This window comes from Trichomycterus rosablanca, chromosome 8, assembly GCF_030014385.1.
Source record: "Trichomycterus rosablanca isolate fTriRos1 chromosome 8, fTriRos1.hap1, whole genome shotgun sequence".
NCBI lineage: Eukaryota > Metazoa > Chordata > Actinopteri > Siluriformes > Trichomycteridae > Trichomycterus > Trichomycterus rosablanca.
The window spans coordinates 19,080,545-19,152,633 of NC_085995.1; the positions used below are offsets into that span (position 1 = coordinate 19,080,545).

At 41.2% G+C, this 72,089-nt stretch overlaps 1 protein-coding gene across 1 annotated transcript; it reads right to left on the bottom strand.

Moving 5' to 3' along the window:
• Positions 1–369: 369 nt before the first annotated feature.
• On the bottom strand, positions 370–35,895 carry elf1 (E74-like ETS transcription factor 1). The gene is made up of 8 exons (XM_062999889.1): positions 35,824–35,895; positions 20,470–20,641; positions 16,919–17,026; positions 15,212–15,367; positions 14,844–14,927; positions 14,138–14,330; positions 12,772–13,131; positions 370–973 (listed from the first exon to the last, which is right to left on the bottom strand). The coding sequence occupies exons 1-8, from the start codon at positions 35,893–35,895 to the stop codon at positions 400–402; spliced, it is 1,719 nt and encodes a 572-aa protein (XP_062855959.1). The 3' UTR covers positions 370–399.
• Between the last annotated feature and the right edge of the window lie 36,194 nt (positions 35,896–72,089).

Sequence of the window (72,089 nt, forward strand, 5' to 3'; positions counted from 1 at the left end):
AGTTATATAAGCTCCATCTCTTAATACTGTTCAAATGAAGCGCAAATTTCATATGTTTACAAGGTTCTCATGGTGTGTCCTAACTTTTTAACATGACTGTATATTTATAAATGCAGGTGAGTCCGAGGGGATAAAATAATAATAATAAACAACATAAATGTATGAATCCGAACTGGCACATATGGTGAATTAGTCCCTGGCCCAATAAATCCTCTGCTTTTTAATGGCGAAAGGGTTTGAAGGTAATGCCAGAAACCAGTTGTATTATACGTATAGCTACTCCCCAAAATTCAAATTTAGGCACAATATCATGATAACCATGAGTAAACAAAGGTCCACTGGTATTCTTTTACTTAATTATTTGCTTTAAGTCTTTGGTATTCTGACCTCTGTGAAACTTTAGGTCTCAGAGAGCTCTGTCTTCACCTGGATGAACTGGGAAGTTGGTATGTGCACCGTGACGGGCCCCTGCGTACACTCCATCAACTCTTTGGCTCCAGTTATTTCACTTTTTACCTCCAGCTCCTCCACCGGAGTCAGGCCCTCACTCGGGCTGCTCGCCGCCTCAGTGACGGCCTCTAAGTGTCCTTTGGTAGCGTGGCACATCCCTTGACTTGCAACACCGACGATCACGGTCCTGTGTCCGAGCTCAGGTACCCTGTCTTCCACCTCCTCCTTACAGAACAGATTACCATTAACAAACGACTGTAGAAACTGTGGTTCCAGGATCTCCTCCTTCAGCTGCAGGTTCTGGAGCTCTCCGGGCTTCAGCACGGTGGCGATGACGGTGCCGGGCTGCTGTGCTACCACCGGCTGGCCATTGGCACTGAGCGTGACCAGACGGGTCAGGCCATTCAGCGAGTCACTGTTGGCCAGCACAGAGGAGAAGGGAACTGTTTGCAGTGTGACTGGTGCTCCTCCTTGTGCTCTAGATGTAATGACCATGGGGATGGTGGCAGGAATGTTAATGGCTCTGTAGAAGTGAAAAAGAGAGAAGAACAGAGAGAGTCAAGGTCAGCAGCAGCCTATATATATATATATATATATACAGTGTATCACAAAAGTGAGTACACCCCTCACATTTCTGCAGATATTTAAGTATATCTTTTCATGGGACAACACTGACAAAATGACACTTTGACACAATGAAAAGTAGTCTGTGTGCAGCTTATATAACAGTGTAAATTTATTCTTCCCTCAAAATAACTCAATATACAGCCATTAATGTCTAAACCACCGGCAACAAAAGTGAGTACACCCCTAAGAGACTACACCCCTAAATGTTCAAATTGAGCACTGCTTGTCATTTTCCCTCAAAAATGTCATGTGACTCGTTAGTGTTACTAGGTCTCAGGTGTGCATAGGGAGCAGGTGTGTTCAATTTAGTAGTACAGCTCTCACACTCTCTCATACTGGTCACTGAAAGTTCCAACATGGCACCTCATGGCAAAGAACTCTCTGAGGATCTTAAAAGACGAATTGTTGCGCTACATGAAGATGGCCAAGGCTACAAGAAGATTGCCAACACCCTGAAACTGAGCTGCAGCACAGTGGCCAAGATCATCCAGCGTTTTAAAAGAGCAGGGTCCACTCAGAACAGACCTCGCATTGGTCGTCCAAAGAAGCTGAGTGCACGTGCTCAGCGTCACATCCAACTGCTGTCTTTGAAAGATAGGCGCAGGAGTGCTGTCAGCATTGCTGCAGAGATTGAAAAGGTGGGGGGTCAGCCTGTCAGTGCTCAGACCATACGCCGCACACTACATCAAATTGGTCTGCATGGCTGTCACCCCAGAAGGAAGCCTCTTCTGAAGTCTCTACACAAGAAAGCCCACAAACAGTTTGCTGAAGACATGTCAACAAAGGACATGGATTACTGGAACCATGTCCTATGGTCTGATGAGACCAAGATTAATTTGTTTGGTTCAGATGGTCTCAAGCATGTGTGGCGGCAATCAGGTGAGGAGTACAAAGATAAGTGTGTCATGCCTACAGTCAAGCATGGTGGTGGGAATGCCATGGTCTGGGGCTGCATGAGTGCAGCAGGTGTTGGGGAGTTACATTTCATTGAGGGACACATGAACTCCAATATGTACTGTGAAATACTGAAGCAGAGCATGATCCCCTGCCTCCGGAAACTGGGTCGCAGGGCAGTGTTCCAGCATGATAATGACCCCAAACACACCTCTAAGACGACCACTGCTTTATTGAAGAGGCTGAGGGTAAAGGTGATGGACTGGCCAAGCATGTCTCCAGACCTAAACCCAATAGAACATCTTTGGGGCATCCTCAAGCGGAAGGTGGAGGAGTGCAAAGTCTCGAATATCCGCCAGCTCCGTGATGTCGTCATGGAGGAGTGGAAAAGCATTCCAGTGGCAACCTGTGAAGCTCTGGTAAACTCCATGCTCAGGAGAGTTAAGGCAGTTCTGGGAAATAATGGTGGCCACACAAAATATTGACACTTCAGGAACTTTCACTAAGGGGTGTACTCACTTTTGTTGCCGGTGGTTTAGACATTAATGGCTGTATATTGAGTTATTTTGAGGGAAGAATAAATTTACACTGTTATATAAGCTGCACACAGACTACTTTTCATTGTGTCAAAGTGTCATTTTGTCAGTGTTGTCCCATGAAAAGATATACTTAAATATCTGCAGAAATGTGAGGGGTGTACTCACTTTTGTGATACACTGTATATATATATATATATAGTGTATCACAAAAGTGAGTACACCCCTTACATTTCTGCAGATATTTAAGTATATCTTTTCATGGGACAACACTGACAAAATGACACTTTGACACATTGAAAAGTAGTCTGTGTGCAGCTTATATAACAGTGTAAATTTATTCTTCCCTCAAAATAACTCAATATACAGCCATTAATGTCTAAACCACCGGCAACAAAAGTGAGTACACCCCTTAGTGAAAGTTCCTGAAGTGTCAATATTTTGTGTGGCCACCATTATTTCCCAGAACTGCCTTAACTCTCCTGGGCATGGAGTTTACCAGAGCTTCACAGGTTGCCACTGGAGGGCTTTTCCACTCCTCCATGACGACATCACGGAGCTGGCGGATATTCGAGACTTTGCGCTCCTCCACCTTCCGCTTGAGGATGCCCCAACGATGTTCTATTGGGTTTAGGTCTGGAGACATGCTTGGCCAGTCCATCACCTTTACCCTCAGCCTCTTCAATAAAGCAGTGGTCGTCTTAGAGGTGTGTTTGGGGTCATTATCATGCTGGAACACTGCCCTGCGACCCAGTTTCCGGAGGGAGGGGATCATGCTCTGCTTCAGTATTTCACAGTACATATTGGAGTTCATGTGTCCCTCAATGAAATGTAACTCCCCAACACCTGCTGCACTCATGCAGCCCCAGACCATGGCATTCCCACCACCATGCTTGACTGTAGGCATGACACACTTATCTTTGTACTCCTCACCTGATTGCCGCCACACATGCTTGAGACCATCTGAACCAAACAAATTAATCTTGGTCTCATCAGACCATAGGACATGGTTCCAGTAATCCATGTCCTTTGTTGACATGTCTTCAGCAAACTGTTTGCGGGCTTTCTTGTGTAGAGACTTCAGAAGAGGCTTCCTTCTGGGGTGACAGCCATGCAGACATGTAGTGTGCGGCGTATGGTCTGAGCACTGACAGGCTGACCCCCCACCTTTTCAATCTCTGCAGCAATGCTGACAGCACTCCTGCGCCTATCTTTCAAAGACAGCAGTTGGATGTGACGCTGAGCACGTGCACTTAGCTTCTATGGACGACCAACGCGAGGTCTGTTCTGAGTGGACCCTGCTCTTTTAAAACGCTGGATAATCTTGGCCACTGTGCTGCAGCTCAGTTTCAGGGTGTTGGCAATCTTCTTGTAGCCTTGGCCATCTTCATGTAGCGCAACAATTCGTCTTTTAAGATCCTCAGAGAGTTCTTTGCCATGAGGTTCCATGTTGGAACTTTCAGTGACCAGTATGAGAGAGTGTGAGAGCTGTACTACTAAATTGAACACACCTGCTCCCTATGCACACCTGAGACCTAGTAACACTAACGAGTCACATGACATTTTGGAGGGAAAATGACAAGCAGTGCTCAATTTGGACATTTAGGGGTGTAGTCTCTTAGGGGTGTACTCACTTTTGTTGCCGGTGGTTTAGACATTAATGGCTGTATATTGAGTTATTTTGAGGGAAGAATAAATTTACACTGTTATATAAGCTGCACAGAGACTACTTTTCATTGTGTCAAAGTGTCATTTTGTCAGTGTTGTCCCATGAAAAGATATACTTAAATATCTGCAGAAATGTGAGGGGTGCGCTATAGGTGAATGTATGTGTGTGTGTGTGTCTGCCCTGCGATGAACTGGCGCCCCATCCAGGATGTTACTGTGTGCCTTGTGCCCATTGAAAAGCTGGGATAGGCTCCAGTGCTCCTGGGTGGTAAACTGGATGGTATGGTGGCTCCTTACAGCAAGAAGGTCCTGTGTTCGATTCCCAGGTGGACCAATCTGGGTCCTTTCTCTGTAGAATTTGAATGGGTTTCCTCTGGGAGCTCCAGTCTCCTCCCACAGTCCACAGACATGCAGGTTAATTTGAGATACTAAAATCACTTTTAACGTGAGTGTGTGTGTGTGAGTGTGTTTGCCCTGTGATGGACTGGTGACCTGTCCAGGGTGTTTCCTGCCTTTCGCCCAGTAAATTGTACCCACCACGACCCAGGATGCCCTTCTATTAATCCTGTTTCAAGACTAGTTAAAAGAAAAATGGAAATGGACTATTGTCACTGTTCTTTGCACATTCTACCTAGCACTTAAGGTCATGCCAAGTGTCATTACAGCTCTGCTCCATGCAGTGATTTTGTTAGCTGCTTCACTGCTGTGTGTGAATAAATGTTGAAAACACTCTTCTCTGAACGACAGAATAACATGTGCAGAGAAGGAACATTTTGTTTCTTTTAGGCAACACTCCACGGTCTGCCTTGGCCATCCTCCATTGTGTTGGTGTAATTAATAGAATTTGCATTTGTTTGCATGTCTACATTTGTTATTGGTTGTCCTTTTAGCTGGACTGGGCTTTGTAGTTTTTTCCAGTTGAGCTGCTGAGAAGGTTGTAGATGATGACTTAGAAATCATAGCAGTTCACTTACATGTTTCTACACTCACTGTCCATTTTATCAGCTCCAATTACCATATAAAAGCACTTTGTAGCTCTACAATTACTGACTGTAGTCCATCTGTTTCTATGCATGCTTTGTTAGCCCACTTTCATGCTGTTCTTCAATGGTCAGGACCCCCACAGGACCACCACAGAGCAGGTATTATTTGGATGGTGGATCATTCTCAGCACTGCAGTGACACTGACAGGGTGGTGGTGTGTTAGTGTGTGTTGTGCTGGTATGAGTGGATAAGACACATCAATGCTGATGGAGTTTTTCAACACCTCACTGTCACTGCTGGACTGAGAATAGTCCACCAACCCAAAATATACAGCCAACAGCACCCTGTGGGCAGCGTTCTGTGACCACTGATGAAGGTTAGCAATAGATGAGCGATCATCTCTGACTTTACATCTACAAAGTGGACCAACTAGGTAGGAGTGGGCAGTGAGTGGACACGGTATTTAAAAACTCCAGCAGTGCTGCTGTGTCTGATCCACTCATACCAGCACAACACACACTAACACACCACCACCATGTCAGTGTCACTGCAGTACTGAGAATGATCCACCACCCAAATAATACCTGCTCTGTGGTGGTCCTGTGGGGGTCCTGACCATTGAAGAACAGCATGAAAGAGGGCTAACAAAGCCCATGCAGAGAAACAGATGGACTACAGTCAGTAGCTTCTGTATGATAAGTGGAGCTGATAAAATGGACAGTGAGTGTAGAAACAAGGAGGTGGTTTTAATGTTATGGCTGATCGGTGTATATACAATTATTATCGTAACTGTAACAAGCATTTCTTAATGCAGAGGTGGACTGTGTTAAGTGACAATGGTTTTCTGAAGTACTCCTGAGCCCATTATGACAGTTTCTCATGCAATGCAAAGCTCAAAGGTCATGCACATTTAACAGTGGACTGTTATTTCTCCAGAATGCCTAAATCTTATTCACAATATTATGAAAAGCAGATGGTGAAAGACAGCAGATGTTGAACTGAATGAACATTCTCTCCTAAAGTTTGGCACAAAGTGGTGAGCCACGACCCACCCTCAGCACCCTTCTCCCAATATAACTCTCATCCCTCCTCTGCTCATGCTTAAACCATTTCGATCTCTTCTGTCTATTTTTGTCTCCAAAACATCCCCTCACTCCCACACCTCTCTACCACTCTCCATTATTGTGTACACTCGACCCCATGTATTTAAACCCGTCCACTTTCATCACCTCACTCTTTGCAACTTAACCTTACTGCCGCCCTACATTTTATTCATGCAAATGAATACTCCTGCTAATTTATTCCCCTTCTCTCCAATGCATACCTCAACCTCTCGAGGCTCTCCTCAACCTGCTCCCTACTCTCACAGAGTCACAAATTACAGTCATCCGCCAACATCATGTTCCATGTAGACTCCCGCCTAATCTCGTCCATCAGCCTGTCCATGACCATTGCAAACAAGAAAGGACTCGGAGCTGACCCTTAATGAAGTCCCACTTCTACTTTAAACCCACCCGTCACTCCTAGTGCACATCTCACCGCTCTTACACTGTCCTCATACATGTCTTGCACCACCCTCACATTTCCTCACCACCAATTTCCTCATACAATGCCACAGCTTCATTCTCGTCAACCTACAGTATAATAGGCTTTTTCTGGATCTACAAAAACACAAGATCTTCTCTATTGGTGCCTGGGGTTGTGTTTGCCTGGTACGTGAATTTGTAGGAGTAAATATAAATTTTGAACAATATAAATATGAAAATTTAAAACACAGGCTGGGCTTTATTAGTTGGTCTTTACTTAGAGGAAGGAGTAAAGTTTGGGTGGCGTAATTAACACTTTTAAAGTAAGTTAATCAAGGTGTCGTGCAAACTTATGCCTAGTTCACACTACACGATTTTTCTCGTTATAGAAGTGAATTTGTGGGATGATTGCTCGGGGTTTCGCTACATCAGGAGGCTTGGGCTGAAGGGTGTGGTGCGCACGATCAACAATCAGCGGCTCCTTGAAATGAGCAGCGCCCAACTAGTTGGGCAGTAGGGCAGCTACAAATTCAGTAGGCTTTCCCTTCTCCTCTCCCTCCGGAATGGCAACTATTTTAATATTGTTACGACACGACCGGCCCTCAAAATCGTCCACTTTCAACTTAAGAGCTTTATTCGCTTTCTGCATATCGGCTAAAGGCCTCAGCATACTTCATCGCGGAGAAAACGAACAACCGCGGACGTCGCGCAGAGGCTTCGCTCGCCTTCGCTGGCCTTGTCGCGCACATGGAAGCTGGGCGAACTCCGCGGACGACGTCACGCCGCGACAACACCTGTGATTGGTCGGTTAAAAAAAGAGGCGTGTCATGAAAACAAACACGGATTTTGAGGAGCGTCTCAACTGTGATCATCGGCTGCGTCCGAAATCACTACTTTTATACTGAACAGTATGCAGTTATTAATCATTATTAAGCATTAAGCATTTACTAAACAGTACACGAAAAGTACCTGGACCTGAAAAGTACCTGGACACGAAAAGTACCTACTGCTTGGGCAGCATTTTTGTGTATGCAAACACAGCGCACTTGCGTACTGAAAGAGCTTCTGTACCGGCCAAGCAGTGCACACTACCTCTATTTACTTACAATGCGATTTTGGACACAGCCATCGTTTTTCGGTAGTCCCTAAATTTAAATTACATTAATTTGTCTTTACATTATAAATGTCACCGCGTCACATGCAGCTGTGGAGCAGACGCGACAGGCAAAACTAAACCGCTAGAAGTATGTCAGCTTTGGACACCTGACAATGCGTGTGTTTGAAAACCTAGTGTGCTCTTTACATAGACAGTATTTTAAGTCATCCTATGCGCGCTCCAGAGAAGTAGGCTGTTCGAAATCCTAGATCCCTTAAAATGCTGCCTAGTAAGATATCTTAAATCTGAATAGTATTTTGACAGAATCACAAGGGAGCATCAGATGCTGCCTTAGCAGTGAAGGTAATTCCAGCATTCAGTGTGGCACAAGTTTTCTCACAAAAAAATAAATATGGCAGATGGTGCGGAGCAACGAACGGAGTTATTTTCAAACGTAAATAAATGATCATTGATTTTTAACTTGTATAAACTCGCACAAGTGTATTTATTTGCAAATTCGGGCTTGTCAGCGAATGTAACCGTTTTCGGTACACAGAGGGAGACAATAGTTAGGTTGTGCCACCTCATTCCATTGGTTTAAATGGCATGAGGCTAATTGTGTTAGCTTAGTAAGCGAAAACAGATGGAATCTCTGTCTAAGTAGCGCGTTCGAATAACCTGCCTAATAAGTCGATGATGTATTAGAATCTTCTCTACTTAGGCAGCTGCCTATATAGGCAGTAAGACAGCAAGGCAGCTCACTAGGTTTTCGAACACACACCCCATAAGCTCGTTGGACATCCCATTTCAAAAACAAATAAAACATATAAAATTGACATCAAGTGCAATTGTAGCCTAGAGGTTAAGGTACTGGACTAGTAGGTTGATTAGAAAGTTGCTGGGTCATGCCCCACCACTGCCAGGTTGCCACTGTTGGAACTTTTGCTTAGACAGTATACTGTTACAGTACTGTAAGCCGCTTTGGATAAAAGTGTCTGCTTAATATGTAAATGTAAACACGACAATGTAAATCAATGTGACCTTTCCAGCTATAACAACAGCTACTATTTTGAGATGACTTTGTGGAAACTTTGTGGTGCCCAGCCCTACAAATGCTCTTTAGGCTGAATGGGCTGGTCAAGCTGGTCAAGAAAGTCAATTGATGAACCAATTCAATCCAAATTCTTCTATATGTTTATATATACAAAATATATTTAAATTGGTTTTTTTCTTAGTACGGTTGCCAGTTCATAAAGGTTCGAAAGAATCAGCAAACCATAGATTCTTGTTTTTGTAAGGATTTTAGGGAAAGGTTTAGGTTATAAGGAAAGTGCTTATTAAGGCAGTCTTAGTTTTAAATTATTTCAGCAACTTTTTTTTCTGATAGCTTTTTTCTGTTAGTAAAAGTTATTAGAATTACATAAATCAACCTAATAACTGGTTATACTGTATGTCCCATATTTCTTTCAGCGTTAGTTAGTTAGTTTTAATAGCCATCAACAAACCTCTGGCATATGTCAAGTTGGATCTTTGATCACGCTACCCCACACAATTGGAGTTAAAGGTGTTGTTTTTCTGGTAAGTTCTGACATTTCACAACACTCCAATATTTTTAATAGGCTTGAAGTCAAGCTTGTGAAAAGGCCATTCCAAAAGCTCCATTTTAGCCAATTCAAAGCTTCTTTTGATGTTTGTTTTTGCTCATGATTCTTTTAGAATGCCCAGTTGTGTCTGGGATTTAAACTTAACCCATAGCATAATTCTACCACCACTATGACTGACAGTAAGCTCAGTAAATGCCTGACCTTTTGTCCTACACACCAACCCCAGTATATCATTATTGGATAATATGAAACTCTTTATATTGCCTCATTTTAATTGCTGCCCTTTTGACCCTGTGGATTTTGCAACATTTTTTGAATGATACATTTTGTCTATTAATGCAAAGAATAAAGGCTGCAAAATTAATTAAAACCAACAATGTCCCCGGATCCCCCCCGGACAGGTTGCCAGTCCATCATGGGGCAAGATTTTAGTAGCTCTATTTAACCTGACTGCATGTTTTTGAGAGCAGCACGGTGGCTCGGTGGGTAGCACTGTCGCCTCACAGCAAGAAGGTCCTGAGTTCGATTCCCAGGCGGGGCGGTCTGGGTCCTTTCTGTGCGGAGTTTGCATGTTCTCCCCGTGTCTGCGTGGGTTTCCTCCGGGTGCTATGGTTTCCTCCCACAGTCCAAAAACATGCAGTCAAGTTAATTGGAGGTACTGAATTGCCCTATAGGTGAATGGATGTGTGTGTGTGTGTGTGTGTGTGTGTGTGTGTGTGTGTGTCTGCCCTGCAATGGACTGGTGCCCCATCCAGGGTGTTGCTGTGTGCCTTGCACTCATTGAGAGGCTGGAATGGGCTCCAGCTCCACCACCCCCAACCCTAATTGGATACGTGGTTAAGACAGTAAGTGAGTAAGTGAGAGTGCATGTTTTTTGACTCGTGGAGGGAAACCCATGCACACACACTGGGAGAACATGCAAACTTCATACAAAAAAGACCCGAACTGCCGCTCTGGTGGCGCAGCTGTAAAACACTCTAGCACACCAGAGCTGGGATTTCGAATACATCATATCGAATCTCAGCTCTGCTGTCCGGCTGGGCTGGGCGGTCACATGGGTCCAGGGTTCCTTATGTGCAATCAGCCAGCAGAGGTCGTAATTGTACCAGAGTTGGGAAATAATGCTGATCAGGGTGTGGCTCTCTGTGTTCAAGGCTGATCTGCATATGAACTTGCCTCTTGTAGGCGAAAAGAGGCAGTCGGTACTGCTCATGTGTCAGAGGAGGCGTGTGTCAGTTGCGAAGCTCCTCAGTCAGCAATGTAGGGTTGTATCGTAGAGGTGAAGCATAACACAATCAGGGTAATTGGATACAACTAGAGTATGGGAGTATGGGAGAAAATTAGGGGAAAAATTCGAAGGGAAAAAAAAGAACAGAACCCGAACCACTTCACCTGGGATTCGAACCCAGGACATTCTTGCTGTGAGGCACACAGTTTGGGAAAGACCCTTTATTTTTTTTTAGCATGACTGTTCCTATGTGCACATATTAAGGTTAATTTGTTAATTAGGCAACTCCATATTAATGCCCATGGATTTGGAATGTCAGCCAAGCTTACACTGATCAGCCATAACATTAAAACCACCTCCTTGTTTCTACACTGTTAGTGTGTGTTGTGCTGGTATGAGTGGATAAGGCACAGCAATGTTGGAGTTTTAAACACCTGACTGTCACTGCTGGACTGAGAATTGTCCACCAACCAATAAAATATCCAGCCAACAGTGCCCCATGGGCAGCGTCCTGTGACCACTGATGAAGGTCTGATGAAGATGACCAACTCGAACAGCAGCAATAGATGAGCGATCGTCTATGACTTTACATCTACAAAGTGGACCAACTAGGTAGGAAAGTCAAACAGAGTGGACAGTGAGTGGACACAGTATTTTAAAAACTCCAGCAGCGCTGCTGTGTCTGATCCACTCATACCAGTGAAACACACACTAACACACCACCACCATGTCATTGTCACACCATGACTGTGTTCGATATAACCTTGTGAACTGATGAACCCTGTGTGAAGATAAACTACCGTTTCCTGTCATGAATGTAACCAAAAGTGTAAAACATGACGTTAAAATCCTAATAAACAAACAAACATGTGAAGTAAGTTTTGAGTGAATGTGTAGGTTAGAATCTGGGCTCATTCGGTTGTTACTGTACGTTGGACTTAATGAGACGTGCCCACCTCTAACTATTTTATTTCTGCTATAAGTTTTAGCACTTTGCTTTGTGAACGGAATTCCATAAACACATGTTGCACTTTGTTTAATATGGAGCACTTGAGAATTTGATAATATGGACATAAACCCTGTTTACATTTAGTTTAGTTAGTTCCGTGATGTCCAATCTCACAGTAGTTACTTGTAGCACTTTTTGGCCAAAGTAAACATTTTGCCTTACATCAGTATCACAGCTGTAACATGTCTCAGCTGCTGTTGTTTGGCAGTGAGCCACGTTAGAAGTCGAGTCCTTCTGCGTTGCGTTTTGACTAGCAAAGGAGGCACGGGGGCACAGATGATGATCTCTAAATTGACAATCACTTGTCTCATGAGCATTAATTTGCTCCAGGTGGGAGTTTTTTTATGTCATTTACAAATGTCTAAAGCGACTTACAGTACAGTACAGTGGCAACCTGGCAGTGGTGGGGCTTGAACCAACAACCTTTCAATTACTTGTCCAGTACCTTAACCACTAGACTACAACTGCTTGCTGAAGAGACTATCATGGTCTCTTCAGCAAGCTATTCGGTTGGCAAATCTGTTATTTGTTTGAAGCCATGATACTGGACATGCTCTGGTCTGGTTTTCAGATGGCATGCAATACCAGCACACATCTCTTTCTGGGACCACACCAAGTGTTGTGGCATTTTGGGAACTGCACTGGTACTGACTGCCTTAAAGGTGGCAAGTCATTCCGTACCATAAGAACCATAAGTTCAAAGTTATGCACAGGCAGCAGCAGTTTGTGATTGGGGTACCTTTAGTGCATTATTGGTTCCTGCTGGTTCTGAGGGTTCCCTCTTTTCTTTTTTTCTGGTTCTTAGTTCTGCGCTACCCCTGTTCTGGATGTTTTTTTGGTTCCCATTTACTGGATGGAAGGAAACACCCTGGACAGGTTGCCAGTCCATCAAAGGGCAAACACACACAGGGTAGCTTTAATTGATCTAACTGCATATCTTTAGAATGTGGGAGAAAACCAAAGCACCTGAAGGAAACCCAATACACAGGTTTCCACAAAGAAAGGTCTCCAACAGGACGCTCCACCTGGGAATCAAACCCAGGACCTTCTTGCTATGAGGTGACAGTGCTACCCACCTAGCCATCATTCCACCCAACTTTCAGAACAAATAGATGTAAATGATTGTATAAGCGATTGTATTCAACTCACCTCAGTGTGTGTGCAGATGCAGGAACAGCTGCTCCCTGGTTTGGCTGCAGCACATGTACAGTCTGCAGCAGCTGCTCGCTCTGTTTGCATTTGGCATTCTGGTACAGTACGCTGGCACTGAGCTCCTTCTTCACTGCTTTGGCCTGCATTTGTCCTGAGCTTTTTCCTTGGGCACGAGGTCCTCCACGGCTCATGCCACGATTATGAGAGGCGGAACGCTGGCCTCCAAAGCCAGGGCTGGAGTCTCCACATTGTCCATCATCTTCATCAATGACCACCAGGTCTGTTGGCATCTCCTTAAACTGGTACACAAGCCTCTGCCCTTCCACTTTGGCAAGAATACCCCGCTGGTAATAATACCTGAGAAAAAGAGGGGAGAATAACAGATCAGGAAAAAAAGAATAAACCATATTTAATATTATTTCTATTTAAATATTTAAATAGCTTTTAAATATCTCAGTCAATAACACATTTATAAATACATTTTGGCTGAATAATAGAATATAATGTAATAGTAGGATAGATGGAAGAATAGATGGATGGATGGATGGATGGATGGATAGATAACTGGATGGATCGATGGATGGATGGATGGATGGATGGATGGATAGATAAATGGATGGATAGATGGATGGATGGATGGATGGATGGATGGATAGATAGATAAATGGATGGATAGATGGATGGATGGATGGATGGATGGATGGATGGGTGGGTGGGTGGGTTAGATAGATAGATAGATAGATAGATAGATAGATAGATAGATGGATGGATGGATGGATGGATGGATGGATGGATGGATGGATGGATGGATGGATGGATGGATGGACAGATGGATGGATAGATGGATGGTATACTGCTATAGGATAAAGTAATGCAACCCAAATCAGGCACAAATCCAATATAAGCATTAAGTGCCACTACAAAAATAGCTGTTATTGCAGATCCTTACAGGTAGACATTAATATAATTTATAATATAATTATAATCTTATTTATATTGACAAAACTTTGAGCATGCATCATTAACATAAGGGTACTGGACTAGTAATCAGAAGGTCGCTGGTTCAAGCCCCACCACTGACAGGTTGTTGCTGTTGGGCCCTCGAGCAAGGCCCTTAACCCTTAATTGCTTGGGCTATATACTGTCACAGTACTGTAAGTCGCTTGGGATAAAGCGTCTCTTAAATGCTGAAAAATGTAAATGAAAAATGTAAACAGAAAGTTGCTGGTTCAAACCCCGCCACTGTTGGGCCCTTGAGCATGGCCCTTAACCCTCAATTGCTTAGACTGTATAATGAAAGTCACTTTGGATAAAAGCATCTGATAAATGCTGAAAATGTAAATGTAAATAATACTGTAGTTACCTGAGTGCTCTGCCCATGGTTTCATAGTTCATGTCAGGCTTGTTCTTGTGCTTGCCCCAGAGCTTGGAAACGGCTTTTGAGTCCACCAGCTTGAAGATGCCCTTCTCTCTCTGCGTCCACTTGATGTATTTAGGACAGGTGTTTTTGTCTTGCAACAAAGCCAAGAGAAATTCCCACAGATATATTGTGTTACCTGCGTGTATATATAAAAAAGGAGGGGGTATGTTATTCAAACGCCTGTGTCAACTTATTACAGGTGCAATTACAGTACAGTATTCCTGCTCATATCCCTAATCAACATCCCCATGGCCCTTTGCTGCTCTGGAAATTAATGCGAGGAGTCCGACAGTAGATTATTCTTGTTCGTCATGGGCTATGGCGAGACGTGGCTTAAAAATGTAACCCAGAGGAGTAGCATGGACTGAAGAATGAGCGCTCAATGTGTCAGTGTGATGTATATGCACATGGCCGGCCCTCTCTCTGCACATATGGGCCACTTTTGGGATGTCATCAACGCACCCTCTGGCACACTATCACTTTCATTTCCTTCACAGAACTAGTTGAACACCTCATCAATTAACCAGCAATGGTCCGACCCTCCGGAATGATTAAGCAACGGCATGGGAAACGATTTGTACGGCACAATGTGAAGCAGAAGGGTGGAAACTACTACATATGTATTTCTGCTCTCTGAAGCAAGACCTACCTTTGCCCTCTTTGCTCTTTTTTCGCAGAGGAAGGGAAGGATTGGTAATGGGGGAACAGGGTCGCGTCACTCTGGGTTTGCGCACTGCAGAAAACGAGAAAAAATGATTAACATAGTTTTATTGTTAAAAATCCACCTTGTTTTATAAAAGCTGCTCAAGCATTAGTAATACTGTGCTACATATGCACATGTATCTGATTTAGCGACTGTTAACCCAGCCGATTAAGCCGATTGCTTCTAAGCTGATTACTTTTAAATGGTTTATTTATTTAATTAAATGTCACCTCTTGTTTATTTATGAGTTTGCAAATAAAAGGTGGATGTACAGTACCCTCTAGTGGAAAATATACGCAAATCTGGTACTGTACCTTTGGTTTTCCTGACTGGTTTGGAGGGACTCCTTTGAGGAATCTCATCCATGGAGGATGATTCTTCATCCAAGGAGACGACCATGCAACCAGCTGAAAGTTGCTCCGGCCGCAAAGGTATATAGTTCAGGTCTGATTCCAGCAAATATGCGTGAACTGAACAGAAAGTTTAACATTACATATATTACATAAAATATTACATAAAACACAGTGTTTTTTACATTTACTTTGACTTTTATTTCATTGCAGACAGGATGAACCTGAGATATTTCATTTTCATTTTATCTGGTCAACTTCATTTCATTTATTAATAAACATCCACTCCTGCATTTCAGGCCTGCAACACATTCCAAAAAAAGTTGGGACAGTAAAGCATTTACCACTTTGTAATGTTGCCATTCATTTTCACCACACTTAAAAGACATTTTGGCACCGAGGAGACCAAGTGATTTAATGTTTCAGCTTTTATTTTGTCCTGTTCTTCCTGCAAACACGTCATTCTCTATTGAGGACAGGTCAGGAATGCAGGCAGACCAGTCCAGTACCCATACCCTCTTCTTCCGCAGCCATGTCTTTGTAATGTGTGCAGCATGTGGTTTTGCATTGTCTTGTTGAAAAATGCATGGACGTCCCTGGAATAGATGACGTCTCGAAGGCAGCATATGTTGCTCTAAGATCTCAATGTACTTTTCTGCAATAATGCTGCCATCACAGAAGTGTACATGACCTTTGCCAAGGGCACTGACACAACCCCATACCATGACAGACCCTGGCTTATGGACTTGTGGCTGATAACATGGTCCTGGATGGTCCTTTTTGTCTTTGGTCCAGAGCACACAGCGTCCATTTTTTCCAAAAAAGACCTGGAATGCTGATTCATCTGACCACAATACACATTTCCACTGTGTGATGGTCCATCCTAGATGCCTCCGAGCCCAAAGAAGTCGATGCCGCTTCTGGACATGGTTAACATAAGGCTTCTTTTTTGCACAGTAAAGTTTTAAGTGGCATTTGTGCATGTATCTCTGTATTGTAGTGCTTGACAAAGGTTTGCCAAATAATCCCTCACCCATGTGGTTATATCAGCTATTGTTGAGTGGAGGTTCTTGATGCAGTGCTGTCTGAGGGATTGAAGATCACTTGTGCCCTTGGGCTTTACGCACAAAAATTCCTCCTGATTTCTTGAATGGTTTAATGATATTATGCACTGTAGAGGGAGAAACATGCAAATCCCTTCCAATCTTTCTTTGAGGTACAATTCAATAATTTTTTCACATATTTGTTGACAAACTGGAGATCCTCTGATCATCTTTGCTCATCTAAGATTCAGCCTTTCCTGGATGTGGCTTTTGTACCAAACCATGATTACAATCACCTGTTTGGAATCACATCATTATTTAGTTTTTTCACCTCATTACTAGCCCTAAATTGTTGCCCCCGTCTCAACTTTTTTTTGGAATGTGTTGCAGGCCTGAAATGCAGGAATGGATGTTTATTAATAAATGAAATGAAGTTGAGCAGATAAAACATGAAATATCTTGGGTTCAAACTGTCTGCAATCAAATAAAAGTTGAAGTAAATGTAAGGAATACTGCATTCTTATTTTATTTGAATTTTCCATGCTGTCCCAACTTCTGATTTGGGGTTATATATATAGTACCCACATATGCTTACAGATACAAACAGTGAATACAAAAACAGACATACTCAGGCGCTTTTCATCCAAGATGTTGTTAGGAGACTCCATGTTTAGCAAGGCCTCGGCTGCCTCAATGGTCTCTACGTTATCTTCTCCTCCAGACACTGGGGTCTCGACTGTAACCAGATTAACACAGTTTTACATGATTAATTAAATGCATTTTATTATACACACTATTGACTCAAATCAAGGGTGTGAGTAAACGCATTTGCAAATAGTTTGTGAATCCTTTGAAATTACTTGGGCCACTTTTGGGCCATTAATTACTTAATAATGTGCATTTAATTAAAATAATACAAACACAGATTGTCTATATAGTTAATTTCCCTAAGGGGATCAATAAAGTCTTATCTTATCTTATCTTAGCTTATCTTATCTTATCTTATCTTATTTTATCTTATCATCTTATCTATACCAACAATACACATGCTTTGACCTTTAATTGCAGTTGAATAATGAACAATAGTACTTATAATCTTTAGACCATTCTGGGTTTTCTCGCATTCACATGAGTAAATGAATAATCTCATTTCAGTTAATCACATTATAGACATGGCCCAAATCCAAAATTCAAAAAAACCTGGCAGACCAACTGCTGATTTAATACTGATTCTATTCCAAATACCAATACTGCAAAATATACAGTGGGGCCAAAAAGTATTTAGTCAGCCACTGATTGTGCAAGTTCTCCTACTTAGAAAGATGAGAGAGGTCTGTAATTTTCATCATAGGTACACTTCAACTATGAGAGACAAAATGAGAAAAAAAATCCAGGAAATCACATTGTAGGATTTTTAAAGAATTTATTTGTAAATTATGGTGGAAAATAAGTATTTGGTCAATAGCAAAAGTTCAACTCAATACTTTTGTTGGCAATGACAGAGGTCAAACGTTTCCTGTAAGTCTTCACCAGGTTTGCACAAACTGTAGCTGGTATTTTGGCCCATTCCTCCATGCAGATCTCCTCTAGAGCAGTGATGTTTTGGGGCTGTCGCTGGGCAACACGGACTTTCAACTCCCTCCACAAATTTTCTATGGGGTTGAGGTCTGGAGACTGGCTAGGCCACTCCAGGACCTTGAAATGCTTTTTACGGAGCCACTCCTTCGTTGCCCGAGCGGTGTGTTTGGGATCATTGTCATGCCCAGACCCAGCCACGTTCCATCTTCAATGCTCTCACTGATGGAAGGAGGTTTTGGCTTAAAATCTCACGATACATGGCCCCGTTCATTCTTCCCTTAACACGGATCAGTCGTCCTGTCCCCTTTGCAGAAAAACAGCCCCAAAGCATGATGTTTCCACCCCCATGCTTCACAGTAGGTATGGTGTTCTTGGGATGCAACTCAGCATTCTTCTTCCTCCAAACACGACGAGTTGAGTTTTTACCAAAAAGTTCCATTTTGGTTTCATCTCACCACATGATATTCTCCCAATCCTCTTCTGGATCATCCATATGCTCTCTGGCAAACTTCAGACGGGCCTGGACATGTACTGGCTTAAGCAGGGGGACACGCCTGGCACTGCAGGATTTGAGTCCCTCTCTGCGTAGTGTGTTACTGATGTGTTACTTTGGTCCCAGCTCTCTGCAGGTCATTCATCAGGTCCCTCCGTGTAGTTCTGGGATTTTTGCTCACCGTTCTCATGATCATTTTGACCCCACGGGATGAGATCTTGCATGGGGCCCCAGATCGAGGGAGATTATCAATGGTCTTGTATGTCTTCCATTTTCTTACAATTGCTCCCACAGTTGATTTATTCACACCAACCTGCTTGCCTATTGTAGATTCACTCTTCCCAGCCTGGTGCAGGTCTACAATTTTCTTCCTGGTGTCCTTCGACAGCTCTTTGGTCTTGGCCATGGTTGAGTTTGGAGTCTGACTGTTTGAGGCTGTGGACAGGTGTCTTTTATACAGATAACGAGGTCAAACAGGTGCCATTAATACAGGTAACGAGTGGAGGACAGAAGAGCTTCTTAAAGAAGAAGTTACAGGTCTGTGAGAGCCAGAAATCTTGCTTGTTTGTGGGTGACCAAATAATTATTTTCCACCATAATTTACAAATAAATTCTTTAAAAATCCTACAATGTGATTTCCTGGATTTTTTTTTCTCATTTTGTCTCTCATAGTTGAAGTGTACCTATGATGAAAATTACAGACCTCTCTCATCTTTCTAAGTAGGAGAACTTGCACAATCAGTGGCTGACTAAATACTTTTTAGCCCCACTGTATTTTAATTCATAAATGTACAAATTAGTAAACTGTTTGGATTAGAAATCAGTTAGTATTAGTAATGTACACTGATCAGCCGTAACATTAAAACCACCTCCTTGTTTCTACACTCACTGTCCATTTTATCAGCGCCACTTACCATATAGGAGCACTTTGTAGTTCTACAATTACTGACTGTAGTCCATCTGTTTCTCTGCATGCTTTGTTAGCCCCCTTTCATGCTGTTCTTCCATGGTCAAGACTCTCCCAGAACCATTAGAGAGTAGATATTATTTGGGTGTTGGATAATTCTTAGCACTGCAGTGACACTGACATGGTGGTGGTGTGTTAGTGTGTGTTGTGCTGGTATGAATGGATCAGACACAGCAGCGCTGCTGGAGTTTTTAAACACCTCACTGTCACTGCTGAGAATAGTCCACCAACCAAAACCGCTGACCCCGCTCTGTCATTTTACGTGGCCTACCACTTCGTGGCTGAGTTGCTGTTCCCAATCGCTTCCACTTTGTTATAATAGCACTGATGGTTGACTGTGGAATATTTAGTAGCGAGGAAATGTAACGACTGGACTTGTTGTAAAGGTGGCATCCTATTACGGTACCACGCTGGAATTCAATGAGCTCCTGAGAGCGACCCATTCTTTCACTAATGTTTCTAAAAGCAGTCTGCGTGCCTAGGTGCTTGGTTTTATACACCTGTGGCCATGGAAGTGAATGGGACATAATGTTGGGTGAGAAGCATGTTTAGTATTGTGTTCTATTACCTTTCACCATCACCTATTAGTAAGATTTTTAATGGTTTAGCAACTAAGGACACAAACTGTTCCGTTTTGCAAGTACTAGTAGTCAGCCTTAACCCATCATTGTTTATACAGACTGAGTCTTTGGTCTCCATTTATACTCTTATATAACCATGATTCACTCACATGTTACCAATTCATCTGTGTATTGTGGAATGTTTTTAAATACTGTATCTGTCATGCATATTCTGTCCTGTCCCAACTTTTTTGGAGTGTGTTGCAGGCATCAAATTCTGAATGTGTTTATATACTTACAAACTGCATTGAAGTAAAACACTGTAGTAAAACATTGGAGGTATTTTTCTTTTACTTTAGTCAATGAAGATAACTGACTTTTATGTCCCAACTTTTGTGGAAATAGGCTTTGTAATTACAGTTGGCATGTACTATGGCAATGGCATACCATGAAATTATATTTTCAATATATATTGTCCCATCCATCCATCCATCCATCCATCCATCCAGCCACCTACTGTATCTACATGGGCATTTAATGTCATAGGTAGATGATAGCTTGTGTGGTCATGGTGGACTTACCGGACAGGCCAACATTCCCCAGCCTGATGTTTTCCTCTGCTACATCCTGCATGGTGTCCACCATAATGCCATTGGTCACCTCATCAGCCTCCAGTCCCGAGTACACCTGCATGAGGTCGGCAGAAGGCACCTGCTCCACGATCACTGCTGGAAACACTGACGGGTCATCCAGCTGCCAAACACAAACAAATGCAAAGAGAAATTCCATCAGCATATTAATCTCTGTGTCTACAAAGCCACGCTGTAGTAGTGCATGCAGAATCAGGCCTTGCTAAAATAATAATGGACTCCTTGGTAAAAGACGTGACCTTGACAGCAGCATGGTGTTATGTTTTGTAGAGAACGATAAGTTCAGAAGTACTTGTGTGTGTGCTGATGTATTCTGATATAAACTATATTATACCCCTGTCCCACCGCCCCTGTACACCTCCTCCGCGTTTTCCCTCACACCACATCTTGCGTTCTCATTAGCTGTTCGACATAGCACTCATCGCCAGTTGGGCAACTCAGATCCAGATATTCGACAAGCTGAATATCTCTCTTCTCGGTGAGCCGCTCGGATCGAGTTGTTGAGTAGTTCACACATAGCGATTGAGCCGGCAAATCTAGTGCCGACCAGTCGGGGAGCGAAAATCAGGGCAAAAATCGCGTAGTCTGAACTAGGCATTAGTTTAATCTGCTTAATGTTTGTTATTTAGTGCCCAAGTTAAAAACTGTTGTGAAACAATATCAACTTTGCAGTGGTTCATAGTGATGTAAAACAAGGCTTTACACTGTTTCAACCAATGCTTGGCATTGCATGTGATGATTTGAACCTTTGCTTCATTAAACAGGTAATTCTGTTATTTTTTAATGGAGGCACCAGGACAATTCGTCTGGACCAGTGTGGATTGGGTTTCCCTGTCTTTCAGCATAGAAATTTAATCTTTCAGGCTCCAGACTAACAGTTCATATGTTTCCATTTCAATATAACAGAATTACCAGTTGACCGGAGCAGATAATTACAGAGCTGAAATGTATTGAACTGGCTTATTAGAAAGGTGGCTTCCTTTGACAGTGTGTTGAAAATCAGTGATCTGTTCAGTATGATGCATTTTATGATAAATGCTTGTCTCAGTATGTCTGATTCTGTGTACTTGGTAGAATTTGCCAAACAATAGCCATATAACTTAACACTAGGGTGACCATATTTTGGTTTTCAAAAAAGAGGACACTTGTTTTGGAATTTTCCCCAAGTTTTCTCCCAATCTAGTCGTATCCAATTACCCAATTTCATTACGCTTCCTCTCTACTGATGCTGATCTTCACTCCTGATTGAGCCGACCTGCACGAGGCGAGTTCACATGCGGATCAACTTTGTGTACGGAGAGCCACACCCTAATCAATGCATTATTCCTCGACTCTGTGCAGGCGCCTTCAACCAGCCAGCAGAGGTCATAATTGCAATATATGAGGAACCCTGGTTCGGCTTTTCCCACCCAGTGAACAACAGCCAATCGTTGTTTATGTAGCCGCCCAGTCCGGCCGGATGGCAGAGTTGAGTTTCAAACCGACGAGCTCTGGTACGCTAGCAATAATGCAACTATGTTAATGAACTTTTTATTAATAAACAGCTACTCTTTAACAAGACAACTAACAAATGTCTTTATGTTTAGATCTTATCTTAAATCATATTCCCTTCCATTCAGCGTTTAGTCCTAAACAATAAAAATAACACATAAACTACAGTAGCTCATCAGTAGAGCTATTTCACCAGAATGTGGCATTGACAATATATCTATTTTAGCACGTGCATTTGGAAATGCATACGCTGTTTCATGATCAGGGAAAGACTTTTTAACAATGCAGTTATGCTCCAGTCCATTGATCTGGACTTTGCAGGACATGCATTCTGCTTTTGTCTGTGAATTTTAATTAGCATTTAAGCATTTTTCATTAAGGTCAAAGTATAAGCCAATTTGTGCTCTAAGGTAATCTTTAGCCTGGTCATTAGAGAAAAATTGAGAGTTAAATCTCCAAGGCTTATAGGGTAGGGAGGTACAGAGGGCAAAATTAACATCTACTGAAATGAGGGCATGTTCAGAAACAACAATAGTATGATATTGTGCGGTGCCAACCTGTTGAGAGGTCCAGGAAAAGGAGGATGTATGGTCACCCTACTTAAAGCCACATGTACTGTATTAGGCAGCAAGTTAACATTTTATCCTCAAAGTTGATCTGTTAGAAGCAGGACAAATGGGCAAGCGTTAAGGATTTGAGCGAGTTTGACAAGGGCCAAATTGTGATGGCTAGACGACTGGGTCAGAGCATCTCCAAAACTGCAGCTCTTTTGGGGTGTTCCCGGACTGCAGTGGTCCAAAGAAGGAACAGTGGTAAACCGGCGACAGGGTCATGGGCACACCTTCAGGGGTCTAGTGTAGTCCATGCCTCGACGGGTCAGGGCTGTTTGGATTTGTTTGTGTTACATTGACACACATTTTATTCCAGTCAGGGTGCATAGTATAGTACAATGGATTCTCATTCAAAGGGGTGTATCAGTGTCAGTTTATATCAATAAGAGCTGAGAAGGATGAGAATGCCAAGTCCAGTGAATCATTCCTGTGTGTGGGTTGAGTACACATGTACACCACATATAAGAAAACACTAGAAACAATGGATATCGGCAACATAGCAGCAAGAACCTACTCGTTCCTCTTTATATATGTGACACCACGATATGATATATCATAGAAGCTCTTTTTGCTGATTTTTTATCTCTTCTTGCTGTGCCCTTTTAGATTGCCACAGTGCAAACAGGGTTAAGTGGGACAAATCACAGTTCATTCAACTGCAATTTCTCTCCACTTCAGCTCAGTGTGTGCGTGTGTGGGTGGGTGTGTGTGTGTGTGCGTGCTCCAGTGGGAATTGAGTGATGTCTATTTCTTTACCGCGAGGCAGCACAGCTAAATAAGGCGAATGACTGTGTCAGAAATTGAATGACGAATAACGGGGCAGATTATTGCAGACCGTTGGTGTGAGAAATTAGATTTGAGCCTGTTATGATGACAGAGAGTATATATGTGTTTCTGCTGTGAGGGGCTTCTACTTGCATGGGTTATGAATAAAATGCAAACATGCAAACATTTGCACTACCAAAAGAGGGTAGCAGAGTACAACAGACAAAAAATGTCCACCTCCTTGTTTCTACACTCACTGTCCATTTTATAAGCTCCACTTACCATGTAGAAGCACTTTGTATTTCTACAATTACTGACTGTAGTCCATCTGTTTCTTTGCTTGCTTTGTTAGCCCTGTTTCATGCTGTTCTTCAATGGTCAGGACCCCCACAGAGTAGGTATTATTTGGGAGGTGGATCATTCTCAGCACTGCAATTACACTGACATGGTGGTGGTGTGTTAGTGTGTGTTATGCTGGTATGAGTGGATAAGACACAGCAGTGCTGCTGGAGTTTTTAAACATCTCACCATCACTGGTGTACTGAGAATAGTCCACCAACCAAAAATATCCAGCCAACAGCACCACATGGGCAGCGTCCTGTGACCACTGATGAAGGTCTAGAACAGGGGTGTCAAACTCATTTTCACCGAGGGCCACATCAGCATTATGGTGGCCCTCAAAGGGCCGATTGTAACGTATTCTGCTCTGATTGCAGTCACATTGCTGTTTTTCTTGAAGGCCGAATTCTGCATTTATATTGTCCTCCTTTACCACAGACACAGCCTCATAACACAAGAGACGCACCGGTTTCTCTTCCTGAAGCACAAACTTGTTTTCATTTTCATTAAATTTCCTCCTTATGCTTAATTTTCTTACTTATCTTCTTGTACATTTTAGGATCATGTGTAAATATGTGTAACATCATCTACTGGCGGGCTGTGTCACTTTGCAGGTCACAAAATCAGCATGCATTTTGAAAGATGCAGTTTGTTTAGGATTTTACAGTGTATTTTTAAGACGATCATTCTGCCCTCACTAATAGTTTATCCCCCTTTCCCAGCTAGACAGACAGACAGACAGACAGCTCCCTTCAGAATACAGTCGGTTTATTTGCTTCCCAGCTGTGTGATACACTGTGTGCATCAAAATGAAGAAAAAATACAAACAATAAAAACAATAAAGAACTTAATACAGTAAAAGCACACAGCTGTAGTCAAGTGTTACATCTGGTACAATATGAGATTTAACCAATCGTAAAATAACGCTAACGAGTTAGCATTTTGTGTAAAGATACTAATTGCTATAGTAACAGTAACAATTGTATTTAATTACGGTAAATTTGTAACTAAAACGCTGTGATATACGCACTAAACATTTACTAACAACTGAGAATATAAACGCCACTACTTACAGACGATGCTTTGGTATTATATTGCAATATAATTATTTGTATTTATTTATTATTGTTTGCGTTATTGACTACGCTACTTTGCGTTCTCTTTGCAGTAAAAGTCACGTGGCTTCTTAGCGAAGGTTAAAGTTAGTTGCCATGACTACGATGTTGCCAGTTGCACTTAAAGGTGCAGGACTCCCATTAAATTATAAGCGCGTCTCTGTAACGACTCGAACCATCACAACAATCGTACAGTCGTTTAAGCTGGTCTACACCCCTGGTCTAGAAGATGACCAACTCAAACAGCAGCAATAGATGAGCAATCGTCTCTGACTTTATTAGACACTCCTACCTAGTTGGTCCACCTTGTAGATATAGAGTGGACAGTGAGTGGACACAGTATTCAACACAACACACATTAACACACCACCACCATGTAATTGTCACTGCAGTGCTGAGAATGATCAACCACCTAAATAATACCTGCTCTTTGCTGTGGTCCTGTGGTGATCCTGAACATTGAAGAACAGCATGAAAGGGGGCTAACAAAGCATACAGAGAAACAGATGGACTACAGTCAGTAATTGTAGAACTACAAAGTGCTTCTATATGGTAAGTGGAGCTGATAAAATGGACAGTTAGTGTAGAACCAAGTGTAGAAATACTTGGGTTAGTTCTAGAACGAAAACAGGCTATGTTTGGCTAGACAGGTGGTCCGTAGTAGATCCATGGATGTATTATAGAATTGTGAGTGACAAGTACAAGTTCTTAAATTCATTGGAGATATCACTGGTGAAGAGACAGACAGACAGACAGACAGACAGACAGACAGACAGACAGACAGACAGACACTTAATTTATCCTGGGGGAAATTATTGCTCTTCAGTTGCATCTGAACCAGCACAAAGAAGAGGCTGGATCTGAATACTAGTCCAGATTGGGCACACACCACTAAACACATAGCACATCCTAAATAAAAAGTACCTTAAACAGATCAGGAACAACATTAGGACCACCTTCCTAATATTGTGTTGGTCCCCATTTTGCTGCCAAAACAGCCCTGACCCGTCGAGGCATGGAGTCTGACACTTTCTATTAGTACCAGCATTAACTTCTTCAGCAATTTTAGCTACAGTAGCTCGTCTGTTGGATCGCTCTCCACGTGCATTAATGAGCCTTGGCTGCCCATGACCCTGTCGCTGGTTTACCACTGTTCCTTCCTTGGACCACTTTTTTTTAAATGCATTTTCTCCCCTTTTTCTCCCTTTTAGTGCGTCCAATTTCCAGATTGCGACATGCCTTCTCTCCACCAATGCCGATCCCTGCTCTGATTGAGGAGAACGAAGCTAACCCACGCCCCCTCCGACACGTGGGCAGCATGCCGTATGCATCTTATCACCTACACATTGACGAGTGCAGTGCAGCTCAGCACTGTGTACGGAGAGACACACCCTGAGAGAACTCTTTTCTCATCTCTGTGCAGGTGCCATCAATCAGCCAGCAGAGGTCGTAATTGCATTAGTTATGAGAGAGAGACCCCATCCGGCTTAGTCCTGCCCATATCTGAACAACAGGCCAATAGTTGTTCATGTGGCTGCTCAGCCTAGCCGGCAGGCTGAGCTGAGATTCGATACGATGTATTCGAGATCCCAGCTCTGCTTCGTGCGTGTGCTTTTACCGCTGTGCCACCTGCCTTCCTTGGACCACTTTTGATAGATACTGACCACTGTGGACCGGGAACACCCTGACCCAGTCGTCTAGCCATCACAATTTGACCCACGTCAGACTCGCTCAAATCCTTACGCTTGCCCATTTTCCTGCTTCTAATCTAACATATCAACTTTGAGGATAAAATGTTCACTTGCTGCCTAATATATCCCACCCACTAACAGGTGCCGTGATGAAGAGATAATCAGTGTTATTCACTTCACACTATTACACACTTAAACACATCATGACAAAATAACTATGTACATGCAAGCAAACGCCATTCTAACCATAAAACCCACTTTTTATCTTTATCACACAGCTAAAACATGAAGCTTTATCTGATGTTACAAAACTATCAAAACAATCTGCTGACAGGCAGCAAAAATGTACTGCTGCGTTAAAGACAGGCAAATAGTTATATAAAATATGATTCACTACTCTACAGCGCAACAGACGTTCATTTCAGAGAATCAGAGACACTGGTGTTACATTGGGACAGTGAGAATAGCATATTTGACTATTAAGGCTATTACAGAACAAGTCAGCTGGTTCAGTTTGAATAATAGAGGGACAGTCAGTGTGTACAATCAAATACGGTGTAGTAGAGCTGGGCGGTACAACGATACATTCAGTATACCGGCTTTGATTCCTCGTATGGTATGGATTTTTATATATACCACCATACCGTAGCACAGTTAATACAACAGCTGTAGGCCTCAATTTACCTTAAGTCAATTTTAGGCATTTATTTGTTCGGAAGGGATCAGTTAGTTCTGTACTGCAAGACTTTTAATCATATCAGTGTTACATTCTCTATTTCCTCGGCTGCTCCCTTAATTTGGCACGGTTTATACACCGGATGCCCGGATGCCCTTCCTGACACAACCCTCCCTATTTATCCGGGCACTACAATGCACTGGTTTATGCATCCTAGCAACTAGGTACCTATAGGACAATTCAGTGTCTCCAATTAGCCTGGCTGCATGTTTTTGGACTGTGGGAGGAAACCGGAGCACCTGGAGGAAACCCACATGGACACGGGGAGAACATGCAAACGCCCCAGCTGGGGATCGAACCCAGGACCTTCTTGCTGTGAGGCGACAGTGCTACCCACTGAGCCACCGTGCCGCCCCATCAATGTTACATCAGCTGTTTAAAAAAAAATCTGGCATAATGTGTGTTATAAGAAGCACATGCAAGCCCGAAGATGTGGAAATGGCAATGACTAAATTTAGAGAATGTGGTTGGTAAATAAATGAATACTGGAAACAATCGGCTATTATCTAATGGCTGTATAACACATTGAGCTTGTAGTGCTATCTGGGGAGCCCTAGCAGTCACATGGTGTACAATCTGGTATGCTGGTAAAGTAATACAAAACAGTGTCAATTTCTGGCCAACATTTTCAATTTCTGTCTCTGTGGAATTCTTCATTCTTAATTAAACACAATAATTATCTTTCCAGCCAGTGTTTGTTTTGAGAAGGCTATTAAAATATTAAAAAATCAGTTTATATTTCTCTCTCACATACACAATTCATTTACCAGTCTGCTCTTAGCACATGACACTTCCAACTTAAGCCATATGCTTTCATTATATTTCACTTCAACCTCCAGTTCTCATTATACCTTCATATATACTGATCAGCCATCCATTTTGTAGTTCTACTATTACTGACTTTAGTCCATCTGTTTCTCTACATACTTTTTTTTAAGCCTGCTGTCACCCTGTTCTTCAATGGTCAGGACAGGACCACCACAGAGCAGGTATTATTTAGGTGGTGGATAATTCTCAGCACTGCAGTGACACTGACTTGGTGGTGGTGTGTTAGTGTGTGTTGTGCTGGTATGAGTGGATCAGACACAGCAGCGCTGCTGGAGTTTTAAACACCGTGTCCACTCACTGTCCACTCTATTAGACACTCCTACCTAGTTGGTCCACCTTGTAGATGTAAAGTCAGAGACGGTTGCTCATCTATTGCTGCTGTTTGAGTTGGTCATCTTCTAGACCTTCAGCAGTGGTCACAGGATATATGGTAAAACATACTGTGACATCCCGTGAAACCGTCAGAATCTATTCATGAATGTGCTTTCAAAATCGATTAATCTAACCAACATTTTGTTATACCATTATATTTACTTCACAGCAACTCCAGTTGTTTACAAAAAATAAAACGTCTATTTTTATTTATAGAATATTGGTGCATTTGGGTCAAATCCCGGTTGAACTGTCCTGACCTCTGTGGAGTATCCAAAGGACATAAATGCGAATGAATGTCGAAATGCGAATGTCTGTGGTGAATTCAAATACACTGTCTGCAAAGAATGTAATATTTGACATGATGGTGCTCTCAACCTCCTCCTCCTCCAACATCCAGCTATGGAAAAATAGCTTTATGCAAAACATGCCCTTGTATGCGGTCTGTAGTTCAGACCCAAACTACTAACATTGTGATCAATGCTGACATTGCTCATTCAACATAATTTGCTACACTACATTCGACAACTAATCCTTTATTACATGTTGATCATACAAAGTAGGCATGTTAAGATCTCTAGATGTAGCATTGCTGTCATTATAAAAAGGAAACAGCAGATAACGATCAGATTTACATATCTGAGTTCCCTGTTCCTGTTGAACAAAAAAACAGACCAGTATCAGGTATGTTCCCTGCCCTTTACACTCTTCTGCTTTTCATGAAGTATCCAGCAAACACTATTCACAATGTGCGCTTAAATAACTGAAGCGACATGATAACGCATTTGTAAAACAATGCAGCGCTAATATTATGCTAAAACTAAATGCTAGGTTAAGTTATAAAGATAGTTATGTGCCACATTTACTTTATTAGGAAGAATCCATAATCCTCACCTTTTAATTTGAAAAAAAAATCCCAATGACCCCCAAGTGGAAATCAGCCTTACACCTTTGGGGCGATATCTGACAGCTACTGTTTCAACTTTTACTCTAGCATTAAATATGATTATAGCTGCAGTCTACAACTGAAATGGGCACTAATGTCTCTCCAAATGTGTCCACATGACATAAATTTAGCATAAAACACAGATGATATAACAGTTTCCATACAAACAATTAAAATCTATATTCATTTATTAAACCAGGAAAGGGTGCCAATCCATCACAGGGCATTCCCTACTCAACCATTTACTCACTCTCTCAAATCTTGGTACCAGTCCTTAAAGTAGCATGTTTTATAGGTGGCAAAAATAAACTATCCATTTACATTTGTGGCATTTAGCAAACACTTTTATCCAAAGCAACTTACAATTATGACTTAATACTATTTGAGCAATTAAGGGTTAAGGGCCTTGCTCAGAAGCCCAACAGTGGCAACTTATGCCAAGTTCACACTACACGACTTTCCAAGTCGTCAGGTCGCTGTACAGTTCATACTGCACAACTGGATCTCTTGTAATCGGGAGTCTTTTAGGTCGGTGTGGCTTTTACACTACATGACTGATCGGTGATAGGGAGTTTCACACTACACGATCTATCCATCAAAGTTGTTTGTGTGCTGATGTGCAGCGTAAAATCAAAGAGAAAAATAAATGAATCAGAGTGGATTTGGCAACGCGACCAGCAGGGACTGTTTTGTTCTGTAGTGAGTTAGAGGTAAATAAATATTATTTTGTAATGCAGTGCTGGTATTATGGTTTGGCGTGAATGATAAGTTCACAAATATTGTAAAGCCTGTGTGTGTGCTGATGTATTCTGATAGAAACTATATTATCCCCCTCACCACACTCATTGCCAGTCGCAACCGACTGATCCAGATATTCAACATGCTAGATATCTCTCCTCAGAGCCGCTCGGATCGGGTTGTTGAGTAGTTCACACATAGCGATTGAGAGCTGAGTTGCCTCAGAGCTGCCACATCTAGCGGCGACCAGTCAGCAAGCGAGAATCAGGGCAAAAATCATGTCATGTGAACCAGGCATTTTCTGTGGTGGGGCTTGATCTGCCAACCTTCTGATTGCTAGTTCAGTACCTAAACCACTGAGCTACCACTGCCCTATCCAGAGTAACCAAGACCATGTCACACAGTTCCCAGATTACACACAAATAGTAATCAAAGGCAATGATTAAACCCAGGTCCTTGAGATTAGGGAACTGTGCGGCATCTACACTACCTGCTACATTATCTAACTGCCCTCTAGATACAGAAAATACATTTTGTTCAAATTAAGTAAGACACTATAACAGGGTGGGTCAGGTCATTACTGAAACAAGAATGAAAAAAAAAAAAATAAGTGCAGATTGCTTGGCCAAGGTCAAGCCACAAACAAACAGGTGACACTCGCAAATAAATTAGGTGCCAGGGATATGCAGTAAAGCCAACTTGAGCTAGTAAAATTGCCATAGGTATAAGTGTGATGAGGATTAAGCAGTGATGAAACAGACAATGAATGAATGAACGAACAAATAGGAAAAACAAAGAGTGCAAAAAAGATCAAGAAAGATCTTTAGGACTGACCAGGTAGTGCAGCGGGATATTCCACTAGCACACCAGCGCAGAGATTCTGAACACCCCGGTTTGAATGTCAGCTCTGCTACCGGTCGGCTGGGCACCATTTAGCACAATCGGCAGTGCCTGCAGCAGACACAAGTTGGCCACCGTGTCTGCTGGGTGAGGAAATGACCGGACCAAAAGTGGGTGGGGTCTTCAAACGCTGTGCAAGGGCCCAGACGTAAAAGAAGGGGTCCGCTAGGACTGTGCACGGGTCAGAGGGCACATGAGCAGCAAATATACCCTACTCGAATGCAATCAGGGATCCACAGCAGCGGAAGACAAACTCACTACGCTACATCGGGAGAAAAAGGGAGAAAATGCTTAAATAAATAAATTAAAACAAAATAAGTAGGACACTGTAACAGGGTGAGTCAGGTCACTACTAAATCGTGAGGTGAAACCACGCACCTACAAGAATGAAAAATAAATAAGTAAGTGCAGATTGCTTGACCAAAGTAAAATTATACTCTGGCCACAAACAAACAGGGGACACTCGCAAATAAATAAGGTGGCAAAGATAGGCAGTCAAAACAACTTGAGCTACTAAAATTGCCATAAGTTTACGTATTATGAGGTAAAACCGACAATGAATGAATGAATGAATAGGAAAAACAAATGGTGCAAAAAAGATCTTGGACCAATCCATGTTCTCCTCTAAGTACCACAAAGAGACAGTAAAAAGCAAAAACACACTGGCAAATCATCTCTAAAGTGGTTTACAATAAAAATAAAGTAAAATTAACATTAATGTGTCCTAGTCCTGACAAGAATCTAATAAAACATCTTTGGTGAAACCTCAGTATGACTGTACACCCTCACTTCCCCCAACTGATCTGGCAGAATTTTAACTCTTCTGTAAAGAGAACCAAGCAAAACTTGCTTCATTACATTGTGCAAAACAACTAGCTTAACCAAGTAGTAAACAAGTAAGATGAATTATTTTTAGTGAATGCAGTTATCATTCTTTTTTTGGTCTGACACACATGCCATGTTGTAATAATTGTTTATATTAAGATAAATTAATAAATGAATTGTAAAGGCCTGAATAATTTCAAAACACTGTAAAGTAAGTCATGTGTGTAGTGACTCTGTTACAGTAGCTGAAGTTGTTACAGTAGCTGAAGTTGACAGTTTAACTGTTATTACCCAATGTCTTGACACAGGGTGGTAATTACTGACTTAGATAGACATGGTCCAGCATGGCTAGTGATTAGACTCCAGACGTGCAGCTGTACACCTTTAATACACCTGCCTTTAACTTAACCTTTGTATTTTGTTGACAGTGACTTTACTGCCTTATTGTTTGGGTGTTGTGTGGGTAAAAGAACATTAAATTGAGTTTAAATGTAACCACATTACGTAACCGCTCTTTAATATATTTTGGGATCAATAGTATAGTATAAAAAAAATAGTATCAAAAAGTATCCTTCCATCCATCCATCTATCCATCCATCTATCTATCCATCTATCCATCCATCCATCCATCCATCTATCTATCCATCTACCCATCCATCCTTCCATCCATCCATCCATCTATCCATCCATCCTTCCATCCATCCATCCATCTATCCATCTACCTATCTACCCATCTGTCCATCCATCCATCCATCCATCCATCCATCCATCCATCTATCCATCCATCCATCCATCCATCCATCTACCCATCCATCCATCCATCCATCCATCTATCTACCCATCTACCCATCTATCCATCCACCCATCTGTCCGTCCGTCCATCCGTCTATCCAAAGAGAGAGAGCTGTGTGTGTGTGTGTGTGTGTGTGTGTGTTAGCCTATTTCAACCAAAAAAACTCTAGTTCTTGAACCAGTTCTGATCAGGCTTCTTTTCATGATCCAAAAGTGCATCATCAGCAACTGTGTAGATTACTTGTGAGCATTTGTGCCGTTGTTATAGTTGTTCGTTTTATGCAAAAAGCAAGCATTGATTAACTACTGGTGATAAAAAGGCGACAAATGGTGCACGACAAATAGTATATGAAACGATTTCATTTGCAAATGTTTAGTATACATGAGTGAAATGGAAACTAGCAGCCATAGAATTGGTGTTTAGTTTGTCAGTATTTCTACATGCACACAAAAATGACCATTTATATTTTTACATTTTATACACCGATCAGCCATAACATTAAAACCACCTTGTTTCTACACTGTGTCTATTTTATCAGCTCCACTTACCATATAGAAGCACTTTGTAGTTCTACAATTACTGACTGTAGTCCATCTGTTTCTCTGCATGCTTTGTTAGCCCCCTTTCATGCTGTTCTTCAATGGTCAGGACTCTCCCAGGACCACTACAGAGTAGGTATTATTTAGGTGGTGGGTCATTCTCAGCACTGCAGTGACACTGACATGGTGGTGGTGTGTTAGTGTGTGTTGTGCTGGAATGAGTGGATAAGACACAGCAGCACTGCTGAAGTTTTTAAACACCTCACTGTCATTGCTGGACTGAGAATAGTCCACCAACCAAAAATATATCCAGCCAACAGCGCCCCGTCTGCAGCATCCTGTGACCACTGATGAAGGTCTAGAAGATGACCAACTCAAACACACTTAGTTATGAGTTATGAGTGTCTAACAGAGTGGACAGTGAGTGGACACGGTATTTAAAAACTCCAGCAGCGCTGCTGTGTATGATCCACTCATACCAGCACAACACACACTAACACACCACCACCATGTCATGTCAGTGTCACTGCAGTGCTGAGAATGATCCACCACCTAAGTAATACCTGCTCTGTGGTGGGGGTCCTGACCATTGAAGAACAGGGTGAAAGCAGACTAAAAAGGTATGTAGAGAAATAGATGGACTACAGTCAGTAATTGTAGAACTACAAAGTGCTTCTATATGGTAAGTGGAGCTGATAAAATGGACAGTGAGTGTAGAAACAAGGAGGTGGTTTTAATGTTATGGCTGATCAGTGTACATACATACTTTTATGTTTAATACTGTTACATACCTAAACTATTAGCTGCAGCAACAGAATGACTACACACACACACAAATCTTATGCAATTAAACATAACTCAATCGAAGACCTGGAATTTACATGATATCTATTGTTCTACACAATCTGCACATACAGTACTGCTACGTGTGTAGTTGTGCAGTGCTACAGAAACAGGCAAGAATGAGATGCTGGCATTATTACAGAACAATAGTAGAGCTGGTAAAACATGCCCCAGCAACTCCACTAGCAACAGGTCAGGCTGGTCAGGCCTGAAATCTTTGTACCACGGGGCTGAATACAAGAAGACTTGTCACACTCAAGCTACTCGTGACGCACACACACACACACATAGACATTATCGCTCACATACAAATGCAAACACATTGCATGCATTGCAAACACAATGGATTTAGAGCACGTTCAAGCAGCAAGCTAAGCCTGGGCTAACGTCTAAACAAACACTCTAGTCCAGTGTACCAAATTTCACAATGGAAACAAAAACAAAAATCATAGTTTAAAAAAATATTAATCACACATGTGATTAAATTTAACCCCAAGTCAAACAATGAGTTAAAGTCCAATACCACACATAGTGTACCACATATACCATACACCGATCAGCCATAACATTAAAACCACCTCCTTGTTTTTACACTCACTGTCCCTTTTATCAGCTCCACCTACCATATAGAAGCACTTTGTAGTTCTACAATCACTGACTGTAGTCCATTTGTTTCTCTACATACTTTTTTAGCCTGCTTTCACACTGTTCTTCAATAGTCAGGACCCCCACAGGACCACCACAGAGCAGGTATTATTTGGATGGTGGATAATTCTCAGCACTGCAGTGACACTGACATGGTGGTGGTATGTTAGTGTGTGTTGTGCTGGAGTTTTTAAATACCGTGTCCTCTCACTGTCCAATCTATTAGACACTCCTACCTAGTTGGTCCACCTTGTAGATGTAAAGTCAGAGACGATCGCTCATCTATTGCTGCTGTTTGAGTTGGTCATCTTCTAGACCTTCATCAGTGGTCACAGGACGCTGCCCACGGGGTGCTGTTGGCTGGATTTATTTTTGGTTGGTGGACTATTCTCAGTCCAGCAGTGACAGTGAGGTGTTTAAAAACTCCATCAGCACGACACACACTAACACACCACCACCATGTCAGTGTCACTGCAGTGCTGAGAATGACCCAACACCCAAATAATACCTACTCTGTAGTGGTCCTGGGAGAGTCCTGAGCATTGAAAAACAGCAAGAAAGGGGGCCAACAAAGAATGCAGAGAAACAGATGGTGGTTTTAATGTTATGGCTGATCGATGTAGTGTACCATATTTACTTACACTTTTCTACTTTATACTACCTCACTATGCACCACAGTCAATAACAGTGATTGTAAGAAGCTTATAACTGAATTGTAACTAAAAAGTGGTGGAGGTCAGTTTACTCTCACCCCCAAATATGACCTCAAGTCAAACAACAACCTGTATGTTCTATTCTCGAGTAACCTTTACTTCACTCAGAACACCCACACATAGATGGGTACACACACATTAGGTTTCTACTCACACTTTCCATCTGAGACCTAACAGAAACACACAGTCATTTGTCTCCATGCACTCCTTTTTTCCTCCCCCCACCCTCTGTCACGTCAGCACAGCAAGCATCGAAATCCCGGACCATCATCCAAGCCCCAGCCAACCCCACCCCAACCCCACCCTGACCAAAAGCCTCAAACTAATTTCCATATGTATATGTTAGAATATGTTATGTGGTAAACAGACACGTGGCTCTGTGTGCCATTGCGTACCTGGTTGATCTCATCCATGCCATTGCTGGCAAAATCGAAGACAAGCTCGCTGGGCTGGACCGCAGTGGTCATATTGCAGCAGTGGATGACAGGGAGGTCTTAAACTGACGGGCCTCTCCAGAGACTCCCCACAAACGCACCACACCCCTCAACACAGGAAGAGCTCCGAGGCAGGCACAGAACTGAGAAAATGTTACCCGCTTTGACAAAACAAGGGGTGAAAAAAAACAATACAGTTCCCTTTTTGATCTCTCTCTTTCTCTCTCTCGCGTCGGTGCCGGTATTGTTTCTCCACAGACAGAGCAGCTAGTAGAATTCAAGTAGTGAAGTCTGATAATGAAGGGACCTTCTTGTTCTTGGACTTGGTACTACTTCAGCTGCATCCAGGGCGTCTACACCTTCAAAGAGAAGGACAAAAGAAATCACATTAGGAAAACAAGATCAGAGTTGAAGGTGGCATTATTATACTCTTTCCTAGTGAAGGTGGGCTGATGAACACCAACAGAAAGCTCAGTGGAATTGCCTCATTTTACTTCAGTAACAGTTCTCTCCTTCGTCTGCCTGAGACAGAAAAAAACTCAAACCATGGGGGAAGTCAAGCCAGGCAGAGCCTGAATGGCCCAATGGAAAAAAAGTACCCAGCTTTCCAGTAATGGATTCATCATGTTCCACCTTGCTATCACCACGGTTTATTTGTACAGGACAAAAACAGATCATAAAGAAATTTCTATTCCAGTTATCACAAAGCTAATGCAGTTTTACACGTGGACAGGCAGTCTTTCCTGGATGCTAAACCATGATTACAATCACCTGTTTGGAATCACATCATTATTTAGTTTTTTCACCTCATTACTAGCCCTAAACTGCCCCCGTCCCAACTTTTTTAGGAATGTGTTGAGGCCTGAAATGCAGGAATGGAAATATATTCACAAATGAAATGAAGTTAAGCAGACAAAACATGAAATGTCTTGGGTTCAAACTGTCTGCAATCACAGGAACACTGCATTCTTATTTTATTTGCATTTTCCATACTGTCCCAACTTTTTCTGATTTAGGGTTGTAGAATCTGAAATATATATATAATATATAAGATATGAAATCACAGATGTTTGATATTGTTTTATTAAAAAACACTTTTGGCGCCCAGGTGGCGTAGCGGGATATTCCACTAGCACACCAGCACGAGTTTCTGAACTCCTCGGTTCGAAACTCGTTGTTGCCAGCGGTCGGCTGGGTGCTATCTGGTGGGCATAATTGCCAGTGCCTGCAGCAGATACTAATTGGGGGCCGGACTATGTGTGGGTGGGTGGGTCTTCTTACACCGTGTAAGGACCCTGATTGGCGGAATAGATGCCTGTGCAGAAGAGGAGCTCTCCTTGGATGCAATCTGGTATCTCTCAGAAGCGGAAGACAAAATTAAGTGTGTTAAATCGGGAGGAAAATGGGGAGAAAATGCATCGTCCAAACTACACATTCCTTAAATAATTATGGCACTCCCCACACTACGGTCTACTTTATTGATCTGGGGATCAGTAAAGGAATCTTATCTTATCAGTTGAGGGCACTCTGTCCAGGCAGTATGAGACTTCTGGGGGGCAGTGTTTGGTAAATGTTTAAACCTAGTGGTAGACACAAATGAGTCAGAGAGGCCTGAAAAGTAGCACTGAAGGATTGGAGAAGATCTCAGTGGGCACTGGGGCACACCCAATCTTGTTTAATTCCGGCCATTTAAGGACCAAAAGAAGAAGCATAAATCTGGCCTGAGTGAATACAGGTGGGTGCTGGTGGGATTATAGAGATAAATGGTTTGCTTTTAAACTTGGATAATGAACAGGATAACTTTACTGGTAATGTCCCAGTGTTGCGTAATTCACACATGCTGCTATAACACTGTAATTTACCAGGTTGCACCCACTCTCATTGTGACATATGAAAAATCCCACATACAGTACTTCTAATTCAATGGAATTTACATTGTAATTTATTCTCTTTTAACAGCCATATACACCGATCAGCCATAACATTAAAACCACCTCACTGTCCATTTTTATCAGCTCCACTTACCATATAGAAGCACTTTGTAGTTCTACAATTACTGCCTGTAGTACATCTGTTTCTCTGCATGCTTTGTTAGCCCCCTTTCATGCTGTTCCTCAATGGTCAGGACTCTCCCAGGACCACTACAGAGTAGGTATTACTTGGGTGGTGGATCATTCTCAGCACTGCAGTGACTCTGACATGGTGGTGGTGTGTTAGTGTGTGTTGTACTGGTACGGGTGGATCAGACACAGCAATAAGACACAGTCACTGTCACCGCTGGTGGGTCTAGTAGATTACCAACTCTAACAGAAGCAATAGATGAGCGATTGTCTCTGACTTTACATCTACAAGGTGGACCAACCAGGTAGGAGTGTCTAATAGAGTGGACAGTAAGTGGACACGATATTTAAAAACTCCAGCAGCGCTGCTGTGTCTGATCCACTCATACCAGCACAACACACACTAACACACCCCACCATGTCAGTGTCACTGCAGTGCTGAGAATGATCCACCACCTACATAATACCTGCTCTGTGGGGGTCCTGACCATTGAGGAACAGGGTGAAAGCAGGTTAAAAAAGTATGTAGAGAAACAGATGGACTACAGTCAGTAATTGTAGAACTACAAAGTGCTTCTATATGGTAAGTGGAGCTGATAAAATGGACAGTGAGTGTAGAAACAAGGAGGTGGTTTAATGTTATGGCTAATAAAAAATTTAACATTCTGTTCTAAATCACTTCACTTTGCAGACAGAACTTGCTCATATCTAAAGTATGTCTGTAACCTTATCTGGAATGATATAAGTTCTTTGTCAGGTGCTTTTTTCTATGTAAGACCTTTTATTCCACTAAATAAGCAATACAAACAGAAGCAGGTAATAGATATTTAATTTAAATAAACATTAACAAAAACAAAGAAGCCTTTCAGTGGAGCTAATGTCTAGTTCACACTACATAATTTTTGCCCTGATTTTCGCTCGCCGACTGGTCGCCACTAGATGTGGTAGATGTGGAGGCTCTCAGTCACTATTTGTGAACTGTTTAACAACTCAATCCAAGCGGCTCAAGAAAAATATCAAGCATGTTAAATATCTGGACCTGTCGCCGACTCAAAATTGTATAGTGTGAAAGGCATTGAGAGCAGGTTGCGAGTGCTATGTCGAACTACAGCCAATGAGAACGCAGGATAAGGGGTGAGGTGAAACCCATGAGAGGAGTGTAAAAACGTGGGACCGGGGCATAATATAGTTTCTATCAGAATACATCAGCACACACACAAGCTTTACAGTATATGTGACCTTATCGTCCACGCCAAACCATAACACCAACAATGCATTGCAAAAATATTGATTCACCTCCAACTCACTACAGAACAGACAATCCCTGCTGGTTGTGAAGCCCAATCCACTCAGATTCATTTATTTTTCCTACTTGCTTTTACGCTACACATCAGCACACAAACAACTTTGATCGCTCGCTTATTGTTGATGTGCATTTTTGGACGTGGTATCATTAAACCCCTCATCACTTCTTGTGTGTGTTTTCGATACAAAACGTAGTTTAGGAGACGAGACAGACTCATCTGAGACTCCTCATGGTGATAGGTCGTATAGTGTGTGACCCCTTATCGCCGATCAGTCGTGTAGTGTGAAATCCACAACCATTAAAAGACTCCCGATTGCAAGAGATCCAGTTGTGTAGTGAGAACTGTACAGCGATCTGACCACTTGGAAAGTCATGTAGTGTGAACTTGGCATAAGGTGTTCCTAGATGGGTAAATTACATTTCTACCTGCATTTCTACCTGCATACATAGCTTAATAGTTAAAAAATCCCAAGTAATGGTAGCAATACATCTTGTCAAACTTATCCCTAAGACCACCTGACTTTATTATTTCCCCTTGTTGTCTTTTCACACTATTAATGATAAGTTTTTACCTGGTAATGGATCTGCTTCTGCTTACACATGAGCTGTCCTGGTATTTACCCAGTAACTGTAGTAGGTCTGCGCCCACTAAACCTGCGCTTGTTTTGACGTCATTCTGGCAAACCTTCTCCAAGTAACACAGGAGGAGTTCGAGTGCCCATAATAGTGGAACACTGCCCTATCATTATTACTCACCAGATTAAATCTATTCCTGCATTTGTGTAGGCAAGGGGAGCCAAGTATGTGTTCAACATTTCAGTTTAACTGTTGGATGGTACAGCACATGTACTGTATATGGATGTGATGGATGTGAGTAAATACAGTTAGAGTAAATAAAAAGAGTACAATAAAATAAAAATAATGACTATGTAGTGACAATTACTAATGTACAGTAGTATGCAGGGCTCTAGACTAACTTTTTGCACTGGTTGCACTGGTGCGCCTAACTTTTTTTCTTAGGTGCACCAGCACAAAAGTTAGGTGCACCCTAATTTTCAACTGCATCGCATTTAACACCTTAGTTTTACAGGGTCACGTGTTTTTTCGCTGTCCATATAGGCAATATTGACTTGTAAATGATTAAATAACAGTCTGGTCAACATGGCCTCGTCTGTTGATGTTTGTTGCTGTCTGCCGCTGAAAGGCAGTGGGGAGAGGGGACCCATGGGCAGTGCATTTACTGCGGCATGTAATGTGTTTTATAGATGCATTGTGCTTTTCATCCTTTCAATTCAAAATGTATTAGAACCAGTCACAAATACAATTTTGACGGCCATGGTTTTCCCATGCTCTTTACAGTTAATTATAGTATTATAGTCTCATTATAGTACACTATTATAAAAATTATAACAATAATAATAGAGTATATCTATTCATGTATGTATGTATGTATATATATATATTGTTTTTTTGTGTGTGTGTGTGTGTGTGTGTATGGGGCTCTAGTGTTAAGAGTGTAATCTTAAATAAAGTGCATTATATTATCGGCTTTACTGGATCTTTTACACAGATTCCCAAAATCGATTGCGGTGCACTCACTGTGTATTTTGATTACATGTATTGTAACACTTCACTGTCTTTTAGTTATTTTTATATTTTACTTAACGAAAATATTATTGTGTTTTTACTTTCGCTATCGTCGCACTTAACCGCTAGCATTAGCCTATTGCTACTAGAGGGTCGGCTCACCACTGTTACGGGTCTCTTGCTGTGTGGTGATGAATGTGTGGGAATAAAAGCACACGACAAGGTAGACTTCACTGTAACGGTTTAGTCAGGACTTCAGTAAGCGTTACAACACTTTAAACTGCCTAGCTCCAGAAACCGAACTTTTATACTTTGGCCGTCCGGCGAGTCTCATATACAAAACTAAACTAACTGAACGTCCGGTGCTGCATTCTGATTGGTTGAGCTGAATGTCGCTCACATATCACCGATACAATATTGTCCCGCTCTTCACTATCTCTGATTGGTTTAGACCATGATATGGGCCTAATGTGTATCTGTTGTTGAACCACGGGAAGACTTTCAGAGTAGCGGAGACTTTTTTCCCCTTGAACTGCTGGTCGCACCGGTGCGACCTGAGATTTTTTTTAGTCGCACCATTGAGAAATTAGGTCGCATGTGCGACCTAGAGCCCTGGTATGACAAATTACAACTATACAGAAAAACACAATATATACTATACACTGATAAGCCATAACATTGAAACCACCTCCTTGGTTCTACACTCATTGTCCATCAGCTCCACTTACCATATAGAAACACTTTGTAGTTCTACAATCACTGAATGTAGTCCATCTGTTTCTCTACATACTTTTTTAGCCTGCAAGACCACCACAGAGTAGGTAATATTTAGGTGGTGGATCATTCTCAGCACTGCAGTGACAGTGACATGGTGGTGGTGTGTTAGTGTGTGTTGTGCTGGTATGAGTGGATAAGACACAGAGTGGACAGTGAGTGGACATGGTATTTAAAAACTCCAGCAGCACTGCTATTAGACACTCCTACCTAGTTGGTTCACCTTGTAGAAGTAAAGTCAGAGACGATCACTCATCTATTGCTGCTGTTTGAGTTGGTCATTTTCTAGACCTTCATCAGTGGTTACAGGACGCTGCCTACGGGGCGCTGTTGACTGGATGTTTGTGGACGGTGGACTATTCAGTCCAGCAGTGACAGTGAGGTGTTTAAAAACTCCATCAGCGCTGCTGTGTCTTATCCACTCATACCAGCACAACACATACTAACACACCATCACCATGTCAGTGTTACTACAGTGCTGAGAATGACCCACCACCCAAACATTACCTACTCTGTGGTGGTCCTGGGAGAGTCCTGATCATTGAAGAACAGCATGAAAGGGGGTTAACAAAGCATGCAGAGAAACAGTCAGTAATTGTAGAACTACAAAGTGCTCCTATATGGTAAGTGGAGCTGATAAAATGGACAGTGAGTGCAGAAACAAAAACAAGGAGGTGGTTTTAATGTTATGGCTGATCGGTGTATATTTATATGATTCAACAGAAATTTAGAAATAAAAATGGATAGAGTGCTATTTACACTGAGTATTACACTTTCACACTCTCCTCCCTATCAACCCTGTCATACATCATCAGGAAAGCTACTCGCCCATGCAGTCTCCATAAGATCAGAAAGTGGAACCGGTCCTGCATCGTTTAACACGGCTGGCTACATCATTTAACATAGTTCCACGTGACACTTTCACTTCTCCTTTTTTAGATTAGTTCCTAGTCATCAGAAGCAAAACTGTCACAGTTACACTATATGGCTAAAAATACATGGACACGCCATTCCGGAACCATAGGCATTAATATGCAGTTGCTCTAAACTCCCCAGCGGTTCTAAAGAATTTGTAACGCCTCTGGAAAGGCTGGCCACAATATTTTGGAGTGTGTCTGTGCCCATTAAGTCAAAGTATTTTTAATAAATACCATAAATGTTCACTAGGGTTGAGGTCGGAGCTCTTTGCGGGCCACTGGAGTTTGTCCATATCAAACTCCACAAACCATGCCATAATAAGTGTATATACTGTACATTAGCATTGGATAAATGGTTAAAACACACTTTTGTACATGTAGTATACACCAATTAGCCATAACATTAAAACCACCTCACTGTCCATTTCATCAGCTCCACTTACCATATAGAAGCACTTTGTAGTTCTACAATTACTGACTGTTGTCCATCTATTTCTCTGCATGCTTTGTTACCCCCTTTTCATGCTGTTCTTCAATGGTCAGGATCCCCACAGGACCACCACAGAGCAGGTATTATTTAGGTGGTGGATCATTCTCAGCACTGCAGTGACACTGACATGGTGGTGGTGTGTTAGTGTGTGTTGTGCTAGTATGGGTGGATAAGACGCAGAAATGCTGATGGAGTTTTTAAAACACCTTACTGTCACTGCTGGACTGAGAATAGTCCACCAACCAAAAACATTCAGCCAACAGAGCCCTGTAGGCAGTGTCCTATGACCACTGATGAAGGTCTAGAAGATGACCAACTCAAACAGCAGCAATAGATGAGCGATTGTCTCTGACTTTACATCTACAAGGTGAACCAACTAGGTAGGAGTGTCTAATAGAGTGGACACAGTATTTAAAAACTCCAGAAGCGCTGCTGTGTCTGATCCAGTCATACCAGCACAACACACACTAACACACCACCACCACCATGTTAGTGTCACTGCAGTGCTGAGAATGACCAACCACCCAAATAGTACCTACTCTGTGGTGGTCCAGTGGGGGTTCTGACCATTAAAGAACAGCATGAAGGGAGCTAACAAAGCACGCAGATAAACAGATGGACTACAGTCAGTAATTGTAGAACTACAAAGTGCTCCTATATGGTAAGTGGAGCTGATAAAATGGACAGTGAGTGTAGAAACAAGGAGGTGGTTTTAATGTTATGGCTGATCAGTGTATATATAACTATGTTGGCTCACTCCTATCATTTGGACTGTCCAAACTTCACTTCATCAGCAGCTGATGCATTTCTAATTGGTATAAACTTGCTGGGCTTCTGTGTAAAAGTATATATTAATAACATACATGTGCTTAAGGGCATGTAAATACTTCTCACTAGCGTAACTTCTGGGGCAAACAGTGCGTGGCCTTTTCTCTCATGATAGCAAGTCCATAGATGCCTTTAGAAAGCATGACAACAGCTGCCTTGTTTCAACCCATGAGCAGTAATGCAGTATGTCATTCAGCTCAGTTGAGAGGGAGGGACAGTGTGCCTGTTACTCAATACACAGGACTCCAGTGAGCAAACATTGTCCAGGGTGGGGCTCTAATGGAGAGACTGTTAAGGTTACATACATTCAACACAAAAGGAGCAGCACCAAAAGTTGGCTATGAAGCACAGACCGGGAATCAGCCACGTATCAAGATAAAAGAAGCAACATGTGGAATAAACTGCGTTTCTGGATATTCGTTTTCCCTAAAGCATCCTCACCCCTGTTTAGCTTTCTCAGCTGAGCTTCTTGTTGACCATGAAAGGAGGCAATTTAGGACAATCAAGTGACTAACCCATGAGTCACCCTGCCTGTAGAATTTCTCTATGGAAAAAAGTCAATTTAGGCATCAAGATACAGAGGAAAAAAACAAACCAACAATTTACTCAGGCAGATAAAACAGACGGTATGTGGCCTGATAGTCAGCTGATGTGAAACAGGGCAGATTTTGGGCAGGGTTGCCATATACAGAAAATGACATCATTTGTACAGTGATGTCAACAATTTTGGAGAAAAGCAGGTCTTGCGTAGCTTAAAATAGCTTCAGACTGGAGGCTTTAACAGAGTTTAGTGAGGACACAGAAATGGCATGTTTGGCATTTTTTAACCTGTTTTGAACAAGGAATGCTCCCAAAGAGAGATTCCAACCTATCTGAAAACTCCAAAACCTCTAATGGAACACAGAACCCAAGCTCCACAAATACGAGTTTGATAATAGCTCACTGACACAATGATGGGGTTCATTTTCCATTCACAATAGCACACTAGATAACAGTGAAAAACACAGTTGTACTACCCATGACAATAACTTTCTTATGATTATGATGTAGTATTTACCACATGATTCATTGCATGACCACCTAATATTGTGTTGGTCCCCCTTTTGCTGTCAAAACAGCCTCATATGCAACAAACTGCGATGCACTGTGTATTCTAACACCTTTCTATCAGAACCAGCATTAACTTCTTCGGCAATCTGAGCTACGGTAGCTCGTCTGTTGGGCCTTCGCTCCCCACACGCATCAATGAGTCTTGGCCGCCCATGACCCTGTCACTGGTTTACCACTGTTCCTTCCTTGGACCACTTTTGATAGACACTGACCACTGCAGACCAGAAACACCCCACAAGAGCTGCAGTTTTGGAGATGCTCTGACCAAGTTGTCTAGCCATCACAATTTGGCCCTTGTCAAACTCGCTCAAATCCTTAAGCTTGCACATTTTTCCTGCTTCTAACACATCAACTTTGAGGACAAAATGTTCACTTGCTGCTTAATATATCCCACCCACTAACAGGTACCGTGATGAAGAGATAATCAGTGTTATTCACTTCACCTCTCAGTGGTCATAATGTTATGCCTAATCAGTGTATAACAGTCACATCTAACTTACAACACTGAACACATTATCACAAATGCATCTCACCCTGTTGTAGAAGTTATTCACTAATTTAATTATTTTCACCAACCACACCCAAGTGATGGTCACATGGTGCTACCCAAAAACACCGGTCACAAGGCAACATGTTGCCAATCCTCTGACATATTTAATCACAGAAAGCAATGTAGAATAACAGTCTACATGTTTTTGGAAACAGGTCCTGCTCAAAGACACTGGCAAGTGTCAAACCCATGTTGGACTCTTTATGACTTATTTACATTTACATTATTACATTTTCAGCATTTATTCACACTTTTATCCAAAGTGACTTACAGTACTGTGACAGTATACTGCGTGAGCAATTGAGGATTAAGGGCCTTGCTCAAGGGCCCAACAGCAGCAACTTTCTGATTACTAGTCCAGTACCTTAGCCACTAGGCTATGGCTTGCCCAATATATTTACATTTTCAGCATTTAGTGGACACTTTTATCCAAAGCAACTTACAGTACTGTGAGAGTATACTGTCTGAGCAATTGAGGGTTAAGGAGCTTGCTCCAGGGCCCAGCAGTGGCAACCTGGCAGTAGTGGGGCTTGAACCAGCAAACTTCTGATTACCAGTCCAGTACCTTAACTGCTAGGCTACAGCTGCCTAACTCTTTATCTTTCTCTATTACTGGCTGTTGCTCGTTACTAGATTTGCAACTTGTAATTGGAGAACTCAGGTGACATGACTGATTACTAATAAATATGGAATGAAAAAAATGAAAGTCACAACCATTGATCATCAAGTAGAAAATTATGCTGACCTACTTACACCTAATGAGCAATACTGAGAGAAACCTTTTGCCAAAATGTGTGACTAGAATACTGGGTTTACAAGTAACAAAGCACAGACAACAGATGAGCTATGAAAACAGAAAAATACAAAATCAGCTGAACATGGCTGTTTTGGAACAGTTCCTGTGAGGATATGACTCAGGGACCTGCTGCCAATGTGAGGTGCTACAACAATGTGATATTGAACATGAGGCCACAAGTGGGTCAGCTGAGCTTGTGTTTTTCTGACAGCAAGGGCAGCTGCATAATCATCACTAATAATTTAATAGGTTTATAATTTCTGAAAAGGGTTCACAATGCCAATTAGCTGACAGTGTCCAACTGTCAGAGGTCATTATTGATGTAAGCACATAAGCTAGGGTTCTGAAAACAGAATTATACCCACAACACAGGCATAAAAATACAAGACAGGAGTTATTGAGTCACCTAGGCATGAATATGAGTGAAAACCAGGGATTCCTACAGAAACTCAACAGTAAATCTATACTGCATGGATATTGCGCTAGCCTTTACACTGTGCTTAGAGTGTATCAATCGTTTTTGTGCTGTGGTTTGTGTATAAAGTGTAAAAATGCAGTTTTTTTTATACTTTGACATGGACTGCAAAAGCCAAAGAAGATAAATTGAATTAAAAGTAGGGATGTAACGATACACTCTACCCACGATACGATGCGATTCACGATACTGGGTTCACGATTAGATTTTTTCCAGCTTTTTTTTTTAAACAAAATTAAATTAAAGACAAATTAAAAGTTTCCTTTTATTATTTCTCTTTAAAAAATAAAATAGAATTCTGCATTTGTGCTTATCTTTTATTTATCTAAATAATGAATGCCCTATTATTTCAGAGGTATGTACAAACTATGCAAAACAATGTTGCACATTTTCCTTATTGTGTAAAAAAAAAAAAACTAAAATGAAATGAAATTCTAAAACAAATCCCACATTAAATAAATAAATGAATAATACAAATAAAGAAAGTATCCTCAAATAAATAAATAAATTTGGGTGTAAAATTCCAAACCTGGCAACCCTGTAGTGACGTCAACCAGGTGAAGTGAGGTGGATAGCGCCAGTACCCTCTGCTGTTTAAATTGAATATCGATTATGTGAATCGATTTTTAATTGTCTTGTGGTGCATCGTTAGATCCCTAATTAAAAGTCATAGTGGCATTCCTAATAGGCAGCAGCTGTACTATTTACACTATGTACTCTAATTTCCTTCGGGATCAATAAAGTATCTGTCTGTCTGTCTGTCTATCTATCTATCTATCTATCTATCTATCTATCTATCTATCTATCTATCTATCTATCTATCTCTATAAAAGAAGATACAAAGTGCCATGTAAAATAACAAGAATTAGAATTTAAATTCATATTAAACAATGCTTGTAGTTTTCTACTGCACCTTTAAACACTCTGCCTGTTTTTTTTTTTGTCTGTGTCTTAGACACACACCCACCTGAGACAGGGGTTATCATAGCTTTTGTGCAAGATCTGCCCATGCTTTGTTTGAAAAACAGTCTAAGAAACAGAACTGAGAGGTCTGAGTAACACCTACAGACAAAGATTAACGCCCTTAAAAAGGCTGACGTGTACCTAAGGCGTTCTAATTATCCTCGGCTTGAGAGGACTGTGTGTAATGCTGTGTATACACAATAGATTTACAAACCTACAAACAATTTTAGTTAAATCATATAATGTTTATATGTTTATAGGTACCTCACCAGTATTAAGAATTATTAGGTACTGGTTGAAGGGAATTGTTGCAGACACTTAAATGTCTACATTAGTCTAACACATATGAAATTGAGCACAGTGAGTAATCATTCAACGTCCAATTTGAAAACTTTAAACTACGCTGAAAAAGGCCAACAAAGTCTCCAGTCTCGGGCTGCCACTAACGACTATTTTTCTATTGATTAATCTATAGACTATTTTATCGATTAATCAATTAATCTAAAGATTAATTTTACTCCAAAAATGTAATTCAGAATGTCATTTAAGCTTCTTTTATTTTAACAACAAGCTGTATGGCATAATAATACGGCACAAAACTAAATGTACACAGGGTTTATGTCCATATTATCAAATTCTCAGGTGCTCCATATTAAACAAAGTGCAGCATGTGTTTATGGCATTCTGTACACAAAGCAAAGTGCTTAAACTTATAGCAGAAATAAAATAGTTAGAGGTGGGCATGTCCCATTAAGTCCAACGTACAGTAACAACCGAATGAGCCCAGATTCTAACCTACACATTCACTCAAAACTTACTTCAAATTCTAAGCTTAATGAGCTTAAGAAGCTTAATGAAACAATATAGAAGTAAAAATGCACCCTAACTGAACTCGCTAAGAAATACAGTATTCTAGGATCTCCACGATTAAGAAGCTTAATGAAACAATATAGAAGTAAAAATGCACCCTAACTGAACTCGCTAAGAAATACTGTATTCTAGGATCTCCACGATTAAGAAGCTTAATGAAACAATATAGAAGTAAAAATGCGCCCTAACTGAACTCGCTAAGAAATACAGTATTCTAGGATCTCCATGATTAAGAAGCTTAATGAAACAATATAGAAGTAAAAATGCGCCCTAACTGAACTCGCTAAGAAATACAGTATTCTAGGATCTCCACGATTAAGAAGCTTAATGAAACAATATAGAAGTAAAAATGCACCCTAACTGAACTCGCTAAGAAATACTGTATTCCAAGATCTCTGTGATTAAGAAGCTTAATGAAACAATATAGATATGCAACATGGTGCTAGTACTGCTGTGGTACCATCAAAGCTTTGCGCAGTGTACAAAATACTTTTTTGTTTTGTGCCAGTTTTGAGTATTTCTTGGGTCTTGGGAAACTTTTAGCTTTAGCTCTACAATCAGCCTCTGACTGTTGCAGACGGCATTTTTTAGGACTGCGCTTAATGCCGCCAACCAGTGACTGGACCAAATACGACTTAGGTCATGCACGCAGCAAGTAGTGCTGAGGGAAATCATATGAATGGTTATATGAATAGAAACATTATAGAAATTAAAAAGGATCATTTATAAGCATAGTTTTAAAAACAATGCATCAACTTAAAATATTGACGTTGACGCATTTTTAGCTTTGACGCCATCAACTAGGTCAACCAATCGCGGCAGCACTACTCCAGTCCAAGTGTACGAATAAGTGACATGAGACTAAAGGTGTAGGTTATCAAGGTAAAGTGTTCTCCAATAAAATCAATCAAATACATCTTTTGATCTAGTTAATGCAATGAAATAAATCAATACCATTTTATTTTATCCTCAGATCTTCATTAGTTCACAAGATGACAACCTGCATATTAATAGAGGGACATGTACTGTTGCTACTGTTGCTAGTTTGCACCTTGGAGTAGGTGAAAAAGAACCCAAGGGTACCAGCAAATTCTGCTATTAAGCATGGTGGAGGAAACATCAATGAGTAAGGCCACTTTGCTGCTTTAGGGCCTGGACAACTTACACTTATTGCAGATACAATAGATTAAACATTGTACATTTTAGTGTTTAGTGCCTAAACTTGAATGAAAGTTCATTTTAGAAGATAATGACCCAAAATATACAAAGCATCAACAGATTGGATTAAATAGAAGACAGTTAGTGTGTTGTAATGACCAAGCCAAGGTCCAGACCAACAAAGATACCACAATGGTCTAGAATTCCAGCTCATTGTTGTGTAAGTCTGTTTATTAAGTACAATTGTTGGCCTTGTTATTAGTTTAAGAAAAATATGTTTTTCTTACATTCAGTAAGTTTCTTAAATTTACTGACTGACTTTCATTTGATTGCAGACAGGATGAACCTGAGATATTTCATGTTTTGTCTGCTCAACTTCATTTCATTTAATAATAAACATCCATTCCTGCATTTCAGGCCTGCAACACATTCCAAAAAAAGTTGGGCCAGTAAAGAATTTACCACTTTGTAATGTCGCTGTTCCTTTTCACCACACTTAAAAGACAGTTTGGCACTGAGGATATCAAGTGATTTAGTGTTTCAGCTTTTATTTTGTCCCATTCTTCCTGCAAACACGTCTTAAGATGTGCAACAGTACGGGGTCGTCGTTGTCACATTTTACTTTTCAAAATTCTCCACACATTTTCTATTGGGGACAGGTCAGGACTGCAGGCAGGCCAGTCTAGTACCCATATTTTTTTCTTCCGCAGCCATGCCTTTGTAATGTGTGAAGCATGTGGTTATGCATTGTCTTGTTGAAAAATGCATGGACATCCCTGGAAAAGATGACGTCTTGAAAGCAGCATATGTTGCTCTAAGATCTCAATGTACTTTTCTGCATTAATGCTGCCATCACAGAAGTGTAAATGACATTTGCCAAGGGCACTGACACAGCCCCATACCATGACAGACTTTTGGTTGCTGATAACAGTCTGGATGGTCCTTTTTGTCTTTGGTGTGGAGCACACGGAATCCGTTTTTTTTAACAAAGACCTGGAATGCTGATACACGTTTCCACTGTGATGGTCCATCCTAGATGCCTCAGAGCCCAGAGAAGTCGACGCCACTTCTGGACATGGTTAACATAAGGCTTCTTTTTTGCACAGTAAAGTTTTAAGTGGCATTTGTGCATGTAACTCTGTATTGTAGTGCTTGACAAAGATTTGCCAAAGTAATGCCTCGCCCATGTGGTTATATCAGCTATAGTTGAGTGGCGGTTCTTGATGCAGTGCCGTCTGTGGGATCGAAGATCACGGGTGTTTAGCTTAAGGTTGCACCCTTGGTCCTTACACACTGAAATTCCTCCCGATTCCTTGAATGGTTTAATGATATTATGCACTGTAGAGGAAGAACTATGCAAATAACTATGCCAATCTTTCTTTGAGGTACATTGTTTTTAAACATTTCAATCATTTTCTAATGCATTTGTTGACAAACTGGAGATCCTCTGATCATCTTTGCTCATCTTAAGACTCAGCCTTTCCTGGATGCTGCTTTTGTACCAAACTATGATTACAATCACCTGTTTGAAATCACATAATTATTAGGTTTTTTCACCTCATAACTTGCCCTAAAGTTCCCTCTGTCCCAACTTTTTTTAGAATGAGTTGCAGGTCTGAAATGCAGGAATGGAGATTTATTAATAAATAAAATAAAGTTGACTAGACACAATATGAAATATCTTGGTTTCAAACTGTCTGCATTTAAATAAAAGTCAAAGTAAATGTATTAACACTGCATTTTTTATTTTATTTGCATTTTCCATACTGTCCCAACTTTTTCTGATTTGGGGTTGTAGATTAAAATCATATTTTATAAGTATTGCAGACATCCAGCTAATAATAAAATAGTCTACATTTGTTTACTGCAAGAACTGAGATCTAGTATATAGTTATACGTAGTTATATAAATATAGTCAATATACATAAAACAAAAAAGGGCAGCCACAAACTGACCTGTGAAACTTACATTGACAGGAAATGCATCACTGAGCAATTGGTTTCTTGCTACTTCCTGACTGTTAAACCACAGACAGCAGAACACTTCTCTGTCAGTACAAAAATGAAAACTTCCACTTCTCTCCATTGGCTTATTTTCTTTGTCAGTGAAATGAATGTGTTTATTGAATTGGTGCTCATTTACACATTTGAGATTGTATCCAGTACTCAATAGAATGTAAATGTTATATTTTATACTTTGTGTTATATGCTTTTTGAACACCATAGTTGACCAAGCTGCTTTAATAAGCCTTCATGTTCAGCCTCTATGTTCTAAATTTACATTAAACCATCTGATTAGGTATTAGGTATACAGAAAGTTTCTCCATTATTTATACAAATGTAGCTTTGAAATTTGACAGATACTGATGTCCTAATTTCTAAAAGTAAGTCATTCAAAACACAAGTAAAAGCATGGTTACATGAAGAATGTTTATATGGATGGTCTTGTGTCAGTCAACATAACATATGTTAACAGCACAAAATACATGTTTGGATCCATTGGAAATGTGTCAAATCTAATTTTATTAGAATCTAGTCGTTTAGGCCAGTTTTGCCCTTGAATAATGATATCAGTTCCAAAAAATCTAAAAAAGCTTTTGTTAAAATATAATATAATATAAGTCTGCAAAGAGTAATTAAAACTCTAAAGATTTGGGCCGCTCAGGTGGTGCAGTGGTAAAACACGCTAGAACACCAAAGCTGGGATCTCGAATACATCATATCGATTCTCAGCTCTGCCTGCCGGCTGGGCTGGGCAGCCACATGAACAACGATTGGCCTGTTTTTCATATAGGGGTGGGATATTAAGCCGGATAGAGACTTCCTCATGACTGATGCAATTATGACGTCTGCTGGCTGATTGATGGTGCCTGCACAGAGACGAGGAAAGAGTGCGCTGATCAGGGTGTCTCTCCGTACACAGTGCTGATCCGCATATTGCACTCGTCAAGTGTAGGTGATAAGATTCATACGGCTGCTGCCCATGTGTCGGAGGGGACATCCATTAGCCGGGGTCAGCATTAGTGGAGAGGAAGCATGATGCAATTGGGCAATTGAACGCGATACATTCGGGAGAAAATGGGAGAAAATGCATAAACAAAATATAAAATAAAAAAACGCAAACGATTCCTAGAGAAAGCCATTACCTTTAGATTGAACATATTAGGTACATTAGGTACATAAATCTACCCAGGAGTGACTGGCCAAAATCCAAATAAAGATACAACAAAATCTAATAACCTGCAAATGTATCAACTTTTGCTAGGGTCAGACTTAATACAATTGCTCTTGTGAGACCTTACAACAGTTATTGTGACTAAATACAATTCAAGCAATTGAAGGTTAATGGCCTTACTCAGTGGCCCAACAGTGGATTATTAGTCCAGTACCTTAACTGATAATATCCTACTGCCCTACGACTCCCAAAATTAATTTGGTTGCAGTCACTGCTGGCTAAGATTGAGAACCGGTTCTTAACTTTCAATTACTTTTTTGCATGGGTGCTATAGGTTTGGAATAACCTTGTTCCATAAGTAATAGTTATTTTTTGTGAACATAAAACTGTTTTGTATACTTTTTGTGTAGTATTAATTTATGTTATGGGCTTTTTACCAAATAATTCTAAGTTGCACAGAGATTTAAACTGACTGAATTGAACGCAGCACTTTTTCAGTGTGTGAAAGATTTGAATTGCTAAACATGAATCTATAAATGAGTTGGTTATACTCATTCATTGAACCTGTAACCATATATATGAAAGAAAAGCAGAAATCTCAGTTTGCTTTTTAAAATAAAGAAAGTCAGATTTATCTGGGTTGTAGCACCTGTGTACAAGATAATTGCAGCATATACACCAATCAGTCATAACATTATGACCACTTTCCTAATATTGTGTTGGTCCCCCTTTTGGTGCCAAAACAGCCCTGACCCATCGAGGCATGGAGTCTGACACCTTTTTATCAGAACCAGCATTAACTTCTTCAGCAATCTGAGCTACAGTAGCTCGTCTGTTGGATCGGAGCACACGGGCCAGCCTTCGCTCCCCACGTGCATCAATGAGCTTTGGCCGCCCATGACCCTGTCGCCGGTTTACCACTGTTCCTTCCTTGGACCACTTTTGATAGATACTGACCACTGCAGACCAGGATCACCCCACAAGAGTTGCAGTTTTGAAGATGCTCTGACCCTGTTGTCTTGCCATCACAATTTGGCCCTTGTCAAACTGGCTCAAATCCTTACGCTCGCCCATATTTCCTACTTCTAACACATCAACTTTGAGGATAAAATGTTCACTTGCTGCCTAATATATCCCACCCACTAACAGGTGCCATGATGAAGAGATAATCAGTGTTATTCACTTCACCTGTCGGTGGTCAAAATGTTATGCCTGGTCGGTGTATATTGGATTGGTGCATGATATGATCAAAAGTAGGACCCCCACATTAATTACAGATTTGAGTTCAGGTGTTTTAGCTACACCCATTGCTGGTAGAAAGACAGATATGGAGAATAAATAATATGCTTCCAATTTTTAGCCCTTACCTGATTAACATGACTGTGCCCCTGCACACATATCAAGGTTAATGAAGACATAGTTTAAACCTGTCTTCTTGAGTTCTGACCTCAACCCCAGAATGGAACCTCAGTTCAACATCTCCAACAACCTCATGGGCAGGTATCTACAAACCTTTAGCCTTATAACCTTAACAATATGTTCTGTTAAGGTTATTTGCCACAAACGTAACTTACAATGATATCAGCTACCTAAATACATAGGTGAAAAAACTTATAAAGCAATATGCATGTATTAAAAATCTGGTACATAAAGCAGTAAAAGTAATGTTAACACGCTACGCTACATAAATAGGTTGGGAGTTTTCACAGGTTGTTTTTCTGAGAACCAGCCGAAAAGGAACAGATCACATTGTAAAACTACACTCTTCCTCTTTTATACATCTGACTGAACATTGTGCTTTTCTGTTTAAAAACGTTTAACTTCTTCTAACAGAATAAAAGGCTTTTCATCAATCTGCACAAATGTACAATTAAATTAATAAAACCTTTTTTCTACATTATGTTAAATACTTGTAAATAAAATGATGTCTTACCAGCACTGACTCAACTCAAAACCAATAACGTGCAAGAGCGGGCCATGTTCACGAGAATAGTGTCACAGTGATCTATTTCTACTATGTGGCAACAGGCTGCATGCCACAGATAGGAAGAGCTACCCAAGTTGTAAAAACAAGGCAGGAAATTGCTGCAGAACACTCTGAAATAAGAAGTGTTCTTAAATTTATCTTAACATAAAAAAGGTAGACTAGAAGCATGTGCAACTATGAGACAACATTATAAACAGTGCTCTTACAGCAGCCTATTAGAAACCCAAATATTTTAGACAAATTACTTGAACAGTGTCATTGCATAATTCATTTATTCATATTTAACAAATGATTCATCCAGACGCCACCTGGAAAAACTTGGCACAAGGCTGGAACACAGATTATGAAAAACACAGATTACGCATTTTATTTGATTGCAGACAGTTTGAACCCAACATATTTCATGTTTTATCTGCTCAACTTCATTTTATTTGTTAATATACCTCCATGGCTGCATTTCAGGCCTGCAACACATTCCAAAACAGTTGGAATGGGGGTAATTTAGGGTTAGTAATGAGGTGAAAAAACTAAACAATTAAGTGATTCCAAACAGGTGATGTCAACAGGTGATTGTAATCATGGTTTAGTACAAAAGCAGCATCCAAGAAAGGCTGAGTCTTTGATGAGCAAAGATGATCAGATGATCTCCAATTTGTCAACAAATATGTGAGAAAATTATTGAAATGTTTAAAAACAATGTACCTCAAAAGAAAGATTGGAAGGGATTTGCATATTTCTCCCTCTACAGTGCATAATATCATTAAACGATTCAAGGAATCAGGAGGAATTTCAGTGTGTAAATGACAAAAGCGCAAGCTTAAGCTGAACATCTGTGATCCCCGATCCCTCAGATGGCACTGCATCAAGAACCGCCACTCAACAATAGCTGATATAAACACATAGGCAAGGGATTACTTTGGCTTTGGACTTTGGATTACGTGGACTTCTCTGGGCTCGGAGGCATCTAGGATGGACCATCACACTGTGGAAATGTGTACTGTGCTCAGATGAATCCGAAAAAATGGATGCCGTGTGCTGCGGACCAAAGACAAAAAGGACCATCCAGACTGTTATCAGCAACAAGTCCAAAAGCCAGGGTCTGTCATGGTATGGGACTGTGTCAGTGCCCTTGGCAAATGTCATTTACACTTCTGTGATGGCAGCATTAATGCAGAAAAGTACATTGAGATCTTAGAGCAACATATGCTGCCTTCAAGACGTCATCTTTTCCAGGGACATCAATGTATTTTTCAACAAGACAATGCAAAAGCTGTGGAAGAAGAGGGTACGGGTACTGGACTGGCCTGCTTGCCGTCCTGACCTGTCCCTAATACAGAATTTTGAAACAAATGCAGCAACGACGACCCCGTACTGTTGTACATCTTAAGACGTGTTTGCAGGAAGAATGGAACAAAATAAAACCTGAAACACTAAATCACTTAGTATCCTCGGTGCCAAAACGTCTTTTAAGTGTGGTGAAAAGGAATGGCAACATTACAAAGTGGTAAATGTTTTACTGTCCCAACTTCTTTGAAATGCAGGAATGGATGTTTATTAATAAATGAAATGAAGTTGAGCAGACAAAACATTAAATATCTCAGGTCCATCCTGTCTGCAATCAAATAAAAGTCAAAGTAAATGTAAGAAACTCTTTTTCTTATTTGGGGTTGTAATTGTATCACTTCCTTCTCATTTTTACATTCTTTTATCAGCCTAAGTTGTTTGGTATGTTGTACAAATTTCTCTTCTCGAGTTAGCCAAGTCCTGTCTCTTCAGACTGCGAACGTGTTTTTGTGAAAGAGCGCCACCCCCGCCATCTTGACTCACCCATGTGTTTACTGTCATACCAATACCAACATGTTACAGCACATGTCGACTCGAAGAGGGGAGACGAGGTGCTCTGAAAATACCAGCGAAAAATGCCTGCCCTACACCCACATATTCCAGCTAAAATGAAAACAAAACCATACAATCAGACTGCTGTTGCCAAATCACACGACTGCTTTGATTTGATTTTTCTCTTTATTACTAGAGGGACCCAGATTTGCAGTTATGCATTTTATTCAGATTACATTACTCAAACAACAACAACAAAATGATCTACATATAAAGGAAAAATACATGTAGCTTAGGTTGCCAAGCTAACCAGACAAAATCAACTCAAAACCAGACTAAATTAGGTCAAACTAAATATGACTTTGTAGCCTCTGTGTGATTTCTACAACTGCAACTAAAACTAGTAAAAAAAAAACAATAAGTTTGGTAAAATCACTACAGAAAAAAACTACAGGCATAGTTGCAGAGGCTAAAACATGCTGTTGAATTGCCGAATGCATTCCGAACAGGTCTGGACACAAGCTGCATGATTTCTACACACATATCAGTGCACATAACATAATGCACTGCCAAATAAATAGAATAGATATACACCGATCAGCCATAACATTAAAATCACCTCCTTGTTTCTACACTCACTGTTCATTTTATCAGCTCCACCTACCATATAGAAGCACTCTGTAGTTCTACAATTACTGACTGTACTCTATCTGTTTCTCTGCATACTTTTTTAACCTGCTTTCACCCTGTTCTTCAATGGTCAGGACCCCCACAGAGTAGGTATTATTTGGGTGGTGGATCATTCTCAGCACTGCCGTGACACTGACATGATGGTGGTGTGTTAGTGTGTGTTGAGCTGGTATGAGTGGATAAGACACAGCAATGCTGCATGTCCACTCACTGTCCACTCTATTAGACACTCCTACCTAGTTGGTCCACCATGTAGATGGAAAGTCAGAGACGATCGCCCATCTATTGCTGCTGTTTGAGCTGATCATCTTCTAGACCTTCATCAGTGGTCACAGGACGCTGCCCATGGGGCGCTATTGGCTATCTTTTTGGTTGGTAGACTATTGTCAGTCCAGCAGTGACAGTGAGGTGTTTAAAAACTCCATCAGCGCTGCTGTGTCTTATCCACTCATACCAGCACAACACACACTTAAACCGGGTTTCCATCGAAACGTTTCGCAAGTGTAAAGCGCATTTATGAAATATCGGCAGAAAAAAAAAGGGGAAAATGTTGCGTTTCCATCAACTACAGTTATGCGAAAAAACCTTTACATGACGTGAGAGACGTCGGGCAGAACGAGCAATGGCCCATCTAATGTGGGCTCAAATCTCTGTGCCACGGCGACGTTCACCCCGCATCTGGGAACGTAAACGCACTAAACAATTTTGGGAGCACATTGTGCAGAACCATTTTTCAAACGAGCTTTGGATCAAGAATTTCAGAATGTCAAAATCAGCCTTTGATGAGCTATGCACCATGATCGGGTCATCTGTAGAGCCAAAAGTTTACAGTCACCGGCCACCCGTGCCAACTGAAAAGAGGATTGCTATTGCCTTGTACAAGCTGGCCACTTGTACGGAGTACAGGGTAGTGGCGAGACGCTCGGCGTGAGCGTAACTACAGTTCACCGTAGTGTATACGCTGTATGCCAAGCAATAACATAAAAACTAATGAAACATTACGTTGTATTACCAAATGCACAGGAGGCAGAAGAAATAGCACCGCGTAATTATGCAGCGCACCACATACCACAGGTGTACGGTGCACTGGATGGTACACACATTCCAATCCTCCCTCCAACAGTCGGGTACAGGGACTATGTACATAGAAAGGGATGGCCATCGATTGTTTTGCAGGCACTTGCGGATGATCAGTTGTTGATTTGTGATGTGTTGGCTCTCTCGGCACATAGCAGTTATTAAAACATCACACCTTTTCAGGTACACTACACACGTTGACAGTCATTCAGTTTTAATATATATATATACTGTATATATATATATATATATATATATATATATATATATATATATATATATACAGTATATATATATATATATATATATATATACAGTATATATGCGTGTGTGTGTGTGACTTAGAGCTTGAAACGTCATCGTTTATTCGCAAAACCCGTTTCCATCCCCTTTTTTCGCATTTGCGATATTTGGGTCTTCTTTCGAATTTTGAGCTTTTCCATCCAGGTTTTTTTAATGCGCATTTTCAAAATTCGCAAAAAAGTTGGTGGATGGAAAACCGTCGTAACACACCACCACCAGGTCAGTGTCACTGCAGTGCTGAGAATGATCCACCACCCAAATAATACCTGCTCTGTAGTGGTCCTGGGAGAGTCCTGACCACTGAAGGACAGCATGAAAGGGGGCAAAACCAGCATGCAGAGAAATAGATAGACTACAGTCAGTAATTGTAGAACTACAAACTGCTTCTATATGGTAAGTGAAGCTGATAAAATGGACAGTGTTTGTAGAAACAAGGAGGTGGTTTTAATGTTATGGCTGATCGGTGTACACTACTATACAAGAGCTATGCCACCAAAAGCATATGGACACACAGCCATGCAATATCCAAAGACAAACATTAAAATGGGTCATATTAAAAGTGAAGTGAGGAATGATAGACATGCAGTTTGCTCAAGGTGGTGGTGGATATAACATTCCCTAATTTGTTACCTAAACGTCAAACTAAAACAGCATACTTGGATGTTGCCATATGCATTTCTTCGCCTATGGGGTATATTTTACTAAACTTGCCCTTTAAACTCATTTTAATGTGTTTTATTCAACATAAGTTACTTGATTTAGGAGAAGAACGCCTCTATTTGTCATATATACACATACAGGTGTATAGTACAATGACATTCTTTTTCCTGCATATCCCAGCTTGTTTGGAAGCTGGGGTCAGAGCGCAGGGTCAGCCATTGCACAGTGCCCCTGGAGCAGACAGGGTTAAGGAGCTTGCTTAAGGACCCAACACTGGCTGCATAGCAGAGCCTGGATTTAAACCGACAATCTTCCAATTGATAGCCCAAAGCTCTACCCACTAGACTACCACCGTCCCATAATGTTAATAGGGCTCTATTTCTATAAAGAAAACATTTTTTGCAAACTTAACAGACTTTACTCAGACCACCATGTACAACGGCCCCGACTTATACAACCCTGACAGCACTTTACTGGAGCTGTCAGTATCTTATCTAAGCAATCAGCCTGTCACACAGTTCAGCTAATTCAAGTAAGTCATTTTCAAGTCTGATGCACATCTGACCTGACTACTTTATAAACAGTTTATGGACTGGCTAAATAAAATGTTGCCACCGGTCTGCTGGGCGCCATCTAGCGGGCACAATTGGCAGTGCCTGCAACAGACATGTTTCTGCTAGGGTGGGATGACCGGACTATGTGGGTAAGGTCTTCAAACGCTGTGTGAGGACCCTGATTAGCAGATGGAGAGGCACCTGATTAGCAGATAGAGAGGCACCTGTGCAGAGTGCATAAGTAAAAAAGGGTCCCGCTAAGGGCTGTGCGTGGGTCAGAGGAGGCGTGAGCAGCAATATACCCACCTCGACTGCAATCAGGGATCCCAGGGAAGACAAACTGACTACACTAAATTGTATATATATATATATATAAATAATTTAAATGAGTGTGTCTTGATATATATAATGTTTAAAGTGATTCCTTTAATAATGAGCAAGCGTTTAAATATCATAAAATGTCTGCATTTATTTAGATTACATTCAAATTTATTCTGCAGGCTGTTTATTCTCTAAAAATCTAAATGTGGGTTTGACTAAATATGGGTGTGGAAGATAAAAAAGTGATGTCACCCTGTTTAAATGTCAAAAAAATTTAAAAAATGTAAACCCAAAACCAAGTAATCCCTCATCACAGCCATTATGCAAGTAAAAGTATATAAAGGTTTTTTTTTTTAGTTAAGATGAAGTTTGATCTCAATAAGAATCACAATTATGAAAGTAAATACTGATCAGCCATAACATTAAAACCACATCATTTATTCTACACTTACAGTCCATTTTATCAGCTCCACTTACCATATAGAAGCACCTTGTAGTTCTACAATTACTGACTGTAGTCCATCTGTTACTCTGCATGCTTTGATAGCCCCCTTTCATGCTGTTCATCAATGGTCAGGACTCTCCCAGAACCACTACAGAGGAGGTATTATTTGGGTGGTGGGTCATTCTCAGTACTGCAATGACACTGACATGGTGGTGGTGCTGCTATGAGTGGATCAGACACAGCAATGCTGATGGAGTTTTTAAACACCTCACTGTCACTGCTGGACTGAGAATAGTCCACCAACCAAAAATATCCAGCCAACAGCGCCCCATGGGCAGCGTTCTGTGACCACTGATGAGGGTCTAGAAGTTGACCAACTCAAACAGCAGCAATAGATGAGCGATCGTCTCTGACTTTACATCTACAAGATGGACCAACTAGGTAGAATGTCTAATAGAGTGGACAGTGAGTGGACACGGTATTTAAAAACTCCAGCAGCGCTGCTGTGTCTGATTCACTCATACCACCACAACACACACTAACACACCACCACCATCACCATGTTAGTGTCACTGCAGTGCTGAGAATGATCCACTACCTAAATAATACCTGCTCTGTGGTGGTCCTGTGGGGGTCCTGACCATTGAAGAACAGGGTGAAAGCAGGCTAAAATAGTATGAAGAGAAACATTTAGACTACAGTCAGTAATTGTGGAACTACAAAGTGCTTCTATATGGTAAGTGGAGCTGATAAAATGGACAGTGAGTGTAGAAAAAAGGTACCAACAACCTCTATTTAATGCAAAGAACAAGCCAGCATAACCAGTCAGGATTCACAGATATGAGCACACCGGTTAAGTTTGTTCACTGTAATACACGTGATTATACTATATAGTGACTATCACTAAAGGTCACATGTTTTAGTTAAAAACAAAGTTCAATTGCTTTGCCCTAGTTTCTAAAATTTTAACCTTATTAATCGGAAACATGAGCACTAGACATGCACTAATCAACACCATAAATCAAGTAACGTGGCATAAAACGAATTATGACAAATTAAATACAGGTATCACCTGTATCTTTAATAAGGCTGCTAACAAAGCCTGAGGTTATTACTAGCAAACACAGGGGTAATAAAACACCTTCTATAAGTGAAGCTGTATACCATTAATCTAAGTGGATTTGCATGTCACCGTTTCGTTTTTCTGTGTATAATCCCTTGATGGTGGTGGGGGCTTGGTGCTGGTCAATATTTGAGGAAGGCTATTGGAAGGCTTTGTGGAACACATCATTTGCTCACAATGGCAAAGCTCAACAATATAGCACAGGATCATAAATGTCAACTCCACCAGTATATGTCAGATTTAATTAGTCTGGTTTGTGGGTGGCTGGACATGAACGTATTATTACTGAAAGTGTCAGGCAGTAGTGTACGATAATATGTAATATAGGCTTGTTATATCTGAGAAGTAAGAATAAGAAAACAGGAATGAGAGAGGTGCTTTATAGTTTTTTTTTTAACTATGTGAGACCTTAAAACAGCACTCCAAAACTTTGTGAAACACATTTCTTCTCGTCTCTGTAACTATACACCAATTAGGCATAACATTAAGACCACATTCCTAATAATGTGTTGGTCCCCCTTTTGCTGCCCCACAAACAACAAACCTTTCTATCAGAACCAGCATTTGAGCTACAGTAGCTTGTCTGTTGGCTTGGTTGCCCATGACCCTGTCGCCGGTTTACCACCCTTCCTTGGACCACTTTTGATAGATACTGACCACTGCAGACCGGGAACACCCCACAAGAGCTACAGTTTTGAAGATGCTCTGACCCAGTCGTCTAGCCATCACAAATTGGCCCTTGTCAAACTCGCTCAAATCCTTATGCTTGACCATTTTTCCTGCTTCTAACACATCAACTTTGAGGATAAAATGTTCACTTGCTGCCTAATATATCCCACCCACTAACAGGTACCGTGATGAAGAGATAATCAGTGTTATTCACTTCACCTGTCAGTGGTCATAATGTTATGCTTGGTCAGTGTATAGAGCTATTCTCTGATACGAGTAACACAATTTGTTTAATTCAGGATACCTAACAATCCAGTTTTTTCATTTAAAACATACTAGTACTATCAACAATATACAACAATGGTTATTATTAGAGATGCATGAGTACCGATACTGGTATCGGGTATTTGCCCGATACCACGCTCATTAACTCGTACTCGTACTCGCAAACGAGGCTCCGATACTAAACATCCGATACCGTGTGCCTAGTGCACGTTGCTGCGTTATGCCTAGTTCACACTACACGACTTTTGCCCTGATTTTCGCTCGGTGACTGGTCGGCACTAGATTTGCCGGCTCGGGAGCAACTCGGCGTTCGCTCGGCGATCAAAACTCGGCTCTCGATCACTAAGTGTGAACTATCCAACAACTCGATCCGACCGGCTCGCCGAGCGCTCGTCTAGCATGTCAGATATCTGATCTCAGATGTGCGACTGGCAGTGAGTGACATGTCGAACAGCCAATGAGAATGCAGGATACGGTGTGAGGGGAAACGCAGGAGAGGAGTGTAAACCGGTGGGACAGGGGGTAATATAGTTTATATCAGAATACACCGGCACACACACGTTTTACAGTATTTCTGACCTGATCGTTCTCTACAAAACATAACAACAAAACACCAACACTGCATTGCAAAAATATTTATTAACCTCCAACTCACTACAGAACAATCCATGCTATTCGTGTTGCCAAATCCACTCAGATTCATTTATTTTTCCTCCTTGATTTCATCACGTCAGCGCACAAACACTTTGATCTCTCGCTACTTGTTGACGTGCATTTTTGGACGTGGTATCATTAAACTTCTCGTCACTTCTCACGTGTTTTTGTTTTACAAAAAAACGGTATTCTAAATAGGTATCGGTATCAGTATCGGCAAGTGCAAAAATACATGTACTTGTACTCGTACTCGGTTGGGAAAAAATAGTATCGATGCATCCCTAGTTATTATGAACTATTATAAACACAACCAATTAAATTTGTCAGTTTTGGCTGGTCTTTCCATACCACAATATAAAACTACTACTCCATAGTTCCATAGTAAGCCTAGTAAACACAGTAAGCCATAGTATGAACGAGGGATCTTCACAAAGTTTTCGCACTTGTATTTTGGTTGGAAACGGTGAGTAGTAATTGCTCGTGCCTATGAGACTGAGTGTCACGAATCAAATCAAGCCTCTGTTCTCCTGAAGTGTGTTTATGTGCCACGCCTCTCTCTCCAGGAGCACATGTTTTGTTTAGGTTGGCAAGCCAACATCCCCTCACTGACTGTGATTGGTCTCTGGCTAATTACCCACAGCTGCACCTCATCTGAGGTAATACGCTCATGGGATTTAAGAAGACAGCTTGGCAACAGTCATTTAAGACTATTTTAATATGATTTGTTCCTGTTTGTCCTTTCTTAGTCCATGCTTCCTGTTACCCCATGCTTCCTGTTACCCCATGCTTCCTGTTACCCCATGCTTCCTGTTAGTTCATTCTCTTGTCTGTGCTCTTGTTCATGTTTAGAAGTTTAGTTTACTGTTTAGTCTAGTTCATGTCTTGTGTTAGTCAGGTTGCATGTGTTAGCTTAGGGTTTAAGATTGTTTAGATTCTTGTTTCTTGTATTTAGCATTAGCATTTAGCATAGGTTGTGTGTTTGTGTCTTGTCTTGTGTACCCCTGTCTTGTGTTTGTATAAATAAATATTTGTTTAACAACTCTGCGTGTGTCTGCCCCCTCTAGTCTCGTCCTAGCCCAATATTTGTTACAGAGCGCTCAAAGAAGCTTTAAGGGAAGGAAGATTTTCATGTGATGATGATGTAAAAGCAATGGTGCATCAGTGGCTACGCACTCAACCAAAAAAAATTTTTGATGATGGCATTTAAATGTTGGTACGATGCTGGAAAAAAATGCATCGGAATGTGACTGTAGAGAAGTGATGTCATTTGTTTTTAAAATTCTTAATAAACAGAGTTTAAAAAAAGTGAGGAAATGTTTTGAAGAACCCTCGTATATACTGTATATAGAAACTAACACTACCAGTAGTCACCAGTAGTTGTTTGTTGTAATGTTCTGCTTTAAGTGTATATGTCTCTCCTGAGTATTGTGTTAGCTAAAACAGATAATGCATAAATAGCATAATACATGCTAATGTATTTTGATGTAATTCAGTAGTATTGAGAAATCATGGGAAAAACAACTATTTAAGACTTCAATTCTGAAATCCCACTCATTACTACCTGTGACTAATGCGCACTAGTTTATTAATGTCATTAGTAACCAACAGTGTGCTAGTCTGCCACTATGATACGACAGAAGGATGTGAGGGCATTTCCAATTTGCATTCATAAACTTTTATTATCAATTCTTGTTAATGATTATGATAAACTAAGGCTTGTGACTTCTCAGTGCCATATAAAAATGTGCTAGCTCGATAGCACCTATTAAAAGGACATAAAGCCATGGTCTGTTGCCAAGGTTGGGAAGAAAACCCAAAGTGTCCCCATATACAGTACGTTGGATGGTCAGAAAATGTTTGGATGGTTAGGAGCCAGATCAAGTAAGCTTTATAACACTGGGTGTGTTCGAAAACCTAGGGAGCTCTCTACGTAGACAGCATTTCACGTCACCTGTTCGGAAATCCTAGATGCCTTAATATGCTCACTAGTAAGGTATCTTAAAATTTCAACGCAATTTTGACTCAAGAATGAGTGAACATCCGATGCGTGTTTTACACTTTGGTTACATTCATGACAGGATTGATAGTTACTCATTACATAAGGTTTATCAGTTCACAAGGTTATATCAAACACAGTCTTGGACAATTTAGTGTCTCTTATTCACCTCACTTGCATATCTTTGGACTGTGGGAAGAAAACCGGAGCACCCGGAGGACATACTGAGTTTAGTCCTGCCCCCAATTGACACCTTGGGATCACAGACTAGTTCTAACAATAGACACCTGAAATCACTAATCGGCAAACCACACAAGTTACTACAGCAAGAGGCTTAACTTAGGACTAGCTTTAGTTTCTTACAAGTTAAGTTCTAGCACAAGTCAAGTCAAGAGAGGTTTATTGTCATTTCAGCTATATACAAGTACATATTGAAACGAAACAACGTTCCTCCAAGTCCAAGGTGCAACATAGAACAAAAAGTGCAAGACAGTACAGTACAGTGCAGGTAGACAACATTACATTAATACGAGAATACTTAAAATAAGTAAAGGAAGACGAGACTAGAGACAAGTGTTGGTTAGTACATGGTACTGAGTAAATAATGGTGAGGCAGATTATACACAAGTTGTGTGTATCAGTCAAGTTAAGTCAGACTCATTTATATAACGCTTCTTACTAAGAACATTGTCTCACATCAACTTTACCCCTGCTGAGCAAGCCGAGGGCGACAGTGGCAAGGAAAAACTCCCTTAAAAATTACAGGAAGAAACCTTGAGAGGAACCAGACTCAGCAGGAACCCATCCTTCTTGGGTTACCTGGAGGAGTTCTTTATTTCAAAGTCAAAAAGTTACAAAGGTAGGTTCTAGCACAGGTTAAAACATAAAGTATACTTAAACAAGAAGCCTACCTTAACCAAGAATAGAAGTGTATACAAATGGAAGACTACAGCACTGAAGACTACAGCACTGGACCTTCTTGCTGTGAGACAACAGTTCTACCCACTTAGCCACAGTGCCCGCAGACATCCAAAGACATGTTGAATGTTGCACACGTTGAATTCAACTGTACTTATTAGCAACAGTTTAATAAAATATATACATAAGAAGTGATATAAAGGTAAAAGAATTTAGCTTTTTTGAGAAATTGCATTGTCACAACAATACAACTGACCTCCCGCTATCTTTCACATGTTCTGAACACCTTATGCGGTATGTGGTCGTTGCTTTAGCCAACACTGAATCTTTGATGTCTGAGAAAATGTTCTTGTAACAATCAGTTGTATTTAACTGTAAATAAACTGGAAAAAAAATTTTTAACTCTATGAAAAATTACTGAACATCTAAATATCTAAATATCTAAACTTTTAGTTTGCTTAGATAAAAGTCAGTTCAGGACAAGAAAGGTATGTGCTTTTAATGACCATGCAGGCGCACACAAGCCTAAGATTACCATGCACAAAGCCAAGTGTCAGACAGTCATATCTGGGTTTGAAAGATGCCAGAAGAAGCCTGCTTGACCAAATGCAAAATGGTCTGGGGCAGTTTTACTGGTTTTGGCTCGTCTTTCCAGTTTCATGAAATTATGCAAATGTAAGTGTATGACAGTGCCACGTGAACATAGTGAAGTCCAGAAAAAGTGTTTTAAAAATGGACATTCACTGGAGTGTACAGAGCCCTAGTGATGAAACTAAACAGCTGACCAACCTTACTAATGCACTTATATACACTAATCAGCAATAACATTAAAACCACCTCATTGTTTCTACACTCACTGTGCATTTTATCAGCTCCACTTACCATATAGAAGCACTTTGTCGTTCTACAATTACTGACTGTAGTCCATCTGTTTCTCTACATACTGTTTTAGCCTGCTTTCACCCTGTTCTTCAATGGTCAGGACCTCCACAGGATCATTCTCAGCACTGCAGTGACACTGACATGGTGGTGGTGTGTTAGTGTGTGTTGGTGCTGGTATGAGTGGATCAGACACAGCAATGCTGATGCAGTTTTTAAACACTTCACTGTCACTGCTGGACTGAGAATAGTCCACCAACCAAAAATATCCAGCCAACAGCGCCCTGTGGGCAGCGTCCTGTGACCACTGATTAAGGTCTAAAAGATGACCAACTCAAACAGCAGCAATAGATGAGCTATCGTCTCTGACTTTACATCTACAAGGTGGACCAACTAGGTAGGAGTGTCCAATAGAGTGGACAGATAGTGGACTATCAGCGCTGCTGTGTCTGATCCACTCATACCAGCACAACACACACTAACACACCACCACGATATCATTGTCACTACAGTGCTGAGAATCATCCACCACTTAAATAATACCTGCTCTGTGGTGATCCTGTGGGGGTCCTGACCATTTAAGAACAGCATGAAAGGGGGCTAACAAAGCATGCAGAGAAACAGATGGACTACAGTCAGTAATTGTAGAACTACAAAGTGCTTCTATATGGTAAGTGGAGCTGATAAAATAGACAGTGTGTGTAGAAACAAGGAGGTGGTTTTAATGTTATGGCTGATAAGTATATGTTCTTCAAATTCATACATTAGCACATTTTTGCAGACAAAGTAAAAATAACACCCTTTCAGTTATCAGAAACTTTTAAGATAGTATTAAGAATGGCTATTTTTAAAGCCTGAGACTTGTGGGTAAATGCTGGGTGTACTTATGAGGCCTGAATGTGCATTGAAATTTGAATTTCTTTACTTAATAAGCTAAAACAGATTAAGGTTGGTTATTGTCAGAGCAAAAATTTAATCTTATTACTATAAGATAAAACTTAATATACTAAATGTTCCATAATATTTGTATGTCACATTTTGTATTATGTCATGTTAAATTTAGTTAAATTCATCAAATAATAACTGTAACCCTGACCAGGATAAAGCAATGGTAATAACAGACTATGAATAAATGAATGTACATCACAATGTACAGTGTTCAAAGGTTTCAATGTCAAAAACAATTCAATTGTGATGTTCAAACCTGTGCATAAGTCTGTGATGTCTATAGTCGTGTCTTAAACCTATACCAGGCACAAACACCTGTGTAGCTGAAGCGTTTCAAGAAAAGCCTTTAAACATAGTTTTTTATTCTGAGCCAGACTCTGCTGTCAGCATCCACAAGCTCTGACCCAATTAGATTTAAGACAACAGTAAATATTTTCATATGCACTGCCATCAGAAGTGTCATGCTTACAGCTTGAAATTTGATAGAAGGTGAAACAGCAATTATTATATATAACACCTTCCTAATATTGTGTTGGTCCCCCTTTTTGCTGCCAAAAGAGCCCTTGACCCATCGGGGCATGGACTCCACTAGACCCCTGAAGGTGTGCTGTGGTATGTGGCACCAAGATGTTAGCAGCAGATCCTTTAACTCCTGTAAGTTGTGAGGTGGGGCCTCCATGGATCGAACTTGTTTGTCCAGCACATCCCACAAATGCTCGATTGGATTGAGATCTGGGGAATTTCGAGGCCAAGTCAACACTTCAAATCCTTACGCTTGCCCATTTTTCCTGCTTCTAACACATCAACTTTGATTAGGAGATAATCAGTGTTATTATGACCACTGACGGGTGAAGTAAATGTTATGCCTGGGTGGTATATATACATATATACACTTATTTTTTTTAATATGCAATATTTTTGTAGCAGGGCGCCATAGTGGCTAAGTGGGTAGCACTGTCGCCTCACAGCGAGAAGGTCCTGGCTGCGATCCCCAGGTGGTGCGGTCCGGTTCTTTCTGTGCGTAGTTTGCATGTTCTCCCCGTGTCTGTGTGGGTTTCCTCCGGGTGCTCCGGTTTCCTCCCACAGTCCAAAAACATGCAGCCAGGCTAATTGGAGGCACTGAATTGACTTGTAGGTACCTAGCCGCTAGGATGCATAAACCAGTGCATTGTAGTGCCAGTCCCAAGCCCGGATAAATATGGAGGGTTGTGTCAGGAAGGGCATCCAGCGTAAAAACCGTGCCAAATCAATAATGCGGATCACGATCCGTATTAGCAGTTAGCTTGTTGGCTGTGTGAAGGTCCCTGGAAACTTTGAATCGAACTAGTATGATATTACTACCATTGTAAATTAAAGCCTCCACCAAATGCTATGAATGTATTTTGTATGTAATTAATGTAATCAGACGGCACGGTGGCTCAGTGGGTAGCACTGTCGCCTCCCAACAAAAAGATTGGGGCGGTCCGGGTCCTTTCTGTGTGGAGTTTGCATGTTCTCCCCGTGTTTGCATTGGTTTCCTCCCATAGTCCAAAAACATGCAGTCATGTTAATTGGAGACACTGAATTGCCCTATAGGTGAATGGGTGTGTGTATGTGTGTCTGCCCTGCGATGGACTGGTGCCCCGTCCAGGGTGTTACTGTGTGTGCCTTGCGCCCATTGAAAAGCTAGGACAGGCACCAGCACTGCCCCTGCCCCCAGCAACCCTGATTGGATAAGCGGTAAAGACAGTGAGGGAGTTGACATAATCATATACAGTGTATCACAAAAGTGAGTACACCCCTCACATTTCTGCAAATATTTCATTATATCTTTTCATGGGACAACACTATAGACATGAAACTTGGATATAACTTAGAGTAGTCAGTGTACAGCTTGTATAGCAGTGTAGATTTACTGTCTTCTGAAAATAACTCAACACACAGCCATTAATGTCTAAATAGCTGGCAACATAAGTGAGTACACCCCACAGTGAACATGTCCAAATTGTGCCCAAATGTGTCGTTGTCCCTCCCTGGTGTCATGTGTCAAGGTCCCAGGTGTAAATGGGGAGCAGGGCTGTTAAATTTGGTGTTTTGGGTACAATTCTCTCATACTGGCCACTGGATATTCAACATGGCACCTCATGGCAAAGAACTCTCTGAGGATGTGAGAAATAGAATTGTTGCTCTCCACAAAGATGGCCTGGGCAATAAGAAGATTGCTAACACCCTGAAACTGAGCTACAGCATGGTGGCCAAGGTCATACAGCGGTTTTCCAGGACAGGTTCCACTCGGAACAGGCTTCGCCAGGGTCGACCAAAGAAGTTGAGTCCACGTGTTCGGCGTCATATCCAGAGGTTGGCTTTAAAAAATAGACACAGGAGTGCTGCCAGCATTGCTGCAGAGGTTGAAGACGTAGGAGGTCAGCCTGTCAGTGCTCAGACCATACACCGCACACTGCATCAACTCGGTCTGCATGGTCGTCATCCCAGAAGGAAGCTGACGCACAAGAAAGCCAGCAAACAGTTTGCTGAAAACAAGCAGTCCAAGAACATGGATTACTGGAATGCCCTGTGGTCTGACGAGACCAAGATAAACTTGTTTGGCTCAGATGGTGTCCAGCATGTGTGGCGGCGCCCTGGTGAGAAGTACCAAGACAACTGTATCTTGCCTACAGTCAAGCATGGTGGTGGTAGCATCATGGTCTTGGGCTGCATGAGTGTTGCTGGCACTGGGGAGCTGCAGTTCATTGAGGGAAACATGAATTCCAACATGTACTGTGACATTCTGAAACAGAGCACGTTCCCCCCTTCCCTCGAAAACTGGGTAAAGGTGATGGACTAAACCCAATTGAGCACCTGTGGCGCATCCTCAAGTGGAAGGTGGAGGAGTTCAAGGTGTCTAACATCCACCAGCTCCGTGATGTCATCATGGAGGAGTGGAAGAGGATTCCAGTAGCAACATGTGCAGCTCTGGTGAATTCCATGCCCAGGAGGGTTAAGGCAGTGCTGGATAATAATGGTGGTCACACAAAATATTGACACTTTGGGCACAATTTGGACATGTTCACTGTGGGGTGTACTCACTTATGTTGCCAGCTATTTAGACATTAATGGCTGTGTGTTGAGTTATTTTCAGAAGACAGTAAATCTACACTGCTATACAAGCTGTACACTGACTACTCTAAGTTATATCCAAGTTTCATGTCTATAGTGTTGTCCCATGAAAAGATATAATGAAATATTTGCAGAAATGTGAGGGGTGTACTCACTTTTGTGATACACTGTATATGTATTACATGTTTGCCTACTAATAAATAGTCAATGAGGAATATTCATTTAATCATTGTCTGTTTTACCACCGCTTTTTGCTATTTAGGGTCATGGTGGCTCTAATTGCCTGGACAAAAGGCAGGAAACACCTCAGACAAGTTCCATCCCCAAGTCCATCACAAGGCAAACACACTCAAGACACACACAATCATATCTGGGTAATTTTGTATCTTTAATTAACCTGACTGCATGTCTTTGGACTGTGAAAAGAAAACCCATGCAGACACAGGGAGAACATGCAAACTCCACATAGAAAGGACCTCCACCGCTCCACGTTGGAATTAAAGCGTGGACCTTTTTGCTGTGAGGCGACAGTGCCAGCCACCGAGCCACTGTGCCGCCCTCTATGAGCAATATTTAACATAAATAAAGACTTTAACCTAGTTAATTTTAAAATAGCAGGCCTGTCTGCTTATATGGGATGAAATGAGGTCAAGTACTGTATGTGCCATATACACGATCAGCCATAACAGTAAAACCACCTCCTTGTTTCTACACTAGTTGTCCATTTT

Excerpts from the sequence above, each read along its gene's own strand:
- elf1 (XM_062999889.1), bottom strand. The coding sequence starts at position 35,895 with ATGACCACTGCGGTCCAGCCCAGCGAGCTTGTCTTCGATTTTGCCAGC. Across the intron at positions 20,642-35,823 it reads GCATGGATGAGATCAACCAG|CTGGATGACCCGTCAGTGTT; the intron begins GTACGCAATGGC and ends TGTGTTTGGCAG. Across the intron at positions 14,331-14,843 it reads AAAGAGCAAAGAGGGCAAAG|GTAACACAATATATCTGTGG; the intron begins GTAGGTCTTGCT and ends ATATACACGCAG.